Source organism: Aegilops tauschii, chromosome 2 (genome assembly GCF_002575655.3).
Source record: "Aegilops tauschii subsp. strangulata cultivar AL8/78 chromosome 2, Aet v6.0, whole genome shotgun sequence".
NCBI lineage: Eukaryota > Viridiplantae > Streptophyta > Magnoliopsida > Poales > Poaceae > Aegilops > Aegilops tauschii.
In genome coordinates this window covers 575,805,167-575,863,585 of record NC_053036.3, presented here as the reverse complement: position 1 = coordinate 575,863,585, position 58,419 = coordinate 575,805,167, and the positions used below count along the sequence as shown (strand labels likewise).

The 58,419-nt window shown below is 45.9% G+C and overlaps 6 protein-coding genes across 6 annotated transcripts; 2 read left to right on the top strand and 4 right to left on the bottom strand.

Annotated features, from left to right (window-relative positions):
* Window positions 1-25,785: 25,785 nt before the first annotated feature.
* Window positions 25,786-26,256, bottom strand: LOC141041288 (BTB/POZ and MATH domain-containing protein 2-like). Its single transcript, XM_073507421.1, has one exon. The coding sequence runs from the start codon at window positions 26,254-26,256 to the stop codon at window positions 25,786-25,788; it is 471 nt and encodes a 156-aa protein (XP_073363522.1).
* Window positions 26,257-28,035: 1,779 nt separating this feature from the next.
* On the bottom strand, window positions 28,036-28,908 carry LOC109745417 (F-box protein At3g07870-like). The gene has a single exon (XM_020304534.1). The coding sequence runs from the start codon at window positions 28,906-28,908 to the stop codon at window positions 28,036-28,038; it is 873 nt and encodes a 290-aa protein (XP_020160123.1).
* Window positions 28,909-30,748: 1,840 nt separating this feature from the next.
* LOC109745432 (probable phospholipase A2 homolog 1) lies at window positions 30,749-32,778 on the bottom strand. The gene is made up of 3 exons (XM_020304551.2): window positions 32,570-32,778; window positions 32,350-32,469; window positions 30,749-31,181 (listed from the first exon to the last, which is right to left on the bottom strand). The coding sequence occupies exons 1-3, from the start codon at window positions 32,679-32,681 to the stop codon at window positions 31,003-31,005; spliced, it is 411 nt and encodes a 136-aa protein (XP_020160140.1). The 5' UTR covers window positions 32,682-32,778; the 3' UTR covers window positions 30,749-31,002.
* A 62-nt stretch (window positions 32,779-32,840) lies between these two features.
* On the top strand, window positions 32,841-34,172 carry LOC109745431 (homoserine kinase-like). Its single transcript, XM_020304549.3, has one exon. The coding sequence runs from the start codon at window positions 32,841-32,843 to the stop codon at window positions 33,966-33,968; it is 1,128 nt and encodes a 375-aa protein (XP_020160138.1). The 3' UTR covers window positions 33,969-34,172.
* Window positions 34,173-44,373: 10,201 nt separating this feature from the next.
* LOC109745418 (BTB/POZ and MATH domain-containing protein 4-like) lies at window positions 44,374-44,856 on the bottom strand. Its single transcript, XM_020304535.1, has one exon. It carries the CDS (start codon window positions 44,854-44,856, stop codon window positions 44,374-44,376), a length of 483 nt encoding a protein of 160 aa, XP_020160124.1.
* A 290-nt stretch (window positions 44,857-45,146) lies between these two features.
* On the top strand, window positions 45,147-46,508 carry LOC109745419 (26S proteasome regulatory subunit 6B homolog). The gene has a single exon (XM_020304537.1). The coding sequence runs from the start codon at window positions 45,147-45,149 to the stop codon at window positions 46,506-46,508; it is 1,362 nt and encodes a 453-aa protein (XP_020160126.1).
* The last annotated feature ends 11,911 nt before the right edge of the window (window positions 46,509-58,419 follow it).

Below are 58,419 nucleotides of genomic sequence, written 5' to 3'. Positions count from 1 at the left end.
GAATTTCAACTTGAGAGATGCCTCTATGCCACGTTCACTGAGATAGCCCCCAGGTACCTAACATATGTTGAGCTCCGTCCTTCCCGAGTTTTCCCCCTTAGCTTCCCGTAAGTACGATGGAGATCCTGAAGGAAGAATGACGACTTCATCAGGATAACCTCAAGCTGACAAATGAAGACTTCAATCTAATGGATCGACCTCTTCAAGAAGAGCAACCAACACCGAGAAAACCAGTTAGAATTTCATAACCAAATCCCTTCCCCCTTACTCCCGCTCCTAAATCTCGGGACGAGATTTCTTGTAGTGGAGGAGATTTGTAACACCCCGATAATCATGCTACAGTAATCTCCCCCTAATGGTGCCATGTCATCAAGCTTTACTAAGTCAAATTGTCACTCAATAAATTCAAAGTCAAATTCAAATTGAAATTGCAAGTCAAATAAATTATTTCTTTTGGCAGTAAAACTAAAATGTTCATAATATTGCAAAAATTACCAAAGCTGTTATAAAAATAAAACTAACACTTTCGAAACTCCAAAAACGCCCCTAGTAATTAAAATAGTGGACCAACAGCACATTACTTGGCCTTTTCGATTTCTAAAAATGTTTGAACCTTTTCAAAAGACCTTAAACTTTTTGTGGCAGTGCTATATAATGCAATGATGATTATGTGACAAGTTGCATAATTTAAAAAAAAGTCATTTGGTGGTCAAGCAATTTACAAACCGGAGCCAAAATGAAAAAACTGAAAACAAAAAGAAAGAAGGAAAACTAATACTGCTGCACTGGGCCATAGTTGCCACAGTGCAGCCCAACCCACCAGGCCACGGCCTTTCATCCACCTCCCGCTACAGGAGGCAGAGGGGAGCCGTGGCAAACATCCAGCCGCCATGGCCATGGATGGCCTCCACATGCCCCCCCTCGGCCTATAAATTTGTCCAATTGAAACCCTAGCACGCGCTCGTTCGATTCCCTTTTCCTTCCCCCATCGCCCCCCTCCTCATCCGCCCAAATTCGAGCTCGGAATCTCGCATGGTGACCGCGCACATCGTCACTGTTGCCGCGGCGAACATGCTCCCCAGTGCCCGTGGATACGTCCAGAGGACTGCCACCCTTGACTTCATCTTCCCCGAGCAACAAATCGATTCGGGACGGCCAGAACACTCGCCATAGCCGCCATCTTCACCGAGTACATCTTCGTCGTCCGTCGTCGTTTGCCGCGGCTCCGGTCCAGCCCCGGCCTCCCTAACCTCGCCATCGACATCGTTGTGAGCTCCTCCTCCATCCCCCTTGCTTATTGCCTCGATCCGTTGCCGTAGCCACTAGTACTCGCCAAGGCCGCCGCTCTTGGAGTCCGCGCTCACCGCGTACGCGCACGCCTCTGATCGCGACCACCGCGCCCACTACTCGCCCGCATCGCCCCGCTGCTGCCGCCTCTTCCTGCCGCCTGCTGTTGCCCGCTTCGCCGAGCCCCGCACTACTCGCCGCCCCTGCTGCAGTCGCCGGCGCCCATCGCCGCCGCTGCGCCCGCCGCTCGCCGGCTCCCGTCCGCAGCGCCGCGGCGCCTGGAGCTCCGCTCCCTGGCCCCGCCTGCAGCCCCGCGCGCCGCCGCCTGGCAGCGCCCACCTCCGGCCGCCGCTGGCCGCCCCCGCCGATGCCCCGCCCGCCGCGGCAGCTGGCCTTGGCCACGGCCCTGGCCGATGGCGCCGTCGGCTCCCTGCGTGTGTGTGCGTGCGGTCTGTGTGTGTGCGTGTGTGTATTAGGTTAGCCTAGGATTAGATTAGTACTAAACTAGTCTACAGCAAATGACATGTGGGGCCTCCCATTGATTAGATTAAAGAAAATCAAACTAGAATTATTAAGACACTGACGTGTGGGACCCCCTGGCCCCGTTGACCAGTCAACGGGTCAACGTTGACTGCTGGGTGGGCAGTCAATGGAGCCCACTGGTCAGCCTCTGTGCACTGATGGGTGCACTGCACCAGGTGCACCCAGCCCTTTTGTTTTTTTCTTTCTATTTAATTTAATTGAAATAAATCCAGAAAATATTTTAAAACTTTGAAAATTCATAGAAAATAAACCGTAATTCGGATGAAAATGTTTTCTACATGAAAGTTGCTCAGAACGACGAGACGAATCCGAATTCGCAGTCCGTTCATCCACCACACCTCCCTAACCTATCGAACTAGCAACTTTCCCCCTCCGGTCCGTCTGTCCGAAAACGCGAAACATCGGGAATACTTCCCGGATGTTCCCCCACTTCGCCGGTACCACCTACTGTCGCGTTAGGACACACCTAGCACTGCTCATTTGCATGTCACGCATTGTCATGTTTATGTTTGCATTGTATTTACTGTTTCTTCCCCCTCTTCTCTCCGGTAGACTACGAGACCGACACTGTTGCTGCCCAGTTCGACTACGGAGTCGACGACCCCTCCTACTTGCCAGAGCAACCAGGCAAGCCCCCCCTCCTTGATCACCAGATATCGCCTATTCCTTCTCTCTACTACTTGCATTAGAGTAGTGTAGCATGTTACTGGTTTCGGTTAATCCTATTCTGCTGCATAGCCTGTCATTGTTGCTACAGTTGTTACCCTTACCTGATATCCTAATGCTTAGTATAGGATGCTAGTGTTCCATCAGTGGCCCTACACTCTTGTCCGTCTGCCATGCTATACTACTGGGCCGTGATCACTTTGGGAGGTGATCACGGGTATATACTATATACATTATATACATGACACATGTGGTGACTAAAGTCGGGTCGGCTCGAGGAGTACCCGCAAGTGATTCTGATGAGGGGGCTGAAAGGACAGGTGGCTCCACCCCGGTAGAGGTGGGCCTGGGTTCCTGACGGCCCCCGACTGTTACTTTGTGGCGGAGCGACAGGGCAGGTTGAGACCACCTAGGAGAGAGGTGGGCCTGGCCCTGGTCGGCATTCGCGGATACTTAACACGCTTAACGAGATCTTGGTATTTGATCTGAGTCTGGCCATTTGGTCTATACGCACTAACCATCTACGTGGGAGTAGTTATGGGTATCCCGACGTCGTGGTATCAGCCGAAGCTCTTTTGACGTCAGCAACTGAGTGGCGCGCGCCGCATTGGACCGTAAGCTCGCGCTTGTATTAAGGGGGCTAGGTCTGCTTCCGGCCGCGTACGCAACGTGCAGGTGTGCGTAGGGCGATGGGCCCAGACCCCTGCGCGCATAGGTTTAGACCGGCGTGCTGACCTCTCTGTTGAGCCTAGGTGGGGCTGCGACGTGTTGATCTTACGAGGCCGGGCATGACCCAGAAAAGTGTGTCCGGCCAAATGGGATCGAGCGTGTTGGGTTATGTGGTGCACCCCTGCAGGGAAGTTTATCTATTCGAATAGCCGTGTCCCTCGGTAAAAGGACGACACGGAGTTGTACCTTGACCTTATGACAACTAGAACTGGATACTGAATAAAATACACCCTTCCAAGTGCCAGATACAACCCGGTGATCGCTCTCTAACAGGGCGACGAGGAGGGGATCCCCGGGTAGGATTATGCTATGCGATGCTACTTGGAGGACTTCAATCTACTCTCTTCTACATGCTGCAAGATGGAGATGTCCAGAAGCGTAGTCTTCGACAGGACTAGCTATCCCCCTTTTATTCTAGCATTTTGCAGTTCAGTCCACTGATATGGCCCTTTACACATATACCCATGCATATGTAGTGTAGCTCCTTGCTTGCGAGTACTTTGGATGAGTACTCACGGTTGCTTTTCTCCCTCTTTTCCCTTTTTCTATACCGGATTGTCGCAACCAGATGCTGGAGTCCAGGAGCTAGAGATCCCGAGGATGATTCTACATGGAGTTCGGCTTCGAGGAGTAGTTAGGAGGTCCCAGGCAGGAGGCCTTGCCTTTTCGATCGTTGCTACTTTTGTGCTAGCCTTCTTAAGGCAAACTTGTTTAACTTATGTCTGTACTCAGATATTGTTGCTTCCGCTGACTCGTCTATGATCAAGCAATTGTATTCGAGCCCTCGAGGCCCCTGGCTTGTATTATGATGCTTGTATGACTTATTTATGTTGTAGAGTTGTGTTGTGATATCTTCCCGTGAGTCCCTGATCTTGATCGTACACATTTGCGTGCATGATTAGGGTACGGTCAAATCGGGGGCGTCACAAGTTGGTATCAGAGCCAACTGCCTGTAGGAATCCCCCTTTCCAACTCCTTGGCCGAAGTCGAGTCTAGACATTGCAAAAACTTTTACTAACATGGCTGTGTGTCTTACGGGCCCACGTCGCCATTGGGTGGTATTAGGATATTTTACTCCTTATCTATACTCTGGGACTCTGATCTCTCTTCTATTCGGGTTAAGTGAATTTTGCTAAATCTAACATTAGGATCTCGTTATCACTTTCACCCGGAGAGCCCCTTATTACTGATGATCGTCTGCTGCACGTGAAGACCCTGAAGATACTCTCCGCTGATAACCCGAGAACTTGTGTTCATCGCTTTTGCAATTCCCTTTCATCGATAAACTCCTATGGATAACCACGTATACTCGCCATTCATACAATGTTTCCCAGTTGATCTTGTTATTACAAGATACCCCGAAATTCTCTTTGTTGTTCCGAGAATCCTTTGAGCTTACTACCTTGCTGTTCTTTGTCACCTGAATACCCCTACGGATAATTCTCGCACTTACCGAGTATCCGCTCATCCCCAGTTGATTCAAGTATTTCACAAAAGTGTTCAAAATACCATTCGATCTTCCAAAAATCCTCAGGAGCCTTTTTGCTCTTGAAATTCTTGCTTACTTGCATTATGATTAATCTTAAGTCTCGTAATCTTATTGGCATCTCTTGTCATTATCATTTTGAGTCCGTTGATTCAGTTTGTTGCGAATGCTCGCAATCCTCAATCAGAGCCTAGAATTCATCCTTCCGGCTCAGATGTCATATTAAACATGAGTTGGTTCTCGACCAATCAAATTGCCGTCGATTGTACCCCTAAGGCTATTCAACTTATCCATCCTTAATCAGAGCGTTTGCTTGTGATCCCTTGATTTGGAAATCATAATTCTTTTGCAATTGAGCTTTGAGTTAGTCACTTGTTTCTATAATTCAATGTCTTTGCATTGTTTCTTGCTCCGGTTTTGTGCCGATACTCACATCAGATCCTTTATGGACTACCAGATCCTTTGTTGGATTTTATAAAGAATCACCATGTCTTGAGTTGGCGGATTTCGAGGCCGAGGCGAAACGGGGCAGAGGAGCTTGGCGGATGCAAGCAGCAGCACAGGGCTGGCAGAGGCGACGCGAGTTGAAGGAGAGGAAACAGCGGCGTGATGCAGGGGCTTGGCGAGGCGGGTACCGCGTGGGAAGGACGGAGTCAAGGAGCATCGGCGAGCGGGACTTGGCGAAGGGCGGCGCGACAAAGGACTTGGCGCTGTCGAGGACGACGGCCTCAGGTCAGGGGAAACTCGGGCGCAGAGAAGGCACTTCTCGTCGTCCTCCCGCTCGATGCAGAGGAGGCGACGGCGTGGGTCTGCGGGGCTCCGACGGGAGAGTCTTGAGGCGCAGGGGTGGCGCGCTTGAGCAAATCCGACGGGGACGGGGCACCGGAGAAGGGACGGCGACGGCTTGGCGAAACTTGGGGACGAACTCCCGGCGACGAGGCGTCTCGTGCAGAGAACGAGTGGGCCAGGCAGGGAACCCAGCGCCCGATGGCTTGAAGATGGCACGGCGACGGACTTGGTACAAGGGCCTTGGGGCTCCGGTAGCGCCGGGAACGGTGAAAACGGACGAATCCGGTCGGTGGCTGGTGAGGGGAACGGGCGTGAGCGCTGCCCTCTGCGTGCGTGCGTGTGGGTGGCGGCGGAGGGGGAACGAGATGAGGGAACGAGGGGAGATGCTCGCTAGGGTTAAGAGTTGGGGCGGGCTGGGCCTTGGGCCATGGAGGAGCTGGGCTACGGATGGGCCTAGATGGCCTGCTGGGCTCTCTCTCACTCTAAAACAAATAAAAACAAAACAAAGATAAGAAAGAAAAGAAAGAGAGGTTAGGGGAAGAAGTTGGACACGCGGATAATTTTCCTGGACTCATAAAAATGAGCTTGATCCAAGAAAAATAGAAAGTGAGCATGGGCGTGAAGTTGACTTCAAACTCATTTGAATTATTTTCAAATGAGTGTAGGAAGGAAGTGGGTATTTGGTAGATCCAAAAATGTTGAGAATTTTGGAAGAGCCTCGATAAATGAGATAAGAATTGTTGGCAAAGTTTGAGGCAAGGAATTGAGGTAGAAAATGCATGGAACTTAGACTGTAAGTGTGTTATGGTTTAGTCCTAAAGGATGGAATATTTATCATAGCTCCCTAATAATATTGGGAGGGTAATTGTTATAAAGAATCACCATGTGTGTCTCCCTCGATTTAAATAGATCGAAGATCCATACAATTTATTTAGATGAGGTTTTAAAATTAATGATTTGATGGCATGATGACATGATGAAATGAAAGAGATGGCATGATGAATGCACAAACAAAACAAATCACACGACAAAACTCGGAATAGCTGGAAGTCTTCTGGAGCGTCGGTCTCGGGGCGTTACAACACTCCACCACTACAAGAGATCTCGTCCCGAGATCTAGGATGGCACCGGGGAGAAACGGAAGAGGAACAGGTAAAACAAGTTGCTTCTTTGACAAACGAGTGAAACCAATGAACCTTGAGAGGTTGAAAACTTGAAAGAAGAATACGACAGAGTTGAACAAAATTGAGAAGACTCCGGTAGAAAAGAGAAACAAGGAACACCATGTGAACCTTGGAGCTTGCAAAACTATGAATGACGAGCAAAATGGACAAGAAGGAATTGAAACCACTCTGGTTGAAATGAGATAAACAAGGAGCAAGGGAGGAGAAATTCGAACAACACTTCGGTTGAAAAGATGCAAGACTTGATAAGATGAAAGAACTTGAATGAGAGCACAACACTCTGGTTCAAAGGGTAAGCATGAAAAGAATATGATCTTGGCAAAACGAGATGATGGGTGAAGAGAGCAACATCACAATGCCTCCGGAACGAAAGAATAGTAGCTAGATTGTTGGGATAAAGGGACAGAGAAGAAAATGACAACTTCCACCACAATTGAATTTCAAGAGCATCCTTGCAAGGAAGGATTGAACGGAGTTCTTGGGAAACTAGCAACGAGAAGAATAAGTTTGTAGTGGCTTATGGAAATATCTCAAAATTATGAGGTAACAAACGGCCACTAACGAAAACCATTGATTTGATTAAGTTCAACGAAGAGATGAAAACTTCTCTCGTCGAGAGGATAGGAGAAAACTTGGATCATTGATAAGAACCATAATAGCAACATTCCTTAGGGAAGGCTTTAGGTGAAACATGACACAAGATAAATCCAACGAAGAGATTGGTGGATTTAAAATATCTCATTCTTGACAACATGTGAATCATGAAACGCGAACTCAAATTGTCAAGAATGACATAACACCACCTCAAATGACAAGGTAGAACGAATTGCACTTTGGAATGCAGGAAGAAGAATATTTGAGCTCCTCCAACAAGGATCTTGAGAACACTTCAAGAATGAAATATTGAAGAGCAATTGAAGAATGAAAATAATCCTTGACGAACCATCATGTAGAGCCTCCATGAAGAACTCCGGTAATAAAAGGATGGTAGAAAGAAAGAGAAGTTGAAAACACAAGGTGAAGCCTTGCAGTGATAAGATGAAGCTTTGAAATGATATAACCGAGAAAACTTGGAACTCCGGAAAGAAAGATGAACAAATGAAATCAAGAATTTTGATGACCCTCCGTGATAAGGAATTGAATTTACTCGATGAAACAAGAATAATCATCAATTAAATTGATGACCCACAATGGATTTGGCATGCCACTTATTATCGTAGAAAGGATTAAGATAGATATGGCGCAAACTTGGGAAGGTCTTCAATGAACCACCGGTAGGATTGGAAAGAACGAATGAATCTATATGATAACGAAGGAAGAGAACTCTTGAACGAACCACCGTAAGAATTGAAAATGAACGAAGAAAAGATAAAGAAACGCTGGGAAGAATTAAAACAATGAAGAAAGATACTTGAGAGAATTTAGATACAAGTGAACGCAGAGATCCCGAGCTGATTAGATAATACTTGAATGATGCACCGGTATGATTTGGAGAACGAGAGCTGAAAGCTTAGAATGAAGAAATCTTCTGAAATGATGGCCTTTGGATGATCAAGAAACGAAAACAACTCATGAAATGCTCCGGATGGGTATGAAAAGAATTCTCACAATCGAAAAACAATTATGAGAGGATGGCATCAAGCTAGAACCATGAATCTTCAAGAGAATGGACAAGATTTAAGGGAAACTCTTCTCCGGTCTTCAAAATCCGATAATGACGATGAGAAACCATCATGAATTGTTGAGATACTCCGGAATGAAAATTAGAAAAGTCAGGTAAGATCCTGGGAAAAGACCTGTGGGTTAGGGCCCACTCAAAAGATACACCATTGAATGATTAAAAGAAAGATTGCGTCGGTTGAATTAAATGGCTCAAAAGAGATAACAACCTCGAGATAGCTTGAACGGATTGGGAATGGAAATGCGAATCTTCTGAGATATCTTCGACACTCCGGATATGAATAGAGAAAGGTGAGCAATTAAGAGGTGCACCGGCATGGGAAAACATTTGAAATGAGGAAAAAGGATATGATCAACACCGAAAGCTTGCATTGAAACCACCGAGGAAGATAAGAGAACAAAGAATGATAAACTTGAAACTTCGTTAGTATCTTCATGGGAAATCACCGGATAAGAACATTGAAAGAAAAGAATGAAGAGACTTCGCATTAACAAAAAGGATACTTGATTAAGAAATCTGAGTCCTTGAAGAAAAGGGTGGGAGGGCGGGAAAACAAAGGCAACTTGGGATGAATGAAACAGACATCATTGAGAGAACTTAGAATTGATCTTGTGGATGGGGAGAATGATGGGATCATCTTGAAGAGAAGCGCACCGGTTAGAAATAGAATTGGGATGGCACTCTTGATGACCAAGAAGGATTAACACTCCCATAGAAACATGAGAACACCATTTGGAAAAGGTATGGAATCAACACTTGGCATTGAAGCAACTCGAATACCACAAAACAAAACAAAAACAAAGGATTTGGCTTGCAGAATAAGCCGGAACAAACATATGATAGAGATTTCGTCCGAAGTTTTCGTGGTGGGGCCCACACGGGCTCGATCGTACATCACCATCATGTACAAGGCAGTGCACATGACATACGAAGCGTCCCCGAGTCAGCATAGCCAAGGACTCTTTAAGACACTACGAGACCACTGTAAAACCAACCGTGGATAGGCGGACCACTAGACGTCGAACCCCAATCTGATATCATGCCTCTATCGGAAAGATATCCTAGGAGCTACTTGAATTCCCACTTATAAACTCCCGAAACTTTCTGGTTATGCAATTGGGTGTTGGGGATACAGGGGACGCAATATATCTCTCCCAAACTAACAATACCTAGATCCAGCTGTATCCATCCTTCAACACATAACCAAGAAACCTTCGGAAGTTATTTACCTCAACCTTCGAGAAGCATCCGTTATACGAGTTATGGCAATACTCCCGAACTCCCGCCCCAGTACTGGGTGGCGTCAAGGTGATCTCACCAACAACTGCATAATAGAGATTTTCGATGTCGGCGAAACTCAGGTATTCCAGAACTGCAACGATAAAATTGTGACGACAACACCTCGGAGCTCAACTCCCCGGGACACTGCCACAACCCCTAAATGTCAGGAGGCACCAAGAACAATGTTCTCGTCACAAAACCATCGGAACGATTTCAAGATACCCGCGTGATCCTAAAATTTTTTTAGTGAAATTTGAGGAGAGGAGAGTCAAAACTTCTACGTCAGGGGGCCTCACCAGAGCGACGAAGGGACTGAGGAGTAAAAAGAATCCTACTCTCCGATATATATAATCCTAAGACTCAAAACATTTTTTTCTAGACTCAACAACGCCAGCGATTCGATCAAGCAGGGGGCTCCTAAGTCGGGGATGGCTCTGATTACCAACTTGTAACGCCCACGATGCGGCTATATTTCCCACGTGTCGAGGCACGACTTGGAGGCATAACCGCATGGTGGTTTTGTCGCAAGAAGGGTCATCTTCACACAATCCCATGTAATGAACAAGAATGGGATAAAGAGTTGGCTTACAATCGCCACTTCACACAATACATAAATTAAACATACATCATTCAGAGTACAATCAAGGCCCGAGTACGGAACCGAAATAAAAGAAGACAGCCCCAAATGCTAGATCCCCGATCGTCCCAACTGGGCTCCACTACTGATCATTAGGAAACGAAACATAGTAACGACCAAGGTCCTCGTCGAACTCCCACTTGAGCTCGGTTGCGTCACCTGCACTGGTATCGTCGGCACCTGCAACTGTTTTGGAAGTATCTGTGAGTCACGAGGACTCAGCAATCTCACACCCGCGAGATCAAGACTATTTAAGCTTATGGGTAGGAGAAGGTAGTGAGGTGGAGCTGCAGCAAGCACTAAGCATATATGGTGGCTAACATACGCAAATAATTGCGAGAAGAGGATCAACGAAACGGTCGTCAACTAGCAATGATCAAGAAGTGATCCCGAACTCCTACTTACGTCAAACATAACCCAAAAGCCGTGTTCTCTTCCCGAACTCCGCCGAAAAAAGAGACCATCACGGCTACACACGCGGTTGATGCGTTTTAATTAAGTCGAGTGTCAAGTTCTCTACAACCGGATATTAACAAATTCCCATCTGCCACATAACCGCGGGCACGGCTCTTGAAAGTTTATACCCTGCAGGGGTGTCCCAACTTAGACCATTATAAGCTCTCACAGTCAATGAAGGATATTCCTTCTCCCGGGAAGACCCGATCAGTCTCGAAATCCCGGTTTACAAGACATTTTGACAATGGTAAAACAAGACCAGCAAGACCTCCCGGCGTGCCGACACCCTGATAGTAGCCGCGCGTATCTCGTCTCAGGCCACAACCGGATGAGCTAAGCGTACAGGTACCAACGTAACCCAAGTTGCCAAGGGACGGTCCCGCGCGGTGCTCTAGTTCGGACCAACACTTAGAGAAGCATTGGCCCGGGGGGGCTAAAATAAAGATCACCCTCGGGTTAATTACTCCCAAGGTAAAGGTAATAGGTTGTTAGGCAACTGGTAAAACCAATGTTGGGCCTTGCTGGAGGAGTTTTATTCAAGGCGAACTGTCAAGGGGGTCCCATAAATCACCCAACCGCGTAAGGGACGCAAAATCAAGGAACATAACACCGGTATGCCGGAAACTAGGGCAGCAAGAGTGGAACAAAACACCAGGCATAAGGCCGAGCCTTCCACCCTTTACCAAGTATATAGATGCATTAATTAAATAAGAGATATTGTGATATCCCAACATGTCCATGTTCGAACATGGAGCAAACTTCATCTTCACCTGCAACTAACAACGCTATAAGAGGGGCTGAGCAAAAGCGGTAACTTAGCCAAGCAGCGGTTTGCTAGGAAAGGATGGTTAGAGGCTTGACATGGCAATATGAGAGGCATGATACGACAAGTGGTAGGTAGCGCGACATAGCAATAGAGCGAACAACTAGCAAGCAAAGATAGAAGTGATTTCGAGGGTATGGTCATCTTGCCTGAGATCCCGCAAGGAAGAAGAACGAGTCCATGAAGAAGACAAACGGACGTAGTCGAACGGATCCTCACAATCGCAAAATTACCGGAACTATCGAGAAGAAGCGCAACCGGAAAGAAGGAAAACAACATGGTAAACAACCATCACATAAACATGGCATGATGCACAATCAAGTATGATGCATGTCCGGTTTAAATGAGGCATGGCATGGCAAAATGCAACAAACAATACTACAAATTAAGTGGAGCTCAATATGCAACGAGTTGCATATGCATATTGACAAAACACCACATCAATTATTTAGTTCTCTCCCGTTTATGTACCCAATAAAATTAACTGTGGTTAAGCATGGCAAGATGTGAAGCATAATAAAACTATCTATTTAGGCAAGTTTAAATGAGGTCGGAAATAACAAACAACAATTCCGAAAAATTCCCATATGCATATTTAGCAATTTAATGGAAACAACAAATATAAACATTTTAAATGTTGTTATCATGATGCGGATGACATTTACAAGTTTTATGCAATTTATGAAAATGTTGACATAAGCATGTTATGAAGCATTTGTCACCGTGGTGGAAGAAAGGGGTACCACGGCAACGAATCCAAAAATGATGCCACGGCAACATATTGGTTCCGGTAGCTCATGGAGATACCGGTGCAAAAGGAAGCGTGGCGTGAGCGTCTCATGCAAGATGGTGGGGTGATCCCGGCAACCGGGTCCCCATGTGTCGATGGCAAGGCAACGAGGAACACGCAAGGAACAACTCGGACACGGTGCAAACACGAGCATCTCATACAACATCCATTCGTTCATCGCGGTCATCTCGGGGTTATACCTTCGAGGCGTGACTTTTCGGAACAGATCAGGTTCGTAGTGGAAGTAGACGTTCCCGCGACGGTGGTGGAAGTAGTGGTACATGTTTCGTAGTCGCACACATTCCGTAGATGTTCGGGGTCACGGCGAGGAACTTGACGTCCACGGAGTCTTCAAGGGTCGACGGTAGTGGTACACACGTTGTCGGGGTACTTGTCGGTCCGGTCTTGGCGACGGTAGTTGTACACAAGTCGTAGAGGAACTTGATGCATCCGAGGTCTTCGGGTTCGTAGTTGTACTTGGCGTTCGGAGTCCGGGTCTTGTCGGTGGTGTACTTGGTACTTGAGGTTCCGATCTGGGGTGCATGCGTCCACGGTAACACTGCATGGTGCGTAGAGGCGACAACTTGGGCGGTGCTGGGCATCGGGGTCAGGAGCGTGCTCGCTCGGGCATGGAGCTGGTCACGGTCAACGCGCGAGGCGCGCGTGCAGGCGGATCGAGCAGGCAGCAACGCTGCTCGTCCTCCTCGGTCGAGGCCGAGGCGAAACGGGGCAGAGGAGCTTGGCGGATGCAAGCAGCAGCACAGGGCTGGCAGAGGCGACGCGGGTTGAAGGGAGGAAACAGCGGCGCGATGCAGGGGCTTGGCGAGGCGGGTACCGCGCAGGAAGGACGGAGTCAAGGAGCATCGGCGAGCGGGACTTGGCGAAGGGCGGCGCGACAAAGGACTGGGCGCTGTCGAGGACGACGGCCTCACGTCAGGGGAAACTCGGGCACAGAGAAGGCACTTCTCGTCGTCCTCCCGCTCGATGCAGAGGAGGCGACGGCGCGGGTGTTGGGAATCGTAGCATAATTTTAAAATTTTCCTACGCTCACCAAGATGCATCTATGGAGTATACTAGCAACGAGGGGAAAGGAGTGCATCTACATACCCTTGTAGATCGCGAGCGGAAGCGTTCCAATGAACGTGGATGACGGAGTCGTACTCGCCGTGATCCAAATCACCGATGACCGAGTGCCGAACGGACGGCACCTCCGTGTTCAACACACGTACGGTGCAGCGACGTCTCCTCCTTCTTGATCCAGCAAGGGGGAAGGAGAGGTTGAAGGAGATCCAGCAGCACGACGGCGTGGTGGTGGATGTAGCGGGTCTCGGCAGGGCTTCGCCGAGCTTCTGCGAGACGGAGAGGTGTAGCAGGGGAGGAGGGAGGCGCCCAAGGCTGTAATGTTACTGCCCTCCCCTCCCCCCCTTTATATAGGCCCCCTGGGAGGGGGGGGGCGCCGGCCAGAACCCATCTAGGGTGGGGGGCGGCGGCCAGGGGGGTGACTTGCCCCCCAAGGCAAGTGGGAAGCCCCCCACCCTAGGGTTCCCAAACCCTAGGCGCATGGGGGGAGGCCCATGGGGGGGCGCCCAGCCCACTAGGGGCTGGTTCCCTTCCCACTTCAGCCCACGGGGCCCTCCGGGATAGGTGGCCCCACCCGCTGGACCCCCGGGACCCTTCAGGTGGTCCCGGTACAATACCGGTAACCCCCGAAACTTTCCCGGTGGCCGAAACATGACTTCCTATATATAATTCTTCACCTCCGGACCATTCCGGAACCTCTCGTGACGTCCGGGATCTCATCCGGGACTCCGAAAAACTTTCGGGTTTCCGCATACACATATCTCTACAACCCTAGCGTCACCGAACCTTAAGTGTGTAGACCCTACGGGTTCGGGAGACATGCAGACATGACCGAGACGCCTCTCCGGTCAATAACCAACAGCGGGATCTGGATACCCATGTTGGCTCCCACATGTTCCACGATGATCTCATCGGATGAACCATGATGTCGAGGATTCAGTCAATCCCGTATACAATTCCCTTTGTTAATCGGTATGTTACTTGCCCGAGATTCGATCGTCGGTATCCCAATACCTTGTTCAATCTCGTTACCGGCAAGTCTCTTTACTCGTACCGCAATGCATGATCCCGTGACTAACGCCTTAGTCACATTGAGCTCATTATGATGATGCATTACCGAGTGGGCCCAGAGATACCTCTCCGTCACACGGAGTGACAAATCCCAGTCTCGATCCGTACCAACCCAACAGACACTTTCGGAGATACCCGTAGTGCACCTTTATAGTCACCCAGTTACGTTGTGACGTTTGGCACACCCAAAGCACTCCTACGGTATCCGGGAGTTGCACGTTCTCATGGTCTAAGGAAAAGATACTTGACATTGGGAAAGCTCTAGCAAACGAAACTACACGATCTTTTATGCTATGCTTAGGATTGGGTCTTGTCCATCACATCATTCTCCTAATGATGTGATCCGTTATCAACGACATCCAATGTCCATAGTCAGGAAACCATGACTATCTATTGATCAACGAGCTAGTCAACTAGAGGCTTACTAGGGACACGTTGTGGTCTATGTATTCACACATGTATTACGATTTCCGGACAATACAATTATAGCATGAACAATAGACAATTACCATGAACAAAGAAATATAATAATAACCATTTATTATTGCCTCTAGGGCATATTTCCAACAGTCTCCCACTTGCACTAGAGTCAATAATCCAGTTACATTGTGATGAATCGAACACCCATTGCGTCCTGGTGTTGATCATGTTTTGCCCTAGGGAGAGGTTTAGTCAACGGATCTGCTACATTCAGGTCCGTATGTACTTTAGAAATATCTATGTCTCCATTTTGAACACTTTCACGAATGGAGTTGAAGCGACGCTTGATATGCCTGGTCTTCCTGTGAAACCTTGGCTCCTTCGCAAGGGCAATAGCTCCAGTGTTGTCACAGAAGAGAGTCATCGGGCCCGACGCATTGGGAATCACCCCTAGGTCGTAATGAACTCCTTCATCCAGACTGCTTCTTGTGCTGCCTCCGAGGCTGCCATGTACTCCGCTTCACATGTAGATCCCGCCACGACGCTTTGCTTGCAACTGCACCAGCTTACTGCTCCTCCATTCAAAATATACACGTATCCGGTTTGTGACTTCGAGTCATCCAGATCTGTGTCGAAGCTAGCGTCGACGTAACCATTTACGACGAGCTCTTTGTCACCTCCATAAACGAGAAACATATCCTTAGTCCTTTTCAGGTACTTCAGGATATTCTTGACCGCTGTCCAGTGTTCCATGCCGGGATTACTTTGGTACCTTCCTACCAAACTTACGGCAAGGTTTACATCAGGTCTGGTACACAGCATGGCATACATAATAGACCCTATGGCCGAGGCATAGGGGATGACACTCATCTTTTCTATATCTTCTGCTGTGGTCGGGCATTGAGCCGTGCTCAATTGCACACCTTGCAATACAGGCAAGAACCCCTTCTTGGACTGATCCATATTGAACTTCTTCAATATCTTGTCAAGGTATGTACTCTGTGAAAGACCAATGAGGCGTCTCGATCTATCTCTATAGATCTTGATGCCTAATATATAAGCAGCTTCTCCAAGGTCCTTCATTGAAAAACACTTATTCAAATAGACCTTTATACTTTCCAAGAATTCTATATCATTTGCCATCAATAATATGTCATCCACATATAATAAGAGAAATGCTACAGAGCTCCCACTCACTTTCTTGTAAACACAGGCTTCTCCATAAGTCTGTGTAAACCCAAACGCTTTGATCATCTCATCAAAGCGAATGTTCCAACTCCGAGATGCTTGCACCAACCCATAGATTGAGCGCTGGAGCTTGCATACTTTGTTAGCATTCTTAGGATCGACAAAACCTTCCGGCTGCATCATATACAACTCTTCCTTAAGGAAGCCGTTAAGGAATGCCGTTTTGACGTCCATCTGCCATATCTCATAATCATAGTATGCGGCAATTGCTAACATGATTCGGACGGACTTCAGCTTCGCTACGGGTGAGAAAGTCTCATCGTAGTCAACCCCTTGAACTTGTCGATAACCCTTAGCGACAAGTCGAGCCTTATAGATGGTCACATTACCATCTGCGTCCGTCTTCTTCTTAAAGATCCATTTGTTTTCTATGGCTCGCCGCTCATCGGGCAAGTCAGTCAAAGTCCATACTTTGTTTTCATACATGGATTCTATCTCGGATTTCATGGCTTCTAGCCATTTGTCGGAATCCGGGCCCGCCATCGCTTCTTCATAGTTCGAAGGTTCACCGTTGTCTAACAACATGATTTCCAGGACAGGGTTGCCGTACCACTCTGGTGCGGAACGTGTCCTTGTGGACCTACGAAGTTCAGTAGTAACTTGATCCGAAGCTTCATGATCATCATCATTAACTTCCTCCACAGTCGGTGTAGGCACCACAGGAACATTTTCCCGCGCTGCGCTACTTTCCGGTTCGGAAGGGGTGACTATCACCTCATCAAGTTCCACTTTCCTCCCACTCAATTCTTTCGAGAGAAACTCCTTCTCTAGAAAGGACCCGTTCTTGGCAACGAAGATCTTGCCTTCGGATCTGAGGTAGAAGGTATACCCAATGGTTTCCTTAGGGTATCCTATGAAGACGCATTTCTCCGACTTGGGTTCGAGCTTTTCAGGTTGAAGTTTCTTGACATAAGCATCGCATCCCCAAACTTTTAGAAACGACAGCTTAGGTTTCTTCCCAAACCATAATTCATACGGTGTCGTCTCAACGGATTTCGACGGAGCCCTATTTAAAGTGAATGCGGCAGTCTCTAAAGCATAGCCCCAAAATGAGAGCGGTAAATCGGTAAGAGACATCATAGATCGCACCATATCCCATAGAGTGCGATTACGACGTTCGGACACACCGTTTCTCTGAGGTGTTCCAGGCGGCGTGAGTTGTGAAACTATTCCACATTTCCTTAAGTGTGCACCAAACTCGTGACTTAAATATTCTCCACCACGATCTGATCGTAAGAATTTTATTTTTCTGTCACGTTGATTCTCAACTTCACTCTGAAATTCCTTGAACTTTTCAAAGGTTTCAAACTTGTGTTTGATTAGGTAGACATACCCATATCTACTTAAGTCATCAGTGAGAGTGAGAACATAACGATATCCTCCGCGAGCCTCAACACTCATTGGACCGCACACATCGGTATGTATGATTTCCAATAAGTTGGTTGCTCGCTCCATTGTTCCAGAGAACGGAGTCTTGGTCATCTTACCCATGAGGCATGGTTCGCACGTGTCAAATGATTCGTAATCAAGAGACTCCAAAAGTCCATCTGCATGGAGCTTCTTCATGCGCTTGACACCAATGTGATCAAGGCGGCAGTGCCACAAGTATGTGGGACTATCGTTATCAACTTTACATCTTTTGGTATTCACACTATGAACATGTGTAACATCACGTTCGAGATTCATCAAAAATAAACCATTGACCAGCGGGGCATGACCATAAAACATATCTCTCAAATAAATAGAACAACCATTATTCTCGGATTTAAATGAGTAGCCATCTCGAATTAAACGAGATCCAGATACAATGTTCATGCTCAAAGCTGGCACTAAATAACAATTATTGAGGTTTAAAACTAATCCCGTGGGTAGATGCAGAGGTAGCGTGCCGACGGCGATCACATCGACCTTGGAACCATTCCCGACGCGCATCGTCACCTCGTCCTTCGCCAGTCTTCGTTTATTCCGTAGTTCCTGTTTTGAGTTACAAATATGAGCAACCGCACCGGTATCAAATACCTAGGAGCTACTATGAGTACTGGTAAGGTGCACATCAATTACATGTATATCACATATACCTTTGGTGTTGCCGGCCTTCTTCTTGTCCGCTAAGTATTTGGGGCAGTTCCGCTTCCAGTGACCACTTCCCTTGCAATAAAAGCACTCAGTCTCGGGCTTGGGTCCATTCTTTGACTTCTTCCCAGTAACTGGTTTACCGGGCGCGGCAACACCCTTGCCGTCCTTCTTGAAGTTTTTCTTACCCTTGCCCTTCTTGAACTTAGTGGTTTTATTCACCATCAACACTTGATGTTCTTTTCTGATCTCTACCTCAGCTGATTTCAGCATTGAATATACCTCATGAATGGTCTTTTCCATCCCCTGCATATTGCAGTTCATCACAAAGCTCTTGTAGCTTGGTGGAAGCGACTGGAGGATTCTGTCAATGACCGCGTCATCCGGGAGATTAACTCCCAGCTGAGACAAGCGGTTGTGCAACCCAGACATTCTGAGTATGTGCTCACTAACAGAACTATTCTCCTCCATTTTACAGCTGAAGAACTTGTCGGAGACATCATATCTCTCGACCCGGGCATGAGCTTGGAAAACGAATTTCAGCTCCTCGAACATCTCATATGCTCCATGTTTCTCAAAACGCTTTTGGAGACCCGGTTCTAAGCTGTAAAGCATGCCGCACGGAACGAGGGAGTAATCATCAGCACGCTGCTGCCAAGCGTTCATAACGTCTTGGTTCTCTGGGATTGGTGCATCACCTAGCGGTGCTTCTAAGACATAATCTTTCTTGGCTACTATGAGGATGATCCTCAGGTTCCGGACCCAGTCCGTATAGTTGCTGCCATCATCTTTCAGCTTGGTTTTCTCTAGGAACGCGTTGAAATTGAGGACAACGTTGGCCATTTGATCTACAAGACATAGTGTAAAGATTTTAGACTAAGTTCATGATAATTAAGTTCATCTAATCAAATTATTTAATGAACTCCCACTCAGATAGGCATCCCTCTAGTCATCTAAGTGATACATGATCCGAATTTAACTAGGCCGTGTCCGATCATCACGTGAGACGGACTAGTCAAGATCGGTGAACATCTCCATGTTGATCGTATCTTCTATACGACTCATGCTCGACCTTTCGGTCCTCCGTGTTCGGAGGCCATGTCTGTACATGCTAGGCTCGTCAAGTCAACCTAAGTGTATTGCGTGTGTTCCGAGGCCATGTCTGTACATGCTAGGCTCGTCAACACCCATTGTATTCGAACGTTAGAATCTATCACACCCGATCATCACGTGGTGCTTCGAAACAACGAACCTTCGCAACGGTGCACAGTTAGGGGGAACACTTTTCTTGAAATTATCATAAGGGATCATTTTACTTACTACCGTCGTTCTAAGCAAATAAGATGCAAAAACATGATAAACATCACATGCAATCAAATAGTGACATGATATGGCCAATATCATTATGCTCCTTTGATCTCCATCTTCGGGGCACCATGATCATCTTCGTCACCGGCATGACACCATGATCTCCATCATCATGATCTCCATCATTGTGTCTTCATGAAGTCGTCACGCCAACGATTACTTCTACTTCTATGGCTAACGCGTTTAGCAACAAAGTAAAGTAAATTACATGGCGTTATTCAATGACACGCAGGTCATACAAAATAATAAAGACAACTCCTATGGCTCCTGCCGGTTGTCATACTCATCGACATGCAAGTCGTGATTCCTATTACAAAATATGATCAATCTCATACATCACATATATCATTCATCACATCTTCTGGCCATATCACATCACATAGCACTTGCTGCAAAAACAAGTTAGACGTCCTCTAATTGTAGTTGCAAATTTTTACGTGGTTTGTAGGTTTCTAGCAAGAACGTTTTCTTACCTACGTATGACCACAACGCGATTTGCCAATTTCTATTTACCCTTCATAAGGACCCTTTTCATTGAATCCGTTCCGACTAAAGTAGGAGAGACAGACACCCGCTAGCCACCTTATGCAACTAGTGCATGTCAGTCGGTGGAACCTGTCTCACGTAAGCGTACGTGTAAGGTCGGTCCGGGCCGCTTCATCCTACGATACCGCCGAAACAAGAAAAGACTAGTAGCGGCAAGAAGAATTGGCAACATCAACGCCCACAACTGCTTTGTGTTCTACTCGTGCATAGTAACTACGCATAGGCCTGGCTCATGATGCCACTGTTGGGAATCGTAGCATAATTTTAAAATTTTCCTACGCTCACCAAGATGCATCTATGGAGTATACTAGCAACGAGGGGAAAGGAGTGCATCTACATACCCTTGTAGATCGCGAGCGAAAGCGTTCCAATGAACGTGGATGACGGAGTCGTACTCGCCGTGATCCAAATCACCGATGACCGAGTGCCGAACGGACGGCACCTCCGCGTTCAACACACGTACGGTGCAGCGACGTCTCCTCCTTCTTGATCCAGCAAGGGGGAAGGAGAGGTTGAAGGAGATCCAGCAGCACGACGGCGTGGTGGTGGATGTAGCGGGTCTCGGCAGGGCTTCGCCGAGCTTCTGCGAGACGGAGAGGTGTAGCAGGGGAGGAGGGAGGCGCCCAAGGCTGTAATGTTACTGCCCTCCCCTCCCCCCCCCCTTTATATAGGCCCCCTGGGAGGGGGGGCGCCGGCCAGAACCCAACTAGGGTGGGGGGCGGCGGCCAGGGGGGGTGACTTGCCCCCCAAGGCAAGTGGGAAGCCCCCCACCCTAGGGTTCCCAAACCCTAGGCGCATGGGGGGAGGCCCATGGGGGGGCGCCCAGCCCACTAGGGGCTGGTTCCCTTCCCACTTCAGCCCACGGGGCCCTCCGGGATAGGTGGCCCCACCCGGTGGACCCCCGGGACCCTTCAGGTGGTCCCGGTACAATACCGGTAACCCCCGAAACTTTCCCGGTGGCCGAAACTTGACTTCCTATATATAATTCTTCACCTCCGGACCATTCCGGAACCTCTCGTGACGTCCGGGATCTCATCCGGGACTCCGAACAACTTTCGGGTTTCCGCATACACATATCTCTACAACCCTAGCGTCACCGAACCTTAAGTGTGTAGACCCTACGGGTTCGGGAGACATGCAGACATGACCGAGACGCCTCTCCGGTCAATAACCAACAGCGGGATCTGGATACCCATGTTGGCTCCCACATGTTCCATGATGATCTCATCGGATGAACCACGATGTCGAGGATTCAGTCAATCCCGTATACAATTCCCTTTGTCAATCGGTATGTTACTTGCCCGAGATTCGATCGTCGGTATCCCAATACCTTGTTCAATCTCGTTACCGGCAAGTCTCTTTACTCGTACCGCAATGCATGATCCCGTGACTAACGCCTTAGTCACATTGAGCTCATTATGATGATGCATTACCGAGTGGGCCCAAAGATACCTCTCCGTCACACGGAGTGACAAATCCCAGTCTCGATCCATACCAACCCAACAGACACTTTCGGAGATACCCGTAGTGCACCTTTATAGTCACCCAGTTACGTTGTGACGTTTGGCACACCCAAAGCACTCCTACGGTATCCGGGATTTGCACGATCTCATGGTCTAAGGAAAAGATACTTGACATTGGGAAAGCTCTAGCAAACGAAACTACACGATCTTTTATGCTATGCTTAGGATTGGGTCTTGTCCATCACATCATTCTCCTAATGATGTGATCCGTTATCAACGACATCCAATGTCCATAGTCAGGAAACCATGACTATCTATTGATCAACGAGCTAGTCAACTAGAGGCTTACTAGGGACACGTTGTGGTCTATGTATTCACACATGTATTACGATTTCCGGACAATACAATTATAGCATGAACAATAGACAATTACCATGAACAAAGAAATATAATAATAACCATTTATTATTGCCTCTAGGGCATATTTCCAACAGCGGGTCTGCGGGGCTCCGATGGGAGAGTCTTGAGGCGCAGGGGTGGCGCGCTTGAGCAAATCCGACGGGGACGGGGCACCGGAGAAGGGACGGCGACGGCTTGGCGAAACTTGGGGACGAACTCCCGGCGACGAGGCGTCTCGTGCAGAGAACGAGTGGGCCAGGCAGGGAACCCAGCGCCCGATGGCTTGAAGATGGCGCGGCGACGAACTTGGTACAAGGGCCTTGGGGCTCCGGTAGCACCGGGAACGGCGAAAACGGACAAATCCGGTCGGTGGCTGGTGAGGGGAACGGGCGCGAGCGCTGCCCTCTGCGTGCGTGCGTGTGGGTGGCGGTGGAGGGGGAACGAGATGAGGGAACGAGGGGAGATGCTCGCTAGGGTTAAGAGTTGGGGCGAGCTGGGCCTTGGGCCATGGAGGAGCTGTGCTGCGGATGGGCCTAGATGGCCTGCTGGGCTCTCTCTCACTCTAAAACAAATAAAAACAAAACAGAGATAAGAAAGAAAAGAAAGAGAGGTTAGGGGAAGAAGTTGGACACGCGGATAATTTTCCCGGACTCATAAAAATGAGCTTGATCCAAGAAAAATAGAAAGTGAGCATGGGCGTGAAGTTGACTTCAAACTCATTTGAATTATTTCCAAATTAGTGTAGGAAGGAAGTGGGTATTTGGTAGATCCAAAAATGTTGAGAATTTTGGAAGAGCCTCGATAAATGAGATAAGAATTGTTGGCAAAGTTTGAGGCAAGGAATTGAGGTAGAAAATGCATGGAACTTAAACTGTAAGTGTGTTATGGTTTATTCCTAAAGGATGGAATATTTATCATAGCTCCCTAATAATATTGGGAGGGTAATTGTTATAAAGAGAAATCACCATGTGTGTTTCCCTCGATTTAAATGGATCGAAGATCCATACAATTTATTTAGATGAGTTTTTAAAATTAATGATATGATGGCATGATGACATGATGAAATGCAAGAGATGGCATGATGAATGCACAAACAAAACAAATCACACGACAAAACTCGGAATAGCTGGAAGTCTTCTGGAGCGTCGGTCTCGGGGCGTTACACGAGCACACGGTTTCGGAAACTGTCTGCGATTGGGGAGTAAAAACCGTGTGAATAACGTCCAGATGTACTAGTGTACCCTTTTTAGAATAGATGATGCTTTGGCTTGAGCCCATCCAATTTGATCACTGATAATAAAACCTATGTTAGAATAAACCATCTCACCTAAAGATACAAGAAAAATTAGGACAAAACATTGTGAACCAAACAATTAAAAAAAATAAAAGGAAAATGGTGGTTATGTTTGGTAGCTAGACTGGGAGAATTCCCACAAATCTAGCGCAACATACGGTGCTATAAGAACCAGTCTTGTTAAATCCCTGTCAACTGAGACTTGGTTATGTCTCAGTCGTTGTTATATTCGTGAGATCTTACATTGAGATCCATGCAAAATGTTATGTCACTTGACTACAACTTGTTTAAGTCTCAGTCAACTAAGACCTAACCACACCGTATAAGAATTACCCCAATGGCATCTCTGAATGTAATGTCACACCTTGGGGCCAGTAATCACCCACTCCATACTAAATGAGTACATGGGATACCCTGAGCTTTGTTGCGGAAATTAGATGCAATAATTATAATAAGATTTGATAGTATGAAACATGAATGTTTAGATTATTAATATATTAGTTGAAACTGATGATTCATATTATATATTGTATTTGATTATTTTGCAGTTAATTTTTTTATTGGATATAAGTTGCATAATATAATGGAAAACGTGCTCACATAAATGTTGTGGTGGACCTTATATGAGGTGACATGGGATGCGTGCATGTTGAGATAAATAGAAATAATGGGAAGTAATAATCACCATGCATATTGAGGTGGGCTTTTGTTGAGGTGACGTGTTTGCTAAGATGACATGTGTACATGCAAGTAATGGGAACTAATAATGACCATGCATATTGAGTAGGGATGGCACCCGCAGCGTATGGGTACGGGTGGATCCTCCCAATACCCTTACCCATTCACTCTGAACTTACCTATCACCCATACCCATACCCGTTAAGGGTATAACTTTTTCTCATACCCGTCACCCGACAGGGTATATGGATACCCATGGGTAAAAGTACCCGCATTTACAACACATCAAATTGAGTAGAAAATAGTTGTGAAAAGCGACATATAATCATAAATTTTTAGCAACACATTTTAAACAACAATGTACGAAAACACATTCTCAAAAACAAAACGAAAAACTTGCCCATAAAGCAACCCATAAAAATGTTAAACAACAACACATAATCATAAATAACAACACATTCATACACTTCACGCTCACAAATTCACGATAATTATAGAGATAACTTGACTGCACATTAGAGTTTTTACCTAGTGCGATTAGGGGGGAAAAGTTAATATGTTAGAATATTAAAGGCAACCCACTTGTCAACATTTTAGATGGGTACATGGGTACGCGGGCATGGGTTATACGATACCATGCTCGTACCCTCTCTACCCGATGGGCATGATATTTTTCCATTTAAGTACTCATGGATAAATTTTTGTCCCATACCCTTACCCTATAGAGTTTTTACCCACAGGGTACACGGGTAATGGGTACCCATTACCATCCCTATTATTGAGGTGGGGTTTTGCTGAGGTTACATGTTTGCTTTTTTTAGAAGGAGTGACATGTTTGCTAAGGTGACATGTGTACATGTAAGTAATTGGAACTAATAATGATCATGCATATTGAGGTGGGCTTTTGCTAAGGTGACATGTGTACATGTAAGTAATGGGAACTAATAACGACCATGCATATTGAGGTGGGTTTTTGCTGAGGTGACATGTTTGCTTCTTTTTTCAGAAGGGGTGACATGTTTGCTAAGGTGACATGTGTACATGTAAGTAATTGGAACTAATAATGATCATGCATATCGAGGTGGGCTTTTGCTAAGGTGACATGTGTGCATGTAAGTAATGGGAACTAATAATGACCATGCATATTGAGGCAGGCTTTCGATGAGGTGGTATGTTTGCTAAGATGACATGTTGAGATAAGTAAAAGTAGTGAGAACCAACTACTAACTTATACACATATTTGCTCTACTCATCATGTCACTGGCTATTAGGCACCTTGCCAACATGGTCCGTGGGTGATGACACAACTAGAATCGTTCTTCTTGCCGAGTTTCGAAAAAATCGGCACAGCCCATAATAAACTCGGCGAGCCTCCAATAGCCGAAACTCGGCAAAGATGTGACCCCTGCAATTTTGATTTTAAAAAATGTAAAAGAGAGGGAATAGTATATACATGCTCCTGAAAACTAAATCCAACCTTGCTAAAACTTGGAGACATAAAAGAGTCTAGTTCTTTTCGGCTTTATGCAGTATCAAGGTTACAAGATTCAACAAGTTTACAGACAAAAAAAAAGTTCTTTCTATTTGCAACTGTAGGATGAAAGTGCGATCAACGTAAACTAGGGATACAAAAGTGGCCATCCTGCGAAACATACACAGCTTTGATTGCATATAAAGATAATACCATGAATTTATTATAAAAGTCTACAAAAGCCATGTTTTATTACAAGCAAATTGAAAAGCAACGACCATAATTAATTCCAATCGACTAGGTCTGTTGATGGCCGCATCTTCTATGCGACGGTGTTTCTCATGACGGTCAGATCACACCTGATGGTGAAGCAGCCGTCAGCCTGCAGCTTAGACTTCTCAACAATCACCCGATCTTCCCAACCACTGAAAATCTCGGTACCTACATGTGAGAAGGGAAGAGTTCGTGTGGCGGTCACCGGTTCCGTGCCTTTATACGGCTTGCCGTCGCTCCCCAGAAAGCTCAGCGTGGACTTCACCATCACGCCCGGCTCCTTGGCCGTTCCTTGGAGACATAGGCAGGCGAACGCGCGGCCACTGTACGCGTCAGGGTAGAAATTGATGCACCAGTCGTAGCCGCCGACGCTGAACGTGTTGGAGCTTACACAGTTGCCGGCGCCCATGCCGTCGAGCAGCGAGTAGTTTGTCACCTCGAATTTGTGCGCGCCCGTCGCGGTCTTGGTAACGCATCTCGACGACGTCTCCCCTCCGCACCACGAGCTGAAGTTTCCCATGGCAAATCAAGTAGCCGGCGGACCAAGGGCAAACGCACGGGTGAGCTCCAAGGAAACCTGGTCATCTATATTTGTAAGCTGTTTTCTCGAAAGGAGAACGGACTACAGTACTATACTAGGAGGATACCAAGTCGGAGTAGGAGCATCGTCCAAGATAACTCGTACTACGTACATGCCGGTGACACGTGTACAAGCACACACTATCGTATCCATGTAAAAAAAGAAAAGAAAAAGGGCACGCACACAACCCAGCACTGCTTCCCTTTTAAACTCACGTCGCCGGACCAGCTAGACACGCGCGTATGCTTTTTTACCGACTTCTTTTTTCGGAAACGTTATAGGTCTGATTGCAGTATTGTACAATTTCGTGTGAACAACTCGAAGGCCCTTATAGCAACTCTAACCAACCCCCTATAATCGGTTAGTAGAGGGAAATACGTGGCTAACCGGACCTAACCGAACTCGCAAACCGTGAGCGGAGTAAAGTTTGTCCTCCTCCGGCCAAAAATTTCCACCAGCACTCGTAAATATACTCGACCTCGGCTGCGCTAAGTAAAAATTTCAGCTGCCCTCTCTCCCTCCCGAGCGACCAGCCCTTCCCGTCGCCGCCACCCATATTCCCACTTTTTAGGGATTTTTTTTTGAAACATTGGTACACATTTGTACATTCGCATGGCAAAAAAATTAGGACTTTTTTGCGTCCCAAATGGCGGAAATTTTTATATAATTGTTGCCATGTTCGCATGGCAAATGTAGGTTTTCTGTTTTTGAATTGGACCATGGCTAAATTTTTTTATTTAGCATAGAATTATTATTGTTCTTCTTCTTAATTACATGCACTTCCGACATCCAGTTCTTCCATGGATTTTGGGTCGTGTCATTTCTTTTCCTTTTCACAACGCGTTGTGAACTTAGGGTAATGCTACACCTAAGAAGGGGTTAGCGTAACTTTTACGTAATTAGCCAGATGAAAAGTTATGATCAATAGTTATGATTGGGGTTAAGCGGAAGGAGGGCCCCACCCCACTTAAATTCAAGAGGGGAGAGAATTGTTTGATGGGAACTTACGTTAGTTTTTACGTTAGTCTTGGTAGGTGTAGGATTATTCGTGAACTTATGATCTGTATATCAGACCTTGTAGCTATTTGGGCCAGAAGCGTGGGGTGGGGCTGTGCGAAATTTACTTTGGCAGCCAAGTTTGTTTCAAATACAAAAACAACTTAACAGACAAATCACAAACACCACGTGGGATACCCAGAAAAAAGAAGAAAACAAAAGCAGAAATAGTATAGCACAGAGGAGTAATGCAGTGGCATCCCAAAATTTCACGGCCATGACCCTTTTTCATCATTGTCTCTAGGCTGTCTTATTTGCTGAGACACATATAGTTCGTTATTTCATATAAAGGAAAACATCAGTCCATGGAGATGAACTCAACGAGCAATGAAACTAACACAAAAATTAAGCAATAAATTGCTTAATTTGTTTCGTAAACACCGAGCGGCTCCGTGGTCTCCACATAGGCGAACGCCTCATAACTTCTGTGGGAGCTATCTTCACACGTCGCCATGTTTGCAATGAGTGTCCCCTTATCCCAATGGCCAACACGCACCGCCTCATTGCTCGTTGGTGTCCGGCCTAAAGACGACATGTGCTTATAATACAAGAGTCGTTCATATGTTAGGACGTACTCTCTCCGTCCCATAATATAAGAACGTTTTTGATACTAGTGTAGTGTCAAAAACGTTCTTATATTATGGGACAGAGGGAGTACTTGCCCTACACAAAGTGCCGTCGTGGGATATCTTGCTTAAAGTTGTACCGGTGGCTCCACCGTTGTCCTTCCTCCAGAACCCATACATTAGGCCCGGCGATAAATCCCAGCCTTCCATGCACCTCCGCCAGGCGGTAGTGATCACGTCGGACTGGCAACGGTATGGTGGTGGAGACGACACGCTCGTCGTTGAGGTCAAATGACATGATCTTTGCCGCGCCACCACCGGTGACCCTAACCCAGTATGTCATGCCATCGACGCTTACGATACCAGCGGCAAGCCTGGTAATCACGTCGCCAGGGTCGACCGGCACCTCCCGCCACGTGGGCTCCCCCAGCGTGAGCACATGAACGGCGTTGAACTCACAGACCCGGTCGTGGCTGGACGGGACGTGCACGACCTTGTACTGCCCCGTGGTCGGGTGGTACGCGTAGCCCCACCCGATCGAGCGATGGGTCCCGATGATGAACGATTCTGCGCACGGGAGCGGCCGGACTGGAAGCTCCTCGCCGGTGGCTGGGTTGAGCAGGGTGATGGTGCCGCCCACACCCTTGGTGTTGTCGCACAGGCAGAGCAGCCCGTTGCAAGTGCCGACCAGCTGCAGAGCGTAGAGGGGGGGCCCAGGCTCGGAGTACCTCCACAGCTCGGTGCAGCTCCCTGTCGGCGACGGCGACGACAGGTCGCTGGAGACATAGGCGATGGCCTTGTCGGCCCTCCAGAGGAGGAGCTTGGGACGGCTCTGCGCCTCCGTGGTGCGCTCGTTTACCACGTCGCGCCAGAGCCGGCAGACTAGGCGTGCCCGGCGCCTGGAGCTCGGCGGGAGACGCAGCAGGATCTCCGCCATCACGTCCCTGGGGAAGTCATGATCCATGGCCATAGCTCTGCGCTTCTTTCTTCTTCTTCTTTTTTGACTTCCACCACGGCGGCTCGTGCGTTGATATCGCGTGTGCGTAACAGAACTCTTTTGCTTCCCAGGTTGTTTTGTTTTTTTCCTTTTTAGCTGGTGGAACTTAACGTAGCTGTGAAGTTTATTGGAACGGGAGACCGTGGCGGATACAGAACAGTCTATTTAATCCGAAGAGATAGCATTACAATTTACAAATGTTCCACCAAAATAAACGACCATTTGCAATTACAAGAGTTTTTTAAGAGAAAAAAGGCGCCAGCCAAGCCCAAGAAAAACTCAAACCTAGCCTGACTTTAGATTAACAAAGCGATCAATTGGTTTAGTTTTTAAGCTCATAATCTAGCTAAGTGCTCTTGTAATCTAGGAGCAGGCCGCCATTTGTGGTTGGGGATTCCTCACGACCAAAATCTTATACCCATGAACATCCCTGAATCCTAACAAAGTGGGACGACATTTTAAAAAGAAAATTAAAAAAATCTACCAGTTAGGATTAAAAGGGCATCACAATACAGAGGAAATAAAACACAAAACGGAAAGCAAGAATACAAAGTGCTAAGGATGACAACTCAAAGGCAACAACAACAGTGAGCCACAGTACATAGCACCATTGCCGGCGACCAATGTTGCACCAACGCCAACTAACAAACTAAGGTCTCGGGATGAAGGCACCACTGTGAGCATCATGCACCGACTGCATTTGGAGGGCCAAACATGAGCAGCACACGATCTGCCTCCGTCGCCTCAAAGGGCCACAACCCTTTCACCCAAGCTCAACGGGTGCCGCTGTAGAGTGGTTCCCAAAGAACCCACATTCAAGGTGCCCAAGCTGCCAAAGGAGAAGCAATAGGCCAGACCCACAGGCATGAATGACTGACCATACGAGCATTGTCGCTGACAAGGGCAAGGCAGAGCGTTGGACGATAGCTATCGAACGAGGGCGCATATCCATGAAGAAGGCCGAAGAGGGCATCACCATGCATCGATCAAGGATAGCACCAGGAGCGAGGATTGTCGCAAAAGTAGCATCAACATATAATTGTTTTTTCTGGTAATCAAAACCTACATTATGCTAGTGTGACTTGCCGATATATTCAATATATTGACCCTTGTGGTGCAATGTATCATCTTGCAGGACTTACATAGGAGATGTAATAACTTTTAGATGAAAGATCTTGGAGCAGCTAATAGTATCTTGAACATCAAGCTTTTGAGAGCGACGATGGTGAAATCACTTGGTTGCAGTCTCGCTACGAGGATGGACAGATCGGCCTCGACGCTGCGGCACGCGTGGTTCGACATCGACCCACCACTGGGATGGCATCAGCAGTACCGCAGCATGGTGTACCTCAAGGACGTCATGGAAACAGAAGGATGGGACAATCGCACCGATTGCGTCGACACGATGGTCCTGTTCACCGGCATGGAAGTGGTGCTAGAAGGATCCAGGCTTCGAATGATCAAGCACAAATCCAAACGTCTTGACACCTACATAGACTCTATCCTCTAGAATGCAGTATATTTCTAGGTGGCATCATATGCGTGCGTTTTAATTCAGAGTACTAGCACCTCTTTTATCTATTTTTTTGGTGCAATAATTATCTGTCTGTTCCAAATGAGGGGACTAATAATAAATGTATGATTTATGAACACCTCCTCGATATAAATTTATCATTGTATCTCCAACTTGGCTATTTTAGCAATTCTTGTATCTGTGCTATCAACACATTCCTCCAATATTTCAATGGCCCAAGGAGCAGAGATATAACTAGAAAAACAATAATCGAAGCAGACCACAATTAGGCGGATACCATGAAGAAAGAGATATTCTCAAATTGGAGAATGATGAGATTTCGATTCAATTATATTGCAACTCTGTTTACAAAAATGCCCAGGCAGAAGATCTGATACTATATGCTGCAAGCAGCACCACAACCTAAAATTATCTCTATGGCTGCCCAAAACAATGTGATTTTACCAATTGAAGTAAAATTACAGTATAATCATCAAAGGAAGTCAATATTCAATCAACGAAGCAATGCGCCAAGTACCTCTCCAAGGCCAAAGCTACAGTTCTAACTTCTGGCTGCCCAACTGGCTGAGCATGATCGCCATGTCCATACCCTGAGTCATCGTCGCCATAGCCAATTCATACGGGCATTTCTTGGAGAAGCCGACCTTGCCAGCCTTCTTCACTTTCCTCATGCAGTTTTTGAACTTCTCATGGCATTTGATACTCATCAGGCCTGATCAATTTACATTTATGCAAAGAAAAAGAACCATGAGATTGAGGATTCAGAGTACAGATCTTCAGATAAACAGCTCGAGCGCAAACTTTCTTTCGCATCACAAGCATCATATATCCGTTGTGTTTCATGCATGCATACATGTCCCAGCGAAACTGGTTACTCATGGTGTAAGATAAACAAAGCAATATAATTATAGGAATGCGGGGAATGCACTGATTGATCTGGCGGGTGTCATCTGTCATTTGAAGGTAAAAAGAGGTTCCACCCATATGAAGTCCTCGATGCAATTTGTTCAACAATTGCCCCCCTTGTACACAAACACCCATGCGACTCTTTAGCTGTACAATACTCAATGACACATGAAATTTAACAGGGAACTACAAAGCTGTGAAGACACAGCCGCAATTGACAAATACGGATTATAATATAAAATTATTGACCAAAAACTGTGACTTGTCCCAATGCAGTATAACTATAGGATTGTGGAGATGTCATTAATCGATCTGGCGGGTGCCATATGTCGTTTGGAGGTAAAAAACTGTGACCCATGTCAACCTGATGCAATGTTGAACACCCCTTTGAATCCAAACCGCCTGTCATCTGTCGTTTGGAGGTAAAAAACTGTGAACCATGTCAACCTGATGCAATGTTGAACACCTCCCTTGAACCCAAACCGCCAACACATATCGCCCAATCCATGCGGCTGCACGACTTACTGTACATAACATGTGGAATTTACAAGGGAATTGGTGCAGAGCATAGCTGTATACTGACAGGAAACGGTTAACCAGACATGTAAGTTGTCCGGTTGCCCCGATGCATTCTGGTGTGCATACTACAAAGCTGTGTAGTTTATCTAGTAAATTAACCACACACAATTTATCACTGAGCGACAGATGAGCAAAAACATCAGTTCATAGAGGCAATTGTGAACCAAATTGCCGCTGCATTGCCAATACTAAATGACAGAGCAGGGCAGAGCAAACAGCAACTGAAAGTCTGAATTCTGAAACTGTCTAGCCAATGCTCATCTTATCAATTGTCAGTGCCATTCGAATTCACATGCCCAAACAATACATTGCAGCGTATGGTTGTTCATGGCGGGCTGGGCTGACCAATCCAGACGCCATTGTTTCTTTCTGAAGCTAGAAAGGGGATGATGTACCTTTCTTGTCGACGCAGTGGTCGTGGTCGCGGCAGCAGGCGTCGAGGTCGTCGCAGGGCTCCTCGCCCTCGCACCCGCTCCACCCCACGCCGCAGAACTTTCCGTACCGGATCCCCACCGCTGCCACCCATCCCATCCCAGCCATGGTCAGAGCATGCTCAGATCAGAAAGAAATCGTCACGCTCGATTGACCGGATCAGGGGAGGAAGAGGAGGCTTACAGTCGCAGTTGAGCGTCGCGCACGACCGGCTGCACGGCGGCGGCGGCGGCGACGCGGCCGCGGAGCCCCCGGCCAGGAGGAGGAGGAGGACGAGCAGGGCGGCCATCGCCATCGCCGGTGCGTGGTGGAGATTGTTCTTGGAGCCGCGGTGGTGGCGGGCCGCGGCTGCCAGTAACTCTTCAGACTTCTGGTTGTTCCCAAAGGCAAAGCCCAAGCCCAAATCTTTTCCCCAAACCCCACCCTCCCACGCGCGCACCGGCCACCCCCCGCAATGGCGGCGGCGGCGTCTCCGGCCACCGCGCCGTCCTCCTTCCCCTCCACCCGCAAGGCACCGCTGCTCTCCTTTCGCGCCTCGAGGAAGCTCAGAGTCTCCGCCGCGGCGGCATCGGCCGACCCGCCCCCGGCCTTCAGGTCCGTCACGGCGTTCGCTCCGGCCACGGTGGCAAACCTGGGCCCGGGCTTCGATTTCCTGGGCTGCGCCGTCGCCGACGCCTCGCTCTCCCTCGGCGACACCGTGACCGCCACGCTCGACCCCACGCTGCCCGCCGGCACGGTCGCCATCTCGGGCATCACCTCCCCGTCCCACCCGCGCCTGGCCGAACGCCTCTCCCGCGACCCTCTCCGCAACTGCGCGGGCATCGCCGCCGTCGCCGCGCTCCGCGCCCTCGGCGTCCGCTCGCACGGCGTCTCGCTCAGCCTCGCCAAGGGCCTGCCGCTCGGCTCGGGGCTTGGCTCCTCGGCCGCCTCCGCAGCCGCCGCCGCCAAGGCCGTGGACGCGCTCTTCGGCTCGCTGCTCCCCCGCGACGGCCTCGTGCTCGCGGGGCTCGAGTCCGAGAAGGCCGTCAGCGGCTTCCACGCCGACAATATCTCCCCGGCCATCCTCGGGGGCTTCGTCCTCGTGCGGAGCTATGAGCCTTTCCGCCTCGTCCAGCTCCCCTGCCCTCCCGCACTCCGCCTCTGCTTCGTCCTCGTCACCCCTGAGTTCGAGGCGCCCACCAGCAAGATGCGCGCCGCCCTGCCCAAGAACGTCGCCCTCAGCCACCACACCCGCAATTCGAGCCAGGCTGCTGCGCTCGTCGCTGCCGTCCTGCAGGGTGACGCCGCCCTCATCGGTTCGGCAATGTCGTCTGACTTCATCGTCGAGCCCACCAGGGCCCCGCTGATTCCCGGCATGGCCGCGGTGAAGGCCGCTGCCCTGGAAGCCGGAGCGCTGGGATGCACCATCAGTGGAGCGGGCCCGACCGCTGTGGCTGTCATTGAGGGAGAGGAGAAGGGGGAGGAGGTCGCCCGGAGGATGGTTGACGCCTTCCTTTCAGTGGGGAAGCTGAAAGCCACCGCCACCATCGCGCAGCTTGATAGAGATGGCGCCAGGGTTATCTCCACCTCAAGGTTGGAGTAGGAAGGTACATTGTCTTGTTTGTCTGGTTTGTGTATGTGTATTACACTGATTGAACATGTTGTCGGTGATTTGGTGCGGTAGGTGTTTGGAAGTTCTCCCAAATTAGTTTATTATTAGTCGGTTGTCAGTTCTAATTGTTTGTTAAAAATTCTGAATGAGTGGATCGATTTACCATTTAATGTGAAATTGTAATCGTATTATCAATCCCTGACCGAGTGGCACAACTTGTTGGACAGCAGCCTCAAAGCAACATGGCGATGTATCATTCCCTCTGTTAACATTTTTTTTTTCTTTCCTGTTTCATGGATAGTTTAAACATTTATGAATCTACTAAACCCGTGCATTTTTCTAGCCGTCCTTGTGTCTACTGTAACCATTTCAACATATTTATTAGTGATATTTTAGATTTCTGTTGCTAGCTGTGGTCAGTACAATGAGGCAGTAACTGAGGATGCACTAGTTAAGTGATAGGTTATGTATGAACCACAAGCATCAGGGGGTACTGGTAATGAAGAGGGGCAGAAGGCTGGATGTTTTCGCTGTGCTCAACCCAGGCACGTAGATGCAGTGAAAGAGTGTAAAACTGTCCTGTTTTGTATTCACTGTGGAAGAAAGGTGGACAAAAAATGTTGCAAAACAAAAAATATGCTGGGACAGCAGCAGGTAACTGAAGTCGAGGAAATAAATAAACAATCTGCAAAAGATACCAGAATGTTGGATGGTGTGGAATGCTCAGATACTGAGGAAGAAGTGTCTCTAGTGCTAATAACCAGGGGCTCTCTCAGGATATGCAGGATGATCCTGACAGCTTTGCAAGAGGACTGGGGCTTAGTACACAAGTGATTGCAGAGGTAAACAGAGGACTTGATGAGGAGCAGGAGGCTATAGGTTAGCAACTGGTTGGAGGTGATTTTGGGGAGGAAAATTCAAATAGAGACCAGTCCTTACAAGCAAAAAAAGTGGAGCCTGGAGCTGTGTTGAGAAATGTCAGCAAGGAAAAGGATAATATAGTGGATGAGAATAGGAGGAGGACTAGCAGGAATGTCACAAATAAGCATGTAATGGAGAAAGCAATGGACAGGGCTAAAGTGAAGAATTTGGAATTTCCAATTGGTGAGTCTACTTCCTTAATATTTCCTACAGTTTTAAATGCTGCACATGAAAAAGTATTAAGTTTAGCTGCTACTGTGGGTGTTAAATTCGGTGGAAATGAGAAGGAAATTAAGCAACCTGTAGAAGTTTTAAAGAAACTAGAAGAACCTAGATGCAATCTATTTGAGGCTAGTCCTGGTAAGAGCAGTAAAGATTTGCTTTGTAGTGGCTCTAAGAAAAATAGTTTTAATGTAGCTAGAGGTATGGGGGAGGCTAATAAAGTAAAGTTTCTTAAAGAAACTATTGTAGAACATAATATTTTATTTGTAGGTGTGCAGGAAACAAAGAAGACTAGTTATGGTGCTGATTGGTTAAATAATATTAGTGGTAGAAAGAATTTTTCCTGGGTATGTGTTCCATCAGTAGAACTGAGTGGTGGTATTATGTTAGGAGTGGATAGTGGTTGCTTTGAAGTAATGGAAGCTGAATCAGGTGATTTTCATGCTAGAATGATAGTTTGAGAGAAAAGCTCTAATAACAAATGGAATTTAGCTACTGTGTATGGGGCTGCTCATGGAAGAGACAAGGAAGCCTGTTTGGTTGAGCTAGTGCATATTTTTTTATTGTAATGAGCTCCCTCTGTTAGTTGGATGAGACATTAATTTGATTAGGAAAATTAGTGATAGCAGTCGGGCTAGGAGATTAAATAAATGGTCTAATCTTTTAGTACTATTATTGAGCATTGTGAGTGTAAAGGGGTGGAGATTGCAGGTGGTTGTTTTACTTGGTGTAATAACCATAGCTCTGCTTTATTTAACAAATTGGACAAGATTATAATGGTAAATGGGTAGGAGCAAATGTTTCCTAAAATCTTGCCTTGAACTTATCTCTGATCATTTGCCTTTAGTTGTTAATTTGGCATTAAATATCCCTAAAATTGTAAAGCCTTTTAAGTTTGAGTTATGCTGGTTTCTTAGAGAGCATCTAAGTGAGGTGGCCAGCAAAGTTTGGAATGCATTTCATTTTGATACAACTAAGTTAGATAAGTGGCAGAATAGAGCTAGAGTAGTGACAAAAAAGTTGAAAGAATGGAACATTAACTATGAAAGTTTTTATAGAAAACAGAAGAAAATTTTGGAAACTGCTATCGATGATATAGACAAAGAGAGTGAAATTATGCTTTATCTGTAGACAAGTATAACACTAGAAAAATTCTAGATGTGCAGTAACAACATATTAGAAAGGAGGAGCTGGTGAAGTGGTATCAGAGGTCAAATGACACTGACCTGCTCCAGGGAAATTCTCTTACTAAATATTTTATGGCTAAAGCTAGTGGTAGAAAACGGAAGAAACATAAGATTTTATTATCTCTACAACAAGAGGAGGGTTTGATTGTAGGGGATGATAACATACTACTTAAGTATGCCATTAAATACCCTAGAGAGCTCTTTGGTCCAGAGGCTAGTGTTATTAATGTCTCTTTAGATGTTCCTTCACAATGTGTGCTTGATGATATAGATAAGCAGTTGCTGATCAAACCTTTTACAGTTGAGGAAGTAAAACATGATGTTTTCCAGATGAAACATAATAAATCCCCAGGTCCTGATGGGTTTCCCAGACTTTTTCCAGCATTTCTGGGACTTGAGTTGTGATGATTTGATGCCTCTGTTTCATGATTTTTTTTAATGGAAAGTTGGATGTAGGAAGACTTAACTATGGCATTATTACTTTGTTGCCTAAAGGGAATGATGATCCAAAGATATAGGCCTATATGTTTGCTAAATGTTCCTTTTACGACTTTTACTGTGGTCAAAGCAGAGCCGTTGTTGTAGCTGATAAGATTATATCCCCTGCGCAGACGGCTTTTGTGAGAAATATGTTTATTTTAGATGGTGTGCTATTGTTGCGTGAGATAATTCATGAGATTAGAGTTAAGAAAAGAAGTGCTGTTAATTTCAAGCTTGATTTTAAGATAGGACAAAATTAACTAGGATTTTTAGAAAAGGTGATGGTTATGAAAGGGTTCCCAATTAAATTTGTAAAGTGGGTTATGACTTATGAGTACTGTTAATGATGGTAAGGTGGCTATTATGGTCAGTGAGAATATTCATACCTATTTTCCCACTAGAAAAGGTTTGAGGCAAGGGGACCCTCTGTTCCCCATATTGTTTAACACTGTAGTGGATGTCTTCTCGGTACTTATTAATAGAGTTGTAGAATATGGTCTCATTGCTCCTTTGGTCGGGTAAAGCTAAGGATAGAGTTTTGGAGTATATATCTATATTTACTTGTGTAGAAAGTTAAGAAATAGTGATTGGAAAGATTCAGAGGAAAAAGTAGAGAACAAAGCTGGAACTGGGAAAGGGAAACTGATGTGTTCTGGCGATAGATTATTATTACTTAGTCCCTCCGTCCCACAATATAAGATGTTTCTGCAAGCTGTTTTAGCTTGCAAAAACAAAAACGTCTTATATTATGTGACGGAGGGAGTAGATCTTGTGTTAGTAATGTGCGTTTATACATTTTATATATGTATGATCTGCCCATTGGTCCTGGGAAGAGAATGAGAAAATAATGATTTGGCAGGAAGATGAGAATATTAAGAAGTACCATCTACTCCCTCTGTTCCTAAATATTTGTCTTTCTAGAGATTTCAACAAGTGACTATATACGGAGCAAAATGAGTGAATCTACACTCTAAAATATGTCTATATACATCCGTATGTGGTAGTCCATTTGAAATCTCTAAAAAGATAAATATTTAGGAACGGAGGGAGTAGTTAATTGGCAGGAGATTTGTCAACCTAGAAAGCAGGGGTGTTAGACTTATCTGCTTAGTACTCCCTCCGTAAAGAAATATAAGAGCGTTTAGATCAGTACTTTAGTGATCTAAACGCTTTTATATTTCCTTAAAGAGGGGGTAGATTACCGTGGAAGCTCGAAAACGAGGAGGGTTTATGGTAGGAATTAATTAGGATTAAATACCTTAGTAATGTTACTTTATCTCGGTGTAAATTGAAACCTGTGCACTCCCACTTCTGGTTTGGATTAATGAAAGTAAAAGATGTCCTTTTAAAGTTTTGTAGGAAAAAGTTCTTCAATGGTGAGAGAACCAGGTTTTGGTAAGATCTCTGGATCGGGGATGTTTGCTTACCTATCCCAGATTGTATAATCTTTGTAGCGATAAGAATTGTAGAGTGAATATTCATTTCTGAGCCCATGCTCATCTGCAACCGGTTAAGAAAAAAAAACAATTACAAAATCCAAAAAAATTATTATTTTTTTGCATGAAAGATGATTTGGTGCGTTAGGTCCGCTCCAAATTTCAGATCATTTGACATATGAGGAAGACAAATTGAATCAGAACAGTAGATGCACAGTAAACTGTTTCACAAACCCAAATTTGTCTTTTTGCCGAGAGCTACTTAGATGTCAAAAAGAGCTGAAATTTGGAGCAGACCTCACACACCTTGAGCATCTTCCATGTAAAAAGTTTTGGATTTTTTTAATTTTTCTAGTATTGTTTCTGAATTTACTTTTCACTGCAGGAGCAGATGAGTTCGGGAGCCAAATAGCTGCACTCGCTAAAGTATCTCTTGACAAGATGAGTAATTACTCACGTATGTTTTGTGCGGAATAGATAAGGGCAAGTTGTGTGATGCCAATCTTGAACATGTGCATGTCGTGGTTAAGGAGAGAGGGGTGGAGTGCATGTATACATGGTGGCCTTCGGTTGGCTAGGCGGATGTCCGGACTCCCTAAAGCCCACAGGTTTGCTATCACTTTGTTGGAATTCGGACGTCCAAACGTGTCCACGAACTAATAATATTGAGTGACAAAACATATCCGGATTATCACAAAAGACGCGAAGGATTTGAGGGTCAGCATTGAGGATGCCATAACACCCTATCAGCTTTAAATTTTAAAGGCGCCGCCAGAGGAGGAACCCATGGTTGTCGGCTGCAACTTGAACAGATAAGGGATGAGGAAAAAGAGCCTCCCAAATCCGGAAAACAACAAACTAGTTGTATCCTATGAATCAAAGGTAATCATACAATTTTTTTGACTTTTTCATTAGACGCCGATAACTGCCACACGTGTGGTACAATGGACACCCGCCCACACGGCCCTGTGTGGCATATCCAGCAGGCAGCCCACACGGTCCTGTGTGGGCGGATATTAGAACTGCCCACACGTGTGGCAGGAGGAGCACCCTACCACATGACTCGTTCAGTACGAGGGGATTGATTCCCTACACGAATTCGTTCATCAAGGTGAACCCACAGCCCCACACGCCTCGATCACACCAGGCCCTTTTCCATGTGAAAAAAAGGAACAAAAGGCCCACTGACAACGAATTAAATGAAAAGGCCCAGATTTTGGTTTTCTTTGTGACAAAAAAAAGCCCAGATTTTGCTCAGCTACTGAAAAAAGCAGAAAAATTGCCATTCAAGTTTGACCAAACTATTGGTATATAAACACATATTTAATCCCCTCAAATGAAATATGGCAAATCTGCCATGACAAAAAATCAACATTGCCATGTGAAAAAAAACACAAATAGTTGAAAAATTCATGTGAAAAAAACACAAAAAATTGATAGGACAACAAAAAGATAAAAATACAATGGCAATTAAAATTGCAGTGTTTTCAAGGAGATTTTTTGCCGTGCGTGAGAAAAAACACAAAAGGTTAAAAAATCAAGTATGAACAAAAAGAGATTTGCCATGGCAGATTGGTATCAAAGAATTGCCATGTTTTGTAAGATGAATTTATCATGTGTGAAAAACATAAAAATAGGAGATTCAAGTATGAAACAAGAAACTTGACATGGCAAATTCGTATCAAGAATTGCCGTGTGTTTGTATGATGAATTTGCCATGTGTGAAAAAAAATAAAAATTTGAAAATCAAGTATGAACAAGAAAAATGCCATGACAGATTCATATCAAAACTCGCCACGAGAAATTCACGTAAGCTAAATTGGCCATGAACAAGAAAATTGGCATGGAAGATTCATATTGAAACTTGCCACGCCAGAAAAAATCATGTAAACTAAATTGCCATGATTTGAAAACTAAATTTGCCATGATCAATAAACTAAATTTGCCATGAACCAACGAACTAAAATTTGCCATGATCAATAAACCAAATTTGTAGCAAAACTTGGCATGGCAGATTTGTATCAAGAAATTGTTGTGTTCCTGAATGATGAATTTGCCGTGTGTGTAAAAAACAAAAAAAAGTTGAAAATCAAAAAAATGAACAAGAAAATTGCCACGGCAGATTCGTACAAAAACTTGCCATGGCAAAATTCGTATCAAGAATTGTCATGTGTTTGAATGATGAATTTGCCGTGTGTGAAAAAACACAAAAAAAAAATTGAAAATCAAGTATGAACAAGAAAAAAATGTCGTGGCAGATTCGTATCAAAACTTGCCACGGCGAAATTCACTAAATTTGTCACGAACAAGAAAAATTGCCATGGCACATTCATATTGAAAATTGCCATGGCAGATTCATATGTAAACTAGATTGCCATGATTTGAAAACTAAATTTGCCATGATCAATAAACTGAATTTGCCATGATTTGTAAACTAAATTTGCCATGAACCAATGAACTAAAATTTGCCATGATCAATAAACCAAAATTGCATCAAAACTTGGCATGGCAGATTTGTATCAAGAATTGCCATGTTTTGGTATGATGAATTTGCCGTTTGTGTAAAAAACACAAAAAGTTGAAAATCAAAAAAATATGAAGAAGAAATTCGTAAACTAAATTTGCCACGTCAGATTCGTACCAAAACATGCAATGGCAAATTCGTATCAAGAATTGCCGTGTGTTTGAATGATGAATTTGTCGTGTGTGAAAAAAAGTTGAAAATCAAGTATGAACAAGAAAAAGTGCCATGGCAGATTCGTTTCAAAACTTGCCATGGCAAAAATCACATAAATTAAAATTTGCCATGATTTGAAAACAAAAATTGCCATGACTAGTAAACTAAATTGACCATGGACCAAATAAACTAAATTTGACATGCCGTGATCAATAAACTAAATTTTCCATGTCAATAAACTAATTTACCATTATCAACAAACTAAATTTTCCGTGGTTAAGTAAGAAACAAAAGCATAAAAGATTGTCGTGGGCATGTTAAAAAAAACCTAAATTTGCCATGGCAGATAAACATGACATTTCTGCCATGGAAAACTTTGAAAAAATGGGTCACAGGAACAATTTCTAAACTTGCTATGTGATCAAGTGCAGAAATTGGCATGCTATGTACACATAGCGCGACAACTTTGAAAAAACAAGCATGGCAAGAACATGAGAAAAGAATTGCCATGAATAGTTTACAGCTAACAGGAAAACTTACTTCCAATTGCCATAACAGAAAACATAGCTAAAAGAAGTTTGTACTAATTGAAGACGAAATTAAGTAATCGATTCAAATTTGCCATGGTCAGTACTACTCACACGGCAATTAGAAAAGCTAATAAAGTTCACCATGGTCAATGTAATAAAAATGCCATGTTCCATAAGGTAATTTGCCGTGCTAAATCCAATAAAATTGCAATGTCAAAGCATATTGCACAATGTATAGCATTTCAGTTTTCACTGAAAAAAGAGGCACTGAAAAACTACAAATGAATTTGGCATGGTCATATTGCCGTCTGGCCATTTGTGAATTTCGCATGGTCGGTGAGAAAATAATTTGCCATTGTCAGTATAAATAAAAGTGCCAAAAAATACCAGTAGAGATAGACATCATCTGAGCTTAACGATTGTAGCCATGGAAATTGATGAACAACGTCTGAGCTTAATCATGGTTGCCATTTTCATACAATTTTAATGTTGTGGGAGTAATTTCAAAAGGATAGTTGTGATGAAACATGGCAAAAATGACATAAAAGGTAACCATGGCTCAGTGGATGTAAGTTGCCACACACATATGATAGAATTTGCCATGTTTGTGAGTGAGAGGACCTAGACATCTAGAAAGTGTGATTTATCAGAATGTCATGCTACTGCTCTACCACACACCCAAGGATTGGCTAACACGAACAGTCCGCTACCCACGCTCTCCCCAGAGCCAGAACCGTCGCCTCTGCCAGTCGCCGGAAACAAATGACGGATGGAGTTATGGAACTCACTCACCTAGCAGCCCGCCGCTGATACGCTGCCGTGGGGCTGCACTAGATCTGTGTCTTTGGGCTGGTTGGAGCATGAAAGGCATCGAACACGCAGGCGGGAGCACCGACCCGCTACCACGACGCTTGCGCCAGGCGTGTTGCAGGCCTCCATCGACAGGCTGCCGCGCCTAACGCTGGCGAGCCAGGATCCCCGCTCCTCACGCCGACGATGCGAGCGACCAACAACAGGATTGCCGACTGGTGAGTAAGAATCCAAGGATGAAGGGGTGAGGGTGGCGTTGCTTCAGAGCGGGCGAGCATAAGATGAGCAGAGGCCGACGAGTACCTAGAGACAGAGGCGGAGGCGCGCGAGCTGTCGTTCCATGGCCATCAGATCCGGCGCGTGATGCAGATCGGCGGAGCTGCAAATGAGAGGTCGCCATGGGCAGCAGGCCAGGGCACCACGAATATGCCCGTCGTCAACGACGGCCAGCTGGTCCCCAGCCTCCCCCTCCAACCTCGGCGATGTGGAGGCGGACGGCGAGGTGTCGACTCTCGGCCTGTCGCTGCGCGCGCCCAACCAGCTCTCCAACTAGGCGGTTGGAGACCTCGAGGTGCAGCCTCTGCTCCCTGCCGCCGTCGTCTCTGGAAACGGCAACGGGAACAGGCCTCCCCCACCAACCTCGGCGAAGCGGAGGCGGTCGGCGAGGTCCCGCGCGGTGATGGAGATTGCGGTGGGGAGTGGCGAGAGTGACGAGGAGAGAAGGCGGTGGGAAGGGGAATGGGTTGGAAAAGCGGTGGAGCTGCGAATGGATAACTCGTCCGGGCGAAAGCGTCAAGTGCCACACGTTCGGGGGAACGCTCTACCACCCGCATGCCTCACTATGCCTACGTGGCACGGGAGATGCCGGCTGATTCCTATAAGATTCGCGCACTGCAAATCAACGGTGATTAGCGCGTGTGGATGAAGTGCAAAACTGCCACACGTGTGGGCGTTAGTATTTTCATTTTCTTTTGTGAGGAGCAAGACAATTCATTAATCAAGCGGCGGCCAAGTTTATATTACAAAGAGTAAGAGAATTTATTAATCAAGCGGCGGCCAAGTTTGCATTACAAAGGTTAGGAACTTCATGCAGTCCTTTGTAATATAGACTTACACACGCATAGCCACCGCCTCTTTCTCCAAAAAGTTAGGGTTCCTCTGCCTCCTGCTGCCGTCGCCGCCAGTCCGCCTCATCTCCGGTGGCTCTAGGGTCATGGGGCGCGGTGGATCCCAGCCCTTGATAGCGGGAGGGCTTCAATTTTAGATATATTTATTAGTTTTGTTAGGCTTTGTGTGCTGCTCAGGAAGGTGGAACGACGGTGACTCGCCGAAGATGGAATAAGGTTCTCCCCGCCCAGACTAGTTTCGATGGTGCGTCTAGCATCGTTGGCGGGCGTGTGGAAGTGTATCTCCAGCGGATCTCGCAAGATTCGATCGGTGGTTGTCTTTGGTGGATTTACTCGGATCCGGTCTTCGTTTTGTCTACATTCGTGTGTCGTCATATCGGATCCTTTCCATCTACACGTCTCTTCATCAATGGCGGTTGTTGTTCTGGTGCGCTTTGGTCCTATGGAACCTTAGCATGACAACTTCTTGATTGTCTATTTCAACAAGTTTTCCTGACTCTGGCGAGAGAGGGGTGATGACGGCGGCGCACCTTGGCTCGCTTCAGTGATTGTAGCCGTCGCTAGATGGTCTACGGATCTGTATGTAATTTTTATTATTTTGAATGTTCATTGTACTGATCGAAGATGAGGAGATTGAAAGTTTTCCTGAAAAAAATACAGACTTCAACATTCTCACACTAGCTATGGAGGTATAACGTCGGCGCTTTTCCAGAAGGCATTACTAGAAAGGCATTGTGAGAAGGAAGTGTGAGTAATTGATCTAAAGTTTTTCAAGGAAATAGGCAATTTGGAATAAAACAACTGTCATGCATGAAACTCAATCTGTCTATTACTTTCAGAATAGAAAAACATTGAGCTAAACACACATGAACTGCTACATGCAGTAGTTCATACAGCTTACAACCGGGTTTACAATGAATAAAATCATCGTTCGTTCTGTCGGCAACAACTGTGTTTACACCTGCATCTCTGCATCAACATGAAGCGTTTGCCAGAAAGAAAATTGCTACAACGCCTGCACTGTTGGCTTGTTGATGACGACCAACTCACACTTGATGGTGAAGCGGTCTCCTCGTAGCTTGGACTTGTGAGCCAACCGGATATTGCCATAACCAATATTACCGTCCGATGTAAACTTTTGGATCAGCAACGGCCCAGCCGGGTGCACCTTGCCGCCTTTCTCCCGCAGGCTTAAGCGGTACCACACCTTGACCCCCGTCTCCGCCGCCGCGCCGCCGCGGAGATGCAAGAAGGCCGCCACGTGGTCAGGCGCCCGGCGGTCACCGTCAGGGTAGAAGTAGATGTTCCAGTCGTAGCCCCCGACGCTGAAGGTGCTGGAACTGACGTACTCGTCGGCGCCCGATCCCACAAGCAGCGAGTAGTTCTTGACGACGAACTTGTGCGCTCCGGTGGTGGCCTCCGTTGTGCACACCGACGACGTCCTGCATACCGCCGAGTGCTCTGCCCAGCAAGAGTAGAAGTTCCCCATGCTGGCAAATTCCCGCTGGTACGTCTGGAGACTCTCGGATGGTATGAAGGTTTGACGAGGACCTGGGCGTATTTGTAAGTTGTCCCCCAAGGAAACGAAAGAGGATACCCAGTCGGAGTAGGAATCCAACTGTACGTGGTCGCTTCGGACTGGATTCCGAGCTGAAGACTAATTCGGACTCGCGCGCGCACGGTCTATAAATCGTTCCGTATCATCAGGAGGGTGTTCATAGTGTTCGTATATAATATTCCACCGTATAGCAAAGATCAAGGAGGACTTGTACGCCTACGATGGCCGCGTCAGCCAAAGTGCTTCACCCGCCACTGTCGGACCTCGCCGTACAGCATCTCTGCGCCGGCGGCGTTGCCCATGACGATTCGGCGGGACTGCCCTTGCCTCCGCGGCTGCCGATCCCCAGGGAACTGATGGACGATTTGTGCACCGGTTTGGACACCGGCGACGTCGGCAAGAACGTGGACCTGTTCAGGCAGTTCATGGCCCTGGAGAAGGAGCTCGACCTGCTTGAGTGCGAGGAGGAGGACCTGCGGGTCGAGATCGCGGACCTGCTGCCCGTGTTCCGGCTCATGGAGGCAGAGCATGAGTACCAGCATGAGACCAAGTGCAGCGGCGCCCTCATCGTCGGCCACGTAGTCGAGGTTATCGACGAGGGCCACGCCGTCGTCACCACCAGCGCCAGGCCCTTCGCCTTCTGCGTGCCCGTCCTCGGCGACGTGGACTGCGCGCTCCTCAAGCCATCGGCCAACGTCGCGCTGTCCATGTCGAACCTCGCGGTCGTCCAAGTCCTGCCGCCGGACTCCGGCTGGACCGTGCCCCTCGTCAAGGCCACCGAGAGGCCGAGCGTCACCTACGCGGACGTGGTCGGGTGCGACGAGCAGAAGCGGGAGGTCCTCGAGGCCGTGGAGCTGCCGCTGACGCACCCGGAGCTGTTCGCCCGCGCCGGCGTGGAGGCGCCGCGGGGCGTGCTCCTGCACGGCCCGCCGGGCACCGGCAAGACCATGCTGGCCAAAGCCGTCGCGCATCACACGTCGGCGGCCTTCATCCGCGTGAGCGGCTCGGAGTTCGTGAACAGGCACCCGGGCGAGGGGCCCAGGATGGTGCGCGAGGTGTTCCAGGCCGCCCGCGACAACGCGCCGGCCATCATCTTCTTCGACGAGGTGGACGCCATCGCGTCTGCCCGGACCGACTCCGACGACGCCTCAGCCGCCGACCGCGAGGTGTACAGGGTGCTGCTGGAGCTGCTCGCGCAGATGGACGGCTTCGACCAGTGCCCCGACGTGCGGGTGATCATGGCGACAAACCGTGCCGACGCGCTGGACCCGGCGCTGCTGCGGCCGGGGCGCCTGGACCGCAGGGTGGAGTTCCCGCTGCCGGGGAGGGCGCAGAAACGTCGGCTGTTCCAGGCGTGCACGGCGGGGATGCCCCTTGACGGCGGCGTCGACCTGGAGGACCTGGTGGCCCGGCACGAGGAGATGAGCGCTGCGGACATCGACGCCGTGTGCCGCGAGGCTGGCATGCGGGCCGTGCGCGACCGCCGGTGCGTGGTGACGCGAGAGGACTTGGAGGAGGGCTACCACGCCGTCGCCAAGCATATCGACCGCGGCGCTGACCAGTTCGCGTTCTACAGCTTATAGTAGAAAAACTTGTTCCGTCGTGGTCATTTTTGTTCAGCTTCTCAGATCAAACGGGAGTCATGTATTCACGTTTACACCTGTTGAGCTGTAGAGACATGCTTGCTCGCTCTAGGTTGGGTGTTCGATTATAAATTTATATTCGGTCTCCTCTCATATTTTAGTCAAATTTTGGTTATGTATATAACGAGACTGCTAAATTTCTACTTCTCAGTCCATTGAGACGTGTCGACGCTTTATTCATGAGATTCTTAAGTGAAGATCAGTGTAATTAAAAAAATATATGTTTTGTGACTTGACTAAGACTTGGTTACATGTAGATTATATTTTCTTGGGACGGCTACTGATCAGGTGACTGACTTCTAATTTGGGGTCAGTCACTTTTTTTTAATAGTATCGCCTCCTCTACGTCTCGTTGCATGGCCTGATACACGCATGCATGCTCATCAACCGGCTACGTCTCGTCCGCGTGGACATGTTGCATGGTCTGATACATGCATGCATGCCGATGGCTTCTCTTTTTAATTTTGCATCAGGTGCATGCAGTTGATGAGCGTGTATGCATGGATGGGTCGCATGTGCATGTCCACCAATAATGCTAGATTCACGGGCTGCCTGATACGGACTTCACGGACCAGCTGACTTGTTCAGTTTTCATTGGCCTAAAAAACTAACTCCTACTCATTAAACCCACCCCCCCCCCCCCCCCCCCCCCCTCCCCCTGATTTTAATTGGTAGGTGCCCCCGCCAGCCCCGTAAAACGACCGTAAATGCCCGTGAATGTAGCATTACTCGCATGTCCACTCACCTGAGCTTTCCTGGATGAATTGATAGGACTATAGGACTACATGCATACATATGCCAAAATGCAAGGTTTAAGAAATAAATTAATCGCACTCGTTTAATCCCTAAAATAAAAACATATTCGAGAAAATCCCTAAAAATCAAAACATTTAAGTATTACCCTTCAAGAATAAACAAAAATAAAAAAACAAAGAATAACAAATTGCACATACTTTACACAGAAATTACGCATTTCTATTACACATTTAAGTACTAGCATATAATAATAGAATCTTCGCAAAAACAAAGTTTCCTAAGAAGGAATGAATCAGTGGCATTGGTATTACTATTAAAGAAGAAAGAAAATAAAAATAACAAAGTTGCTAAGAAAGAATGAATTTGTGGCATTGATACTTTAAGAAAAATAAAATAAGTAAAACAAACAATGACAAAATTTGCATACTTTTTCATAGAAATTGCACTTTTTATAATATGCAAGAACAAACATATAATAGTGACATTTTTGCAAAAGAATGTTTCCCACAAACGAATGAATTAGTGGCATTGGTAGTACCCTTAAAGATGAAATAAAATAAATTAAAGCAAAAGTAGAATCAAAATAATTAATTTTTCTATGGAAGAATGAATTTGTGGCATTGACATTGCACTTTAAGAAGAAAGTAAATGAAAAAAACTAAAAACAAATCAAAATAATGAAGTTTTCTATGGAAAAATGAATTAGTGGCATTAGTATTACCCTTTAAGAAGAAATAAAATGAAATAGAAACTAAAATAAAATAAAAAAACATTCCAAGAAAGAATGAATTAGTGGCCATACTATTGCCCTTCAAGAAAAAAATAAAAAAAAACTAAAACAAACCATGAGAAAATTTGCATACAATTTACACAGAAATTGCATTTTCTTATAATATGCAAGAATAAACATATAATAGTGAAAGTTTTGTAAGAAGGAATGAATTAGTGGCATTGGTATTACCCGTACAGATGAAATAAAATAAAAGCAAAAGCAAAACAAAAATCAATGTAATGATTTTTTTGTAAGAAGAATGAATTTGTCGCATTGATATTACCCTTTAGGAAGAAAGAAATTGAAAAAAAAATACTAAAACAAAATCAGAATAATAAAGTTTTCTAATAAAGAATGATTTTGTTAGGTATTACCCTTTAGAAGAAAGAATGAAATAAATCTAAAATAAACAATGAAATAATTTACACACGATCTACACAAAAAAGAGTTTCCTAAGAATGAAATATTGGCATTGGTACTACTCTTAAAGGAAGTAGAAATTAAAACTAAAACTAAAACTAAATCAAAACAGTGAAGTTTTATAAGGAATAATGAAATAGTGACGTTGGTGTTACCCTCTAAGAAGAAATAAAATATTTTAGTAAACTTGCACACAAATTTGCATTGAAATTGCACTCTTTGGTATGCAAAATAATAATCATATAATATTGCAATTTTTGCACATATTGTATAGTACTTGTGCCTATATATTTAAACTCACCTAACATTCCAAAAATAACCCGAAAATAAAAATAATAATATACTAATAAAGAAAAAAAGAAAACAAAAACAAAAAACACATAAAAACAGAAAACAGAAAAACAAAGGGAGAGAGGGAGGGCCTGGTCATCAGATGGGCTACATAGAGCATGTTGGGTTGCACAGCTTAATGGGCCAGACTGTTAAGGAATTGACAGACCCAAAATAAAGGGGCCAATCAAAAATTTCCAGCCCAAAACATGAGATATCACATAGCAGAAAAAAAAGCACGAATCTTGAAGCATCAATCAACGGTTAGAAAAGTTGACTGACACAAATTTAATTTTCAGGCAACTTACATCCAGCTAACGTGTATTTTCTTAGTAAATATTTATGATCCAATAAACCCGGAGGAAGTGATTAGTCATTAACTCTTGTATCAGATTATATAGTCATTTGTTGATAGGATTATATAGTCATTAATGGGTCAATCAATTTTTAAATTAAGAAATTTATTTATTGAAGAGAGCTCAACATCAGCCACCTTAGAAAAATCGCATGCATAATGCGTATTGGCCAATAAGTGACGATGAATTTTTTTATAAAACGATATTGGATTGTGAAAAGAGGCTACGCTAGCATGTTTTATTCCAAGTTCCTGATTCTCATCGTCGAGTGTGACCACAAGGTTGAACGACAACGGAGAACAAGGCAGCTCCCGCAACACTCGCTAGGGAGACTCAGGCGGTAACCCAACACCGTCACCACAACGGCTCCCACGACCTTTACCTTCTCGGCGCCGGCGATTGACGTTACCATCTGCGGACAGCGGTGGCAGGCCTTTTTCTCTCCTATCGTGCTTTACCCCAGCTCATGTAATGCAATACTATGACCCCCCAGCTCATTCTAACCTATAAGGTGATTGGGAGACTCGGCTCCAGGAGGCTCGCTCGATCTCCTTCTATTTGACAAATCGAATGCTGGTCAAACGGGTCATTTCTGTGTTGTTTGACGTTCGATCATCGCGGTTGGTTTTGACCTTGCGGTGCACACGCGATTGGGAGATCACGCCCCTTCGTCCCCATCACATCTTTTATGTTTTGCGTCTCGACCTGAATGAAATGCTGGCGCGCACACGGGATGAGAGCCACATGACCGACGCCGAAGCTCCCCGCTCGCCGCCCTCGTTCCCGGGTAGCCACACTGACCGTCGTGGCTAGCCGCGACTGTCGGTTCAATATCCGGCATATCTCGTAGTAGGGGTCCTAAGTTAGGCATCTTGGAGCGATGGTAACATGGACACGAGGTTTTACCCAGCTTCGGGCTCTCTCGAAGAGATAATACCCTACATGCTGCTTTTGATTGTATTCATATGGGTGTAGTACAGAGTACATGTATCTACCACGAGATTGTAGTAATGAATATGAGATTGTCGATTGATTAGCCTGGCCTCGGTTTCTATAACACACCGGAGGCCTAGGGTTTTAGGAGGGTCCTTGGCTTGGGCGCCAAGTCTTGTGGAATCCTTCTTGTATGTGGCATGGGCTGTCCGAACTGGCCCAATAGTGAACCGCCATGGGGGTCCTCGGCCCGATCCAGCTGGTCGGGAGACGACGTGGTGAGTACCCCCTAGTTCAGGACACCATCAGTAGCCCCCTGAACCGGTCTTCAAGTTGGGGACGCTCCTCGATTCTTCCAAACTGTTCTTCATCTTCGGTCGTCGGTCTTGAAAATTGGTTCAACAAATCTTCCCATCTTCGATCTTGAGGATCGCCGAGCTAAATCCGAAGAGTTCACACGTCGGGCATCCGAGGAGACCTTCAAGTTTTCGGCCTTTATCAATGCCTTGTAATTTTTTACGCCACACCTTGGGTTTGAAGCTGTTCCCGTGCGGTGGTGTCATTTTGCATCCAAGCTCCAATGCCAGACTGCCTTTGAGGTATCTTTTGCAGCTGAGCACCAACGCTGGACTGCATCCGAGCTCCAACGCCGGACTATATCCGAGGTGTCATAGATCACCTTAGTTTGAAAAAGTTTGAAGGAGGTTAAACCAAGCTTAATGCCGGAGATGCCTTCTATGGAGCCAACCACTTGCAACGGAGCTTTATGCCGGACTACTTCCAAGCTATCTTTTGCAGCCGAGCACCAACGCCGAACTATATCCGAGCATCACCTCGGCCATGAGCTGATTTTTATGAATTTAATTCTGATTTGTGCAATGTATTCTTTGCCGAGATGTATAGGCAATAGCCCTCAAGGTGCGTGTTGGCATAATATCTGGGATGCACCTGAAGGATAAAATCAAATCGCTTTTCCCAGTAGCCCCTGAGACTCTGATCGATTCGTGAAATCGGCCTGAGGATCAATTCCCAGCTCGGCAGCATACTTAGGAATAGAAACGCGGTGTAATATATTAGAGGAAATAGTGATCGGCGAACGGGGCCCTTGAGAGAGGGTCTTGAGAAGTTGCCGTAATACATTAGCTTGATGCTGGATAAGTCCGAAGACGCGTTTGCCTAGAGTTCGGTCAAGCCGAACACTGAGCACTTTGAATTTTCTACATTGAATAGGCAATGCAGTAGCCCCCGAGCCACTGGTTGGGTGGCAACACCAGATCAGGGAATCGATGTGCCCCTTTAATATTTATAAATAATGAGCCCGAAGCCCAGTAGCCCCCGAGCCTTAATGCCGGCATGGGTGGCCGAATTAAGGATCGATATCTATAGTAAAATCACAAATTATGTGCAATGACTCTATGTATCCAAGTACTTTACATCATTAATGCTCGGATCCACATTGTACAAAACTTTGTTGACCGACCATCGGCTTCAACCTCTTCGACCAGTAGCCGAGGAGTGTTTTCCTACTTTATAAAGCCGTTATAAGGGCAAAGATTTATGGAAAACAAGGCAATCCGGCCATACGGTTTTATAAACAAAGGTATACGGAGAGATATGTTATATTACGTTTTAACGTAAGAAATATCTTCCAAAGAAAATAGTCCCGCTATCGGTTCCTTTCTTTGGGTCGTCATGCTTATCATGATTACGAAACCTCACCTTCCTATCAATGTGGGAGGAAAATATTGAGGATTTAGTTCGGGGAGAGTTCCCGAACTCTATGGTGTTAATGAACCAAAATTTTCACTTCCGTCGTTGCCGACCAATGTGATCCTTTAAGCACTACAAAAAAATACGCTTCCGTGATGATATGTGTTTGTCACAGTAGGTCACGTTTTCTGTCATGCATGTACATCCATGACAAATTTATGACCGAATCAAGATAGTCATACCTGTGCTATCGTAGAAGTGTTCCATGACATTACCAAAATTATCATTACGGAAGTGTCCACTTCCATGACAATAAATCACGCGTCACAAAAGTGCTTTCGTCAAGGGTGACCGACACGTGGCATCCACCGTAAAGGAGCACCGTTAAGCTATCGGGTCCGGTTTTGGATCCGATAACCCGTTAACAACCCGAACCAATGGGGATTTTCCACGTGTAAAATCATCATTGGCTGTAGGAAACACGTGTCAGCTCCGTGTTGGCACAGGTGTCACTCATCTAATGGGCGAGATGCGCCTATGTTATGTTAACACGTGGACCAGACCAAAAATGGCCCATAAAGTTTAAATGGGCCGGCCCAACTAAAGGCCCACAAGATTTTGCGGACCATAATGGGCCGATCCAGCTAAAGGCCCGCAAGTTTTTGCGGGCCATAATGGGCCGCCCAGGTGAAGGCCCACAAGAATTTTGTGGACCATAATGGGCCGGCCCAGCTAAAGGCCTACGAGATTTCGCCGACATTAATGGGCCGGCCCAGCTAAAGGCCTACGAGATTTCGCCGACATTAATGGGCCGGCCCAGCTGTAGGCCCACAAGATTTTGAGGACCCTAGTAGGCTGGCCCATTAACTGGCTGCCATGTTTTGGGCCAAATGCCGGCCCATATTTGATCCGGTCCATTAATGGACTGCCACGTTCCGGGCCTAATAATGGCCCATATGAGATCCGGCCCGTTAAAAGCCTACCACGTTCTGGGCCAAATTACGGCCCAGATCTAGTCCGGCCCTTTAAGAGGCTTTGGGCTAAATTATGGCCCATATCAGATTCAGCCTGTCAACTTGACGCTATGCTTTTGGGCCCACTTGCTAAAGGCACATTTAGTAATTCGGCCTGGTATTAGTTTCGGCATGTTAAGGGCTCGTTTAACATTTCGGCCCTATATTAATTTCGGCCTGTTAAAAGCCCGTCATATAGTTGGGCCTAACTACGGCCCGGTTTGCATCCGGCCTGCTCGTAGCCGATAATCTGATTGGGCCGAACAAGGACCGAGACATTTTTGGCCTGTTATAAGCCCATGATTTGATTGGCACATTCATGGGCCAGGGTCTATTTCGGCCTGCTGCCGGCCCGTGAGCTGTTCGGCACGTTTCAGGCCCAACCTACTTTTCAGCCTCCTAAAGGCCCATTGAGTTTTCTTGGGAAAATAGGGCCGGCGGTTTACTCGGCCTATTAAAGGCCCGAATCTACTAGTGGGCCAGTTTACATTTAGGCCTGTTAACGGACCAAGATGACGGGGCCTATGATGCGGATCATACATGGTGATTTGCATGATGGCCCAATTATGTACCTAATTTTACGGTTTGGCCGGTTTACTGCGAAGACATGATATATATACAGTAAAATAACTGCAACATCGTGAATCAGAAAAAAACCTAGACTATACAATAAAGAAATTACGGCATATTACATCCACTGGGCATCAAAGTTCGCCACTATGAAAATAAAGCACAAGCAGACAGCAGATTACATACACTGGGCATCAAAGATCGCCACCAGTGCAATTAAACACGCCGACAAAATAATATACAAAACCGACAGCACTTCAATAGAGTTCAAGAAAGGTTAGCCCTGCTCGGGAGCTGCAGCGCAAGCAGCTAAGCAAGCTGGTGAGATTGCACTTGTTTGACACTTATATCCCCCTCACTCTGAAAGATAAACAAGCAGACAGATGACAGGTTTTTCACATACAAGTATCAGTGCTGACAATTCATCACATTTCTTACTGACGAATAAAGTGACACAGTTTATAATAGCATTAACACAATATGGTATTGTTCAGGTCAAGACATGGCAGGAAATGACATTGTGAAGGAGTTGGCAGCTTCACGACACCAGTGGATTACAGATCAAGAACTCATAAGTATCAATGGTTAGTGTGCTGTCAATTTATCCCATTTCAGATTGTCAAAATAAGATCACTTGCTCTGTATGGTTTAATTTACATGGTATGAAGAAGGAACTTGGTTGTACAACTGAAAACTTAAATTGAGAAGGACAAACTTTTGTTTGTGAACTGGAGTACATAATAAACTTTAAACATGCAATTTGATGCAAACACCAAAAATAAACAGCTGTTGCAGTCATGCCTAACCAAATATACACAACAAAGTTTGAAGGCTTGAGAAGGACAAACTTACATTATTGGTGAAGGCAAGCTCTATAAAGCCCTTGTCCATGCTGATGGGGGGGGGCAATTCAAGAAGTTTACCACAGAATCTTCTTCATAAGCATTGCCTTTATTCTACATTTTGTTAAGAGTAAATATAGATGTGACAATATAAGAAAAAATGGAGAATATTTAAGATAAGATGAAGAGTGATGCTACATAACCAAGTAGCTATAAATGTAAGTACAGTGATACAGGCAAAAGGTACAACCAAGAGCAATGCAGAGCTAAACTTCTTCAGTACCATCGGTGTTATCCAACCTTATGGTAAGAGTAAATATAGATCTTATGTGTAGAAAATGGAGGGCAAAGGAAAATAAGCTGCAGAGTGATGGTACATGAACAACTACCTGTCAATATAAGTACACTGATAAAGGACAGCAGGTACTTACAAGAACAATGCAGAGCTAAAAAAATTCATTGGCATTGGATATATTCTACACTAATGTAACCATTCATACAGATCAGATAATTTGGAGCGAACAATTGATAAGCAAGCTATCATGCGTACTGCTGTCACATAATGAACCAAGTATGTATGCAAGTACAGTGATATAGGACAACAGGTACTAACAAGAGCAAAGCAGCGGGCAGCATATTTGCGATATCATGTCGTTCTTTTCAAACCGGAATTCCTTTTCGAGCAGATTTCCTGCAAAAAAGATCCGTAAGGCACATGCGAAAAAGTAGAAGTTCAAATTGTCATGCGATATCATAGACAGTACCTCATCCTCGGAACGAGACCAGTGCATAACAATGTTTTTCCATTCAATGTCTTCTAAATTTAGCACAGGAGACTTCACCAGAAATTCGTTTATAGACTTGCCATCAAAGTGTGATTTCCTCAGGTAACATTGTTGCAATGCTTCCTTGAAAAGCGCAAGCAAGCTTTGCTCGTCATGACTATCCAGATTGACCCTTGCCTACTTACAACAATGTAATGTAAATCATTGATGTGTTCAATCAGCAGAAAACAGGAAAATAATCACCATGAATAATATCACTTACACGTAAGTGGGACAAGAAGATGTGAAAATGGTGTTTGTCTTCACTATAATCTTCCAATGATGGGAATGTATGCACGTAGTCCCTAACAACATTGAAAGCATTGTCTTTTAAACTGGGAATAACTGGAATGGGGTTCCAATCTGCAGGAATTGGCCGTCTCTACAGTTGGGATAGGTCTTCGGCCGGTGGACTTGCTGTACTTTTTGCTGGAGTGCGATTTTTCTGTGGTACGGCTGGTGCTATGGCAACTGAAATCGGCATACATTTTGCTGGAGTGCAGGTCCTGTGTGGTGGGGCTAGTGGTGTGGCCAGTGAACTATGGGTACAGTCTGCTGGAGTTGGTCCTACGTTTTGTGTCACTGGTTGTACAACCAATATAAGTGGGGTGATGTCTGATTTCTCCGGCACAACCACATTTTTCAAGGACTTTGCTGGTGCTCCTTCAGGTTCGGCAATCACCCTCTTCCTTTTTGATGTCTGATGCACAAGAACAACATTTGAGTGAAAAAACGTGGTATGATGACAGATGGAATATGTATTGATAATGGATGGGCATGACATCTCGACATATATGATGAGTAAACTAAGCAGATGGCGGTGCAACAAAGTAGAAGAAATGCAAGACAACATATGCAAGATACGCGCAATCAATAAAACCTTGCCAAATTAGAGCAGGCACCTTGATGGGTGAACATGAATGGCCATCTGTCTTTGACTCCTCGAGGTTAGAATAGTCATTAGGATCATATTCTGAACAAGAATCTACAGGTGGGGAGCGTATGAGTTTCATTGCATCCAGAATGGCACTCAATGCCTTGGTGCCAATTTTGCAAGTCATTGCAGTGTTCCACAATATTTTTCTAATGCGCGGATTCTGATATTCACTGTAATTACATATAATATCTGAGAACCATGAAAACATAAATAGTTGTGAGATTATCTTTGTAATGCAGAGAATATTCTAATATAGGGGCGCCCATGTAAACACTTGTGTGCTATCACTGGATTCTGATGAGAGAGCTCATGTGTGCTGTAATATGGTGCGTGCATTTATATAATCTGGCACAAGTACACAAAAAATAGGCTCCAGAAGTAAGGATAGTTGGCAGATGATAGGTTCAAAATATACTGTATAGAGAGTTTATTGCCAAACCATGATAACAAGAGCACACAGCAACTAGGCAGATCAGAGTGTACATAAAAGGGGTACACCATAACCACGATATATAAATCGGGAAAGTGGAACTGGCTTGAGAATACGGTGTTGTATTGCCGCTAGTAATTGAAAGCCTATCGATCAAGTACATGCCAGCTCTATCAGCTGTTGACTGCAGATGTCCCTACTCCCCTTCCTGACAAGGAACATACTGTACGTACTAAATACAGAATAACAAAAGAGGAAAATGTTAAAGAACAGAAGAGGAAGCATATTCTTGAGGTTCCTCTTAATTGCATACAATGTTGGTTGCCCACTCATGATGAATCACAGCGTCCAAAGAAATGCAATTCCATGCTGTCTCTCTATATGCGGCAATTTTGAACAAGAGTCATTAGGATCATATTCTGAACAAGAGTCAACAGGTGGGGAGCGTATGAGTTTCATTGCATCCAGAATGGCACTCAATGCCTTGGTGCCAATTTTGTAAGTCATTGCGGTGTTTAGCTTCAAGAGTGGACTGCTGCTAGTGCGACACAAAGCAGCTACACAGATCATAGTGTAGATATAATGGGAAAACCATAAGCATCAGAGTAAAATCAGCAAAGTGGAACTTGCTGGAATATATGTGCTAGTATTGCCGGTACGGCTAAAAATGCTTCGGATACCAGCTCTCTTCAACTGAAGGTGCGGTACTGTTAATATCAGTGTAACTCTCAAAGGTGACACAGCTCCCCGCATTTTCTTGCTATTCTTATAGGATTCAAGTGGGCAGGCCACTACAAATCCTATTCCCATGTCTACAAAATCCTACAAATCAAAGAGGCCCGACGAGTTCAAAGTGTCCATACCAACCGACCGTATAGACCTCTACACTGCAAATGTCCCTGCTCATCTTCACTACAAGGAACATACTGTACTACTATCATACTCCCTCTATTCCAAAATATAAGTCTTGGTAGAGATTTCCACTATGGATCACATACATATGTATCCAGATACATTTTAGAGTGTAGATTCACTCATTTTGCTCCATATGTAGTCCATGGTGGAATCTATACAAAGACTTGTATTTAGGAACGGAAGAGGAACATGGTAAAGAAGAGCAAGCAGATTTTGGATAATAAAATGTTCGTTGCGCAGTGCCCAGACATGATGAACCAGAGCGCATTAAGAAAGCAACTCCCTGCTGTCTCTCCATATGTGGTGCACGTGTTTTTTCAAAAGTAAAGTAGGAACATTAGCTGACCAATTAAATGTTATCTGTTTTAGTAATATCAGCATCATCTTAGATTCGTACTTGAGCAACAAGTTTAGAATTACGAGTGGCACGTTGTTTAGCTTGATGGATTCAGGAGCAGTGCTAACAGGTACAATGATGGTACTGAATATAAAGGCATGTCTGCATTTGGGTCAGTCGACCATTTCAGGCGGTTGGATGAAGATCCTACGTCTCCTAACCCTTCTTCTTCCTCGTCTCTGATTCTTCCCATACAGAACACCGCACGGGCCGCCGGCCGGACCATCGGCCCCCACCGCCTGTGTTCCTCCGCCACCTCCACCCCGCCCCCACCCGCGTCGAGTTTTCTTCGTTCGGCGAGGCCCCACCACCGCCCCCAACCAAAGTCCCCACCCGAGCCCCTTCGTTCGCACCGGCGAACTCCGACGAGCTCTGAAAAATTGACTGACCCAATTTTGAAATTTAGTCTACTGTGATTTAACTAGTGTGGAATATAAAAGGGGGAAACCATAAGCATTGGGAGTATAGTGTTGAGCGTGCCATGGCGGATCTGAAGGTGCAAACCGGACAAAGGCAACTTTGCAACCAATGTTTGCTCTCAACTAGCAAGTAAGTGATGGACAAGAAATCAGAGTAAAGGAGTGGCGATCTATTTTCTTGCTGCGATAAATAAGTTGAGCAGATACGAAAGAGTACCGCCTCTGGT

Excerpts from the sequence above, each read along its gene's own strand:
- LOC141041288 (XM_073507421.1), bottom strand. The coding sequence starts at position 26,256 with ATGGGAAACTTCAGCTCGTGGTGCGGAGGGGAGACGTCGTCGAGATGC.
- LOC109745417 (XM_020304534.1), bottom strand. The coding sequence starts at position 28,908 with ATGGCCATGGATCATGACTTCCCCAGGGACGTGATGGCGGAGATCCTG.
- LOC109745432 (XM_020304551.2), bottom strand. The coding sequence starts at position 32,681 with ATGGCGATGGCCGCCCTGCTCGTCCTCCTCCTCCTCCTGGCCGGGGGC. Across the intron at positions 32,470-32,569 it reads CGCGACGCTCAACTGCGACT|CGGTGGGGATCCGGTACGGA; the intron begins GTAAGCCTCCTC and ends GATGGGTGGCAG. Across the intron at positions 31,182-32,349 it reads CCACTGCGTCGACAAGAAAG|GCCTGATGAGTATCAAATGC; the intron begins GTACATCATCCC and ends TAAATTGATCAG.
- LOC109745431 (XM_020304549.3), top strand. The coding sequence starts at position 32,841 with ATGGCGGCGGCGGCGTCTCCGGCCACCGCGCCGTCCTCCTTCCCCTCC.
- LOC109745418 (XM_020304535.1), bottom strand. The coding sequence starts at position 44,856 with ATGGGGAACTTCTACTCTTGCTGGGCAGAGCACTCGGCGGTATGCAGG.
- LOC109745419 (XM_020304537.1), top strand. The coding sequence starts at position 45,147 with ATGGCCGCGTCAGCCAAAGTGCTTCACCCGCCACTGTCGGACCTCGCC.